The 66,570-nt window shown below is 32.4% G+C and overlaps 5 protein-coding genes across 9 annotated transcripts; 2 read left to right on the forward strand and 3 right to left on the reverse strand.

Annotated features, from left to right (window-relative positions):
* Nucleotides 1-8,643: 8,643 nt before the first annotated feature.
* On the forward strand, nt 8,644-14,745 carry LOC108335693 (squamosa promoter-binding-like protein 14). Of its 3 annotated transcripts, none has more exons than XM_052869022.1 (9): nt 8,644-9,666; nt 10,495-11,318; nt 11,449-11,523; nt 11,620-11,727; nt 11,808-11,925; nt 12,096-12,231; nt 12,318-12,462; nt 12,602-12,858; nt 13,602-13,744. In XM_052869022.1, exons 1-9 carry the CDS (start codon nt 9,069-9,071, stop codon nt 13,609-13,611), a joined length of 2,271 nt encoding a protein of 756 aa, XP_052724982.1. In that variant the 5' UTR covers nt 8,644-9,068; the 3' UTR covers nt 13,612-13,744. The 3 variants fall into 3 exon arrangements, with proteins under 3 accessions (XP_052724982.1, XP_052724983.1, XP_017427288.1); XM_052869023.1 differs by having other exon boundaries at nt 8,645-9,666; nt 12,602-12,816; nt 13,602-14,745; XM_017571799.2 differs by having other exon boundaries at nt 8,656-9,666; nt 12,602-13,204; nt 13,602-14,745.
* Nucleotides 14,746-18,032: 3,287 nt separating this feature from the next.
* LOC108335245 (putative pentatricopeptide repeat-containing protein At5g13230, mitochondrial) lies at nt 18,033-21,399 on the forward strand. The gene is made up of 2 exons (XM_017571221.2): nt 18,033-18,486; nt 19,188-21,399. The coding sequence occupies exons 1-2, from the start codon at nt 18,095-18,097 to the stop codon at nt 21,244-21,246; spliced, it is 2,451 nt and encodes an 816-aa protein (XP_017426710.1). The 5' UTR covers nt 18,033-18,094; the 3' UTR covers nt 21,247-21,399.
* Nucleotides 21,400-22,251: 852 nt separating this feature from the next.
* LOC108335445 (uncharacterized) lies at nt 22,252-26,112 on the reverse strand. Its single transcript, XM_017571465.2, has 3 exons — nt 25,543-26,112; nt 23,268-23,800; nt 22,252-22,616 (listed from the first exon to the last, which is right to left on the reverse strand). The coding sequence occupies exons 1-2, from the start codon at nt 25,940-25,942 to the stop codon at nt 23,292-23,294; spliced, it is 909 nt and encodes a 302-aa protein (XP_017426954.1). The 5' UTR covers nt 25,943-26,112; the 3' UTR covers nt 22,252-22,616; nt 23,268-23,291.
* Nucleotides 26,113-32,585: 6,473 nt separating this feature from the next.
* On the reverse strand, nt 32,586-36,180 carry LOC108335350 (uncharacterized protein At4g15970). Of its 3 annotated transcripts, XR_008245501.1 has the most exons (6): nt 35,699-36,150; nt 34,050-34,415; nt 33,284-33,765; nt 33,023-33,134; nt 32,731-32,780; nt 32,586-32,653 (listed from the first exon to the last, which is right to left on the reverse strand). XR_008245501.1 is itself a non-coding variant. In XM_017571353.2 (4 exons), the coding sequence occupies exons 1-4, from the start codon at nt 35,954-35,956 to the stop codon at nt 33,080-33,082; spliced, it is 1,161 nt and encodes a 386-aa protein (XP_017426842.1). In that variant the 5' UTR covers nt 35,957-36,180; the 3' UTR covers nt 32,848-33,079. The 3 variants fall into 3 exon arrangements, 1 of the variants encoding a protein (XP_017426842.1); XR_008245500.1 differs by having other exon boundaries at nt 32,628-32,780; XM_017571353.2 differs by lacking the exons at nt 32,586-32,653; nt 32,731-32,780 and having other exon boundaries at nt 32,848-33,134; nt 35,699-36,180.
* A 3,856-nt stretch (nt 36,181-40,036) lies between these two features.
* On the reverse strand, nt 40,037-43,868 carry LOC108335596 (uncharacterized). The gene is made up of 4 exons (XM_017571625.2): nt 43,835-43,868; nt 41,435-41,564; nt 40,869-41,073; nt 40,037-40,427 (listed from the first exon to the last, which is right to left on the reverse strand). The coding sequence occupies exons 1-4, from the start codon at nt 43,857-43,859 to the stop codon at nt 40,143-40,145; spliced, it is 645 nt and encodes a 214-aa protein (XP_017427114.2). The 5' UTR covers nt 43,860-43,868; the 3' UTR covers nt 40,037-40,142.
* Nucleotides 43,869-66,570: the final 22,702 nt, after the last annotated feature.

A 66,570-nucleotide genomic window follows, 5' to 3' on the forward strand; every position in this document is an offset into this window, starting at 1 on the left:
TCATTGGCTTTTGATGCAATTCTTGGGTTTATTCTAGGACAACTGCGGCAACGATTTTCGAACTGTTATTGTGCGCGTTTTTCTCCTCATCTCACAGCAGCACCTGTCTACTCCCTCACCTTTACGGCGACCTAAGAATTGACGTATGTTGTTCTTACAACAGACGTCAATTAAGGTCTATTATAAATGCAATATGTAAGACCCTTGTAAACTCAAAATTTTACCAAGTTGTAAAAATTTCAAGTTGTAGTGTAAAATAGAATGTTGTCCAAAATTTGACATGGTTTACTATTTTATGTATAACTTTTTATAAAATTAGTATTTTGGGTTGATTCTTTTTCCATTGCAAAGTAGAATCAAAGCGCTTCGATATGAGTACTAATACGCCTAATTCCGACTTCGGGAAGCGGTTCAACCGAACTGTCAAAGTTGTGACAGATGTGCTGTTTGAGTTTTTCTTTGCTGGAATAATCGATTAACAGCTGTAGTTAATCGATTATTACAGAGAAATTTCGTGTTTTAGCCTCTGGACTCGTGTTAATCGATTAGCACTTGAGTTAATCGATTAGCTACGTCAGTTATGGAAACATAACAGCCTGGAACATGTTTTTTGAGCGTGCAAGGTTGGGGAATCTTCCCACAAACCATTCTTTCCGGATTTTGGGACTGGAAAATGGATTAGGATGGCCAGATGTTGGTCCCTTGGGTCCGAGAGGAGCGTGGGCAGATCTCTTTTGCATTGTTTAAGTGGTTCTTTGTGGATCAAGGGGGGCCATGATGTCTCTTGGGCAGATCTACAAGTGTGGGAAGGGAGGAAATGGGTTCTGCACTTGTGTGAGTGAAGTCCTTGCTGCAGAATCCGTGAGAGAGTTTTCTAGAGGTCTTTGGAGCAAGGTGCTGTCCAGATTCGTAGTGAAGGATTCAAGGTGTTCCAAGGAGGTCTTCAAGAGGTAAGGGGAGCTAACTTTGATTTGGAAAAATGCACATGTGTTGTTTGATGAAAGTTCTGCGAAATGTGATGAGTTTTAATGGATTGAATGATGGGAGTTATGATGAGAATTCATTTTAATGTGTTTGTATATATAGATATGAAGTTTTAGATGAATTGGTTCTTGAAATGGGATGAAGAACATGGTGGTTTTCCCTTAGCTTTTTCCAAATCCGAAAATCATACTTCTTGAACAAATGATTAGTTTGAATGGGATGGATGTGAATGTTTGTTGTGAGATCTTGGATTGGAAATATCCTATTCTTAGATGATGGTTTTTGAGTATGCTTTGATGGTAAAAAGATGAATCAAATGGGTTTTTGCTATAACTTTGATATATGGAATTTGTATGAACTTTATGATGAAAAATTGATGAATATATTGGATTGATGGTGGATTTTCGTTCTAGCATGTTGATATACATGTATATGAAGCTTTTGCTGGATTAGGTTGTGAAATGGGATGAGAAACATGATGGTTTTACCTTCCTTTTGATCAAATACGAAAATTGGGTATTTTGGTTGGTTGATGAATTTTGGATGGATGAATTGATGGTTTGTGTAGAAATCTTTAATAAGATGAAAGTATGGTGAGTTAGGATTTAAGATGTTGATGTTATAAAAGTTTTATGTTGTGGAAAATGATGGAATTTATAAGTATGGTTTGATGAGTAGTATAAGTGATGAGTTTTGGGAAGCTCACTTAAGCATAGTGCAAATTCAAATCTGTTTGTGATGATTGATGAATTGGTGATGTGTGTAAACTGTTTTGGGATGGATTGAACTCAGTTTGGGAGTTGTTTGAGTAATTAAAAGTTGGTAGAAATTATGCAGAAGAATATGAGGCTATGCACTTAAAGAGTTGATTTTACATGAGTAAATGGATGGTTTGATGTTTATGGTGTTTGTGGTTGATTGTGGAGTGGTAATAGACTCCAAATATGTTTGAAAACATGTTAGAAGTGTTGAATATGTACTGGAAATCAAATCTGGAAAATTCTGGGTGAAAAACCTTGCTGTCACGGCGCTCCAGCGCCCATTTATCGCGCTCCAGCGCGCGATGGTCAGGTTGAATCGCGCTCCAGCGCCCTCTGGTCGCGCTCCAGCGCCCTTGAACACAGCAGCATGCTGCAGATTTTGTTTTTGGGAGTTTTGGGGGTTCCGGATGTCCGTTTTGGACGTTCTGTAGTTCGTTTTGGGGGTTTTTGACCCTTCCGGAACTGTTGGTGATAGTTTCAAAGCTGTTTGAGTTACCTAAATATGGGTATTAAAAGGATATAAAGAAAATGTGTTATGTGTACATTGTTTTGAGTTGTTAGATATATCTATTTGATATGGAAATGTTGTGTGATTGGTTTGACATTGCAAATTGATATGAGAATGATGTTTGGATGGTTAAGTACTGTTGAAATCATGGTTGTATATTATTTGATTATGAGTTTCATGTTAAATGAAGAATTGAGGTTATTAATGATATGGTATTGTGATAATCTCACTTATGCATTTGAATGAATATATTGAATATATGCTAAGTTCATGGTTGGCGAATATGTGATGATGATATGATATGGGCGTTATGGTGTGGTTGGATTTGTATTGTAAGGATTATTGTATATGGGTATTTTGGTCAGATGATGTTATTAAACGAGTGGTGGATAGTAAGCGTTGTGCGTGTTGTCCCGGGGAATCTCTTTAGGTGAGTGATGGGGGGTATACTTGCACTTGTCCGGGGAAGCTCTTGTTCAGAGTGATGGAGGGTGACATTGTGTACTTGCCCGGGGAATCTCCCTATAGAGTGATGGGAAGCAGCACTACACATTGGGGTAATGTGTAACCGCCCGGGGAATCTCTTACATTTATGTAAGAGTGATGGGGGTGACGTGGGGTACTAGTCCGGTGAAGCTCGAGATAATTAAATTGGCGTTGTGCTTGCGGGCCCGGGGAATCTCTTTAGGCAAGTGATGAGGGGTATACTTGCACTTGTCCGGGGAAGCTCTTGATTAGAGTGATGGAGGGTGACTTGTGTACTTGCTCGGGGAATCTCCCTATAAAGTGATGGGAAGCAACACTACACATTAGGGTAATGTGTAACGGCCCGGGGAAGCTCTGAAAAGAGTGATGGGAGTGACGCTAGTACATATTGGTGTATGTATTTTGATTGATCTGTAATATTGGTGGATGTAGTCTGATTTATTTTGTAATGCATATTGGTGTATGCATTCTAATTTGATATTTGGATACATATTGGTATATGCATAAGGTTGAAGCATAATTCGTACTTGGGTATATAGTTTGATGTGGTTAAGGTGTGGATGATAGTATGTTATTATGAGTATATTTATGATGTATATGAATTGTATTTTTTGTTAGCTCACCCTTGCTTGTTTGTGCATGTGAATGCGATGATCGTATAATGTGTGATGTTATACGGGAGCAGATGTTATTGCAGATGTGATGGCTGATGTTTCTGAACATGCATAAAGGATGAAAGAGAGATGGGATAGATGACTGAGAATGTATTTGTTTATATTCGATCCTGATTATTTAAACGTTTTATTTTCGGAATAATCGGTTTGTAATAAATATTGTACTATTTTTCCGTTGAGGTTGAATATTAAAATTTGAATTTTTACTTACGTGTTTTACGGAAAAATTAGTCGACGTAACACCAAATTTTGGGGTGTTACACAATAGACGTAAATTGACGTCTCTATTTTTGTGTTAGTGTTACACTTTGAAGCACTAAATTGTTTTCTTTTTTATTATCCTGAGTTTGATTTTCTATATGTTCAAAAGAGTCAGATGCCTTGTATTGATTGACCCTTCTACATAGGCTGTGTTTTTGAATGTTTATAATTTCAATAACAAGTAAATTCATGTCTTAAAAGAGAATTTTATTTTAAAATTAACTTTTTTTAATAGAGACTAATATTTCAAAACTTTATCTAAAACTGATATAATTTTATTACAATATAAATATTTTGGTATAGAGTGTTACATCTTTTATGTATGGAGAAATCGAAGATAATTTAAATACATATTTTTTTATATTTTAATATAATTTTTAAGAACAAGATTATAATAAAAATTTCAAATATTAGCATATATCAACCTGTTTCTTTGTTTTTAATTCAAAGTCTTCTTTCACAACAATTTTCCTAACAAAATATGGGAGTTACATAAAAAAAACAACATTAAACAAATACGCGTATTGAATAGAGAGGAGTAAAATGGATAATATGAAAAAAAAAACATAAAATAACAGTCATAATTTTGAGTTGAAGATTGGATAAAATATATATAATTTGATTCATACATACCTGATTCAATCTAATACTCTCAACAATAATAGCTCCACTTGAAGATCCAATAGAAATGAATTCAAACATGAAATTATGAGCAACCATTGGCTTTCCTTTAACATAATTATTGCTACATATTCTAAATGATTGTATAAGAAAATGAGTTTCCAACAAAAAATCTTTTGAATGGATACATGGTACAATTACAGTACATAATGTTGAAGGTTCCTGTTGATGAAGTGGGTAACCAAGTCCAAGACACCCACCATGACCACAACCCTACCACCACATCACTTTCAAACATCCATGTTTTCAAACACTCTTCCTCATGGAATCTTTCAAAACATCAATGCTCGTTTAATCATGCACCATCGACAAAACAAAGGTAAAATTAAACAACGAATTCCAAGACCCAATACATGTTTCGTTACATGTCTCAAAGAATTTGATTCGTATCAAATCAAAACACCTTCCCTCTGTTTAGCTTCTACTATCACTGGTTGAAAATGTCACTCCCACAGTCACACTGAAAAAATATGACCACACTTTTCGTGGCTCTCATTCAAGTAATAAACTCTCCACTTTCTTTTGTCTCTAAGATGATTTTTTCTTTAAGAGAATTTAGTTCAAATAATCTGTTCTTAGAATATAGATTTCAGAAAATATTAAGTGGACATACTCGTCTAAGCCAATCATCAAACCTGAACACACACATAAGATTCCACACCGGTAAGATATTCTTCGTTTTGGGCCAAGCCCTCCAGATTTGCTTTTAATACCACTCCAAAAGGCCTCTTACCAATGAAGTATCTATGTGTATATAAACCCATGTCTATCTCTTATTTTATCCGATGTGTGACTTTGTTTGTACCCCAACAGTTTGCACCCACTTATATACTATAAATTGATCTTATCTCTAGTCAACATGAGACTTCCGACACATCTCCTCCCACCATCTTGAATGTGAGATCAGACATTAATGGATGGTCTAATAGCAGCCCGATAGCGGGTGGAACAATATGCCCAACAAATTTCACTAAGATTGACTTTAATCAGACTTTGATATCATTAGTGAACTTTAAACCTAACTCAATCCCACAAAACTGGCTTGTAAGGTGATGTTTTCCACCCATTTATATACTATATATTGAGATTATGAGAAAATTGTATTTTGGCATTTTAGATATGTAAATATTTATGTGACAAGAAGTTCTCTTCGATTTTTTCATGAAATTTTCATAGAAGACTTTAGTTGTCGAATGCAGGGATTCAGATAACTAATCTGACAAGCATGTGTCCGTTTCATCAATGGTTGATGTAATTTTGGCACGTTTTGCACAACATTTTTTTAAGTCTTACATTGTAAAACTTATATACTGGAAATTTCTTTTATCAATATATAGATATCTTAAAGGTGAGACTATATATATACATTTTGAACATAAACTTAAGTATTGATGAGTAGTGCTTAAGAATAAATCACATTATAGGTTAAACACACAATAAATATAAAATAAAATAGAATTTTAAACGAATTTCATTACGTACCAAAAAGGTCAACTTTTAAATTTAATTGTAAGATAAAAATTATTTATATATTACAAATTTATCTTACCTTTAAGAATATTCTACCTATCATTTTAATGTATTTTCAACAAAAATTTACAAATAATATTTTTGATAAACTATGTGTGGTTTGGGTTCTTCTAATTTATTTGTGATTATTATAATTACAATGTTATACTTCCTTATTGACCTTACAAAAGTAGCTCAACAAAAGAGACTTTGAATTCATCGATTTTAAAAATAAAATCTTTTACTATCTATATTAATGCAGCGTTAAAATTTCAACTAAACAAGTAAAAAATGTACAAACGCAGAAATGGATGAAAATTACATGCAACAAAAAGAAAAGAGAGATCGCATACAGTGGCCAAATGAGGAGGATGAAGTCTTTTTTTATTATCGTGATTGGACCTATGAATCAAAGTCAAAGATGAAATATGAGACCATTGAAAATGACAGACAAATTTGGAGAATAAATTTCCCAAGTGTGGAATTAAGGTTAAACTACGCTTTGAATAATGTAATGAAGAGATTAATGACACTTAATTCGATATTTTGTAATATCTTATATCAAGGTGATTTTGGTTGGCATTAGGAGAAAAGATAGTAATAATGAAGTTTTTTTCGAATTAATATAAAAAATTAATGTCTATATTTTTTCTTATTAATTACAAGCTTCCTTTTAGTGGTTTGATGAACTATTCAAAATATTTTACTCGTGTTAAGGATTGAAAAGTTCCTAGTGATCCAACATTGAGAAACTCAATTATGTTAAGTTAATTTATAGTTTAAAATATAAAATTTTGATTTTTAATTATTCCAATTGCAAATCACTTTATCTAAAAAAAATATTAACTTTTATAATTGTATTGCATGAACGTTCGGTCATTAATTAATTGAATAGTCAATTCCCTTGTATCTATTGATAGTTTTAAAAAGTTAGATGACTTTTAGGGGAAAGACATTAATGATCCATAAATCAACTAATAAGTAATTAGGAGGACAAATTAAACACATTTATAAGTAAAATATGTTTATCAACTATTAGACTAAAATTACGTTGAACCTTAATTGAAAGTCTATTTCAAAATCTATAAATATAAGTTTAAGATAAAAAGTAATATAATCGTATTTATTGCATTATTGAGAATTGAATAACCACCAAAAGGTCACCTACCGACTTAAGTATCAAATTAACTATTATCATAAGAAATAGTAAAATAGAACGATTTGAAGTTTGTTTGAGTTTGATGTTGAAAAAAATTAACATCGAACTGAACAGTTTAAAATACTTTATATTCTTATAATTAAAAGATTAATTACATTTTGATAATTTAAAAAAAAGAAAGACCAGTTTATTATTTAAACACAGTATATATCCCATTAAGCTACATAGATTATGATAACATATTATTCTCTAGTTTATTATTTTAAAAAATTTGTAATTAGAACTATAATTTATTATATAGCTGCTTAATGAAAATTAATGAGTATTAAGGTAACTCTGACTTTGGCTCCTGAAAGCAATGTGATGAATGTGAAAGGAAATAAAAAAGGTGTTTCCAATAGTATATAGGTGGGGACTGTTTCAAATAGTTGTCACATACTTTTTGTTGCTGTGATGGAAGATAGATCGTGCGGTGCAAGATGAATCATGTGGCCATCCATGCTGTTACATTCAATTCTCTCAACAAATTTCATTTTAACCCATGTCATATTATTTCTTTGCAAGATGACACCATAATAATAATAATAATAATTAGTGTGGTTAAAACTGATGATATGTCTCAGTTTAACTCACCATTGTTAAGTTAATTGAACTCAGCTTTAAAACCGGTCTAACTCACCACGGATTGGAATGATGAATTAAAAGAGTTAACTAATTCACTCATTTAATTATAATTTTATTTTTAATTAAAAAAATTATCATTTTTTAACTCAAAATTAAATAAAAGAAACTCAAATCTAAATAAATGGAAGGTTCTTAAATTATATTTATAATCAATTAAATATAATACAAAAAATATCATAAAATCATCTCAATAAAATTTTGGATGAACTAATAACTCATGGTTTCTGATCCATTTTAACAAAAATAATAATAACGTGTATTTAATTTATATTGTGATTAATATTATTTTTAATAAAAATTTTAACAAGTCTTTTATAAAATATTTAACTTTATCATTTAAATTAGACTTCAATTTTCAATAATTTCCTTTTAAGTTTGAATTTCTTCGTATTAATCACGAGTATGTTTTATTTGTTTTGTACTTATCAATGTAACACGTTTGTTTTAATTTTTTTTATAAAAAAAAGCTTTCAATACAAAAGTCATACATTAATCGAGATAAACAATTAATTTTTAATACTATAAATAATCTTTTGAAAAATAGAATAAGAATAAAATATTAATAAAGTAATTCTAATCCAAAAACTTTGAAATAATGAATAAAAACACTCAACTTTCTTATTTATATATATATATATATACATGTATAAAAGTTAAACTCTTACTATAAATAATAGTAATAAATTGTTATATAATTTTAGTTTCATCTGTAAATTATATGATAAAGTTTGTACCTTATTATATATTAATAATGATTGTGGGAATGGGTGAATATTTAGGTAATAATAGTTGAATATTATTACGTAAGAATAAGAAGGATGATAGATAGGATAGAGATAGGGCAAAGAAAGAGCAGTGGAATTCCGATAATATCCCTACTTCATAAAAGTGGTGGCACTGTTACCTTACAGACCCCTTTACCCAAAAAAAAAAGTATAACCAAACCACTCCCATCGTACGGAACACAAGTGGCCACTGCGAAACGAAACCTCTTGGATTCTTCCATACCTCTTTCAACGCCCAAACCACCCTCCAAATTCATTCTATTTACAATTCCTGCCACTCCCACACCCAACAAACACTTTAACAACCCAACACAACCTTCACACACAACATTACAATGCAATACAACCCTTGCAAGAAAGAAACCTAAAACCAAAAAATTCAATTAAAAAATAATAATAGAGTTTCTTTTTCTTTCTCAGATCTGAGTTTCACGAATTTCACACTTCATCTGCTGATGGATATTTTTGGTTTTTGTTTTCGTTTTCGTTAATTCCTTCCGAGGAAAGAGGCTTTGATTTTGTGGAATTCCAATTTGGAGATCCTTTTCCTATTTTTGGTTCTGATTTTGGTGGAAAATGGAAAAGGTGGCGGCGCCTCCGATTCTGATGCAGCGAAAGCGCGATCTGTCGTACGGCGTCGTTGCGGGGAGTCCGAGCGAGAGCTGGAAGTGGGAGTGGGACAGCGTGCGGTTCGCGGGGAAGCCTCCGAGGGACGACGTCGTGTTCGAGGAGGAGAGCGTTGCGGCGGCGGCTCCTCTGCAGCTGAACCTCGCGGGGAGGGTGAGCGGCGGTGGTAACAAGAGAGTGCGCTCGGGGTCGCCCGGAACGGCGACGTATCCGATGTGTCAGGTGGATAACTGCAGGGAGGATCTGTCGAAGGCGAAGGACTATCACAGGAGGCACAAGGTGTGCGAGGCGCATAGCAAAGCCTCCAAGGCGCTTCTTAGCAACCAAATGCAAAGGTTTTGTCAGCAGTGTAGTAGGTTTCACCCGCTGTCCGAGTTTGATGAGGGGAAACGGAGTTGCCGCCGTAGACTCGCTGGACACAACCGCCGCCGGAGGAAAACGCAGCCGGAGGATGTTTCTTCCGCCACGCAGGCCCCCGCCGCCGCCGTCGCAGCAGCAAATTTGGAAATCTTCAACTTGTTGACTGCAATAGCCGGAGCTTCGCAGGGTGAGAATTGTTTGTTCAATTGAATTTTAGTTTAATTGATTGATTGATTGATTTATACTTTTTTTGTTGTTTTAAATAATTTAATTCTAGCTCAACTCAATTCGAACAATAATAAGTACATGTTAAAGGAGTATTTATTTATTTCATAAGTATTTAGATTTATCTGGAATCTATGAAAAATCATTAATCATTAGGGTGTAATTGCTTCGTATTCGGTCAAAGTTAATCCTACAAAGCATTAAAAACAATGATTTAGGTTTCTTTTTCTGTAATTAGTGGATTTCGATCCTCACCCTAGGATCTAAGTTTCATAAAGAGGGTCTAATTCATTAATTTTTCGGATTACGAAAACTAAATTTATTTGTTTTGGTCTAAGGTCATCAGGCATGTGGACTAAGGTCGATATTGATTGGAAATTGAGGGATCTAACAAAATTTATTTTACCTGAATAAATAACTATATTTTCAAAATAAAAGTTGATAATCTAAAAAGTGATCAATAGTTTCTTTATTTGGGTTTTGAAAAGACAATTACGATTTATTTTTATTTTCTTTTTAAAACGGCACGCACGGCTCTATCAGTTAAGAAAACAACTATTTTCTTTTCACAATAAACTGATGCGAAAATAATCTTAAGATAATAATTTAAATTTTTTGGGAGAAGTTATGCAAAAATAAAAGCAACTAATTATAGAAAATAATGGCTTGTTTATCCTGAAAATAACATAAAACCAGCATACTCTTGTTCATTAGGGCCTTTTCTTTCTAGTGTAAAACAAGCTTGCACTAATTTTGTTTGGGTTGTGATGATTATTATTGTCACGTGTAGGAAAATTTGAAGAAAGATCACAAGTTCCGGATAGAGAGCAGCTTGTGCAGATTCTCAACAGGATACCTTTGCCTGCGGATCTTGCAACCAAGTTGCGGGATGCTGGTAATGTCAACGGGAAAAAGGATCATGTACAATCGGAGACACCATCCTCCTATCACCATCATGACCAACTGAACCACACCCCAGCTGCCCCATTAACTATGGACTTACTTGCTGTTCTTTCCACGAGTCTGTCTGGGTCTGGCCCTGATGCCAATGCGTCCCCCTCTCAAAATCGTAGCTGCAGCAGTGATGGCGGTAGTGTTAAATCTAGGAGTAGTGCTGATCAGACGAGACAACAGCACTTCTTTTCAGTTGGCGGAGAAAGAAGCAGTAGCAGTTCCCAGTCTCCAGTTGAAGATTCAGACTGCCAGGAGGATGTTAGAGTTAATTTACCGCTGCAACTCTTTAGCTCCTCCCCAGAAGAGGACAGCTTGCCTAAACTTGCATCTTCAAGAAAGTATTTCTCGTCTGACAGTAGTAACCCTGCAGAAGAGAGGTCACCATCGTCTTCTCCTCCTTCTCCTCCTGTTGTGGAGATGCAGTTTGATTTGCAGGGTGGTGCTACAGGTCTAAAGCCGGAGAGCATCTCTTCTGGAAGAGGAGTTAATTCAAACAAGGAAGCTAGCCAAAGTCATAGTTGTAATATCTCTCTCGATCTATTTAAAGGGTCAAATAAAAGGATCCAACAACCTAGTTGGCTTCAAAGTGTTCCATTTCAAGCTGGGTATACATCTTCGGGCTCTGATCATTCACCTCCCAGTTTGAATTCAGATGCTCAGGTAGGTAGTTTGGAATTTTACTACCCTGTCTTCTTTTGTTTACGTAAGCTTTGCATTATCTGTACTGTCTTTAAGCTTAATTAGGTGAATAGTATTCTTGAATTGAATCTATTTTGTGGTTTTCCAACAGGATCGCACTGGTAGAATAATGTTTAAACTATTTGACAAGCATCCAAGCCATTTCCCAGAAACATTGCGAGCACAGGTGTTTACACTTTCCTTTGAAATTTGACACGGGGAAGTTATTTTTATTATATCCTGTCAAATGTGCATATATGAATAACTTTTTTTTTCTTTCTAGATTTACAGTTGGCTTTCTAATAGGCCATCCGACATGGAGAGCTACATACGGCCTGGTTGTGTGGTCCTATCACTTTATGCTTCAATGTCTTGTGCTGCCTGGGAGAAAGTTAGTGAACTGCTGTGATGTACATTTGCTGCTTTTATAATTCTATCTTGCTGATTGCTTTCATGTTGTGTTTATTTCAGCTAGAGGAAAACTTCCTCCAACATGTTCATTCTTTAATTCAAAATTCAGATTCTGACTTTTGGAGAAGTGGAAGGTTTCTAGTACATTCTGGCAGTCAATTGGCTTCACACAAAGATGGTGAGCATCATAACTATTTCTAATTTTTGACTGGGTTTAGCTCTTTAACTTTATTTTAGATTGAATATTAATATGACCAGAGCTTTGCTATCGGGACTGTCGTTTTCTACATAGCTGGAATTTTCTTATTAAGTAGTTGAATTAGATCCTTTTTGGTCTTGAAATTCCAGGGAAGGTACGCATATGCAAACCATGGAGAACGTGGAAGTCGCCAGAGTTGATATCTGTTTCCCCTTTGGCAATTGTTAGTGGACAGGAAACCTCTATTTCATTGAAGGGCAGAAACCTGTCAACTCCTGGCACAAAGTCAGTAAAGAATTTCCCCTATTTTTGGTTGTTGTAGTATGCTTCTTTCTGGTCTGTTTGCCTAATATTTGTCCTGAATTTTGCAGGATCCACTGTACGGGTACTGGCTCTTACTCATCAGCGGAAGTCATCAGATCTTCATATCCTGGTGTGGTGTATGATAATATAAAGTTAAGTGGTTTTAAAGTTCAGGATGTTTCACCCGGTGTTGTGGGTCGCCTTTTTATTGAGGTATTTTTCTACATTCTCTAATCTTTGCACTTTATTACCCTAGCAAACTCTGCACTTGACGACACATGCATGTCTATAGCATTTTTTATGTTTGAATGTGGTGTATACTGATAAAAGTGTGACCTATTTTTATGATCAGATTGAAAATGGTTTCAAGGGTAACAGTTTTCCAGTGATAATAGCCAATGAGACCATTTGCGAGGAATTGAGACCACTTGAGTCTGAATTTAACGAGGAGGAAAAAATATGCGATGCCATTTCAGAAGAGCATGAACATCATTTTGGAAGGCCAAGATCAAGGGAGGAGGCTTTGCATTTTTTGAATGAGCTTGGCTGGCTGTTCCAAAGAGAAAGGTTCTCATATATGCATGAGGTTCCCTGTTATTCGCTTGACAGGTTCAAATTTGTACTCACATTTGCTGTGGAAAGAAACTGTTGTATGGTAGTCAAAACCCTTCTCGATGTACTGGTTGATAAACACTTGCAAGGGGAGTCGTTGTCAACAGGGTCAGTGGAAATGTTGAATGCAATCCAACTCTTAAATAGAGCAGTGAAAAGAAAGAACATAGGCATGGTTGATTTGCTCATTCACTATTCTTTACCAAACAAAAATAGTACTTCCAGGAAATATGTATTTCCTCCTAATCTTGAGGGTCCTGCTGGTATTACACCCTTGCACTTGGCAGCATGCACGTCTGGTTCTGAGGGTGTAGTTGACTTTTTAACAAGTGACCCACAGGAGGTAAATGTTTTCTCTGTACTCCGTTGCTATGCCATTGGTTTCACCGAAGGGAAAAAAATTAATTGGGTAACACATACCCAGGTTCCTGCAGTAGTTATTTTGGGTAAATATCATCTGCTCTCTATCTGGACGGCAGGTGGTACTGGGGATTTTCTATTTTGAACCTTGAGTTAATGCAGATCTCTCTGGCTTTGATGCGTCATTTGTTTGTTTTCTTTCTTTTGGGAAAGGGGGTAGGGGGAAATGGCAGATTGAAAATTATAAAAGTAAAATAGTTGAATTACCGTGCTACTTGTACGTTAGCATTCTTTTCACCCTTAAGTCAACTGTCTGATTGTATTTCTTGCGCTCCATTCCTTGTATTTTATTTTTAACTTGTGCTCTTGTGCTGCTACAGATTGGCTTGAAGTGCTGGGAATCCCTTGTGGATGCTAACGGGCAGACTCCACATGCGTATGCTATGATGAGGAATAATAACTCTTATAATGTGCTGGTTGCCCGTAAACTTGCTGATAGACGAAGGGCTGAAATTTCAGTAACAATTGAGAATGAGATAGAGCAAGCTTCTCTGAGGGTAGAGCTTAACCAAAAGCAAAGTAACCTACTCAAACGAGGTCAGAGTTCTTGTGCCAAGTGTGCGACTGCAGAAATTCGCTACCACAGAAGATTTTCAGGTTCACACGGTTTGATTCACCGCCCCTTTATTTATTCAATGCTAGCCGTTGCTGCAGTTTGTGTATGTGTTTGTGTGTTCTTCCGTGGACGCCCTTGCGTAGGCTCAGTTGCTCCCTTCAGTTGGGAAACCCTGGATTTTGGCACTATGTAATGCTATTGGTATTGGAGATTCGGATAGAAAGGAAGTGGAAGGCGTAATAATAAACCAGGTGGGAAACCCAATTGATACCTTTTTCCCCTCGCATGGAAAAACTGCTTCTGTGGGGGAAATGCGGGATTTTGTGACAAGAGCCTAATATAAACATATCGTGTGGTGATGTAGAGTTGTGGAGGTGTTTGGCAGGTCAAAAAACAAATTAGGACTGCCTTGTGTATAGATTCTGACTTGAATGCTGCATCATTGTGCGGAGTTTTAAGGATATGACAAGCTATACCTGAATGTTCCATCTGTTGGTGTTGGAAACTCAGTTAGAAAAGTCTTCAGCTTTTTTGGCCAGATAAAACCTGACACCCCCAATTTAAAGTTGGAATGGAACGGTGAATATAGCCACAAGAAAGCAGTAAGCATTCGGAATAAAGAGAAATTTGGTGAGTAAATGTTGGTTGTTCGTTGTGAGGTCAATACTTAGGGGTTCATTGCCTCCTTCCCAACGGTAAACCACAAAAAGTTCCATGCTTTTATTTTTTTTCTTTCCCTTAATTGTTCTGTTATTTTAAATCAAAATCACTAGTCTAAGTTATTCTGATGCATAAGTTTCGATACTGTAAAGTTTGATTTGAGGGTACTGATCATAGGGCTGACCATACAATATGATTAAAAAGTGTAACATATTTCAAGTTGTATCTAATTTAATTCACGTTTCAGATTCGTTTTCTATTTGCTCCTAGAGTCTAGATTGTTTGGGTTCTTATGCGGATGCATCCTCTTCACCCTGCGTCACTCTTCCAACGCAAGACATTCAAGAAGTGGTATGCTTTACTAGTCAAATAGTGTGTTTTTATGCAGTGTTTCTTTTCTGACTCGTTGCTTCTGGGTGAGATTTAATTAACTGATAACACGAGCTTTAACTAAAGCATTGTATGCATAAGAAAATCTTGAAATTCTACATTAGATTTCAGACACTGTTTGAAGCAGAATTTAGGCCAACTACCCATGAAAATGGGATCGACGTTCTACGTAAAGTGCCTTGGAATGTGAGACGCGTAAAACCGTCATACTATCCATGCAATGGGTTCACAGTACCTTACCTCACCTTTTTGGAGTATCCTTTGACCAGTTTTTTGGACAGTGGCACATGATGTGAGATCAAGGGTCCATTGATTTATTACCAAAATTAATTTAACTTACTGTGAGATGTGATTTATTGTAAAATTTATTACTAAGATTAATTTCAATACATATTATTGTTTTGTAAAATATGAAACGAACAAGTACTTGTTCTTAACTTAGTTCCGACTTCTAAGCGACTATTGGGTATATCATATCAATTGGTCTTTGGAGCTTGAAAATCTGTTTTAGATGTGAAAAAGGGAAAGTTTTCGACTTCATCAATGCGAACTGCCGAAAGTAGATTCGTATGAACATTTGATTTGGTGGTATATATTTTTCAGTCATGGGTGACTTTAGACTTGTTTCAATGTAATTGAATCGATTGTGACTGATCGCAGTAACTTGGACCTATAATTCAAAGTTGTCCAACAATGAGTTTGGACTGATAGTCCGAAACAGAGAATTGCTTGAGTTGCGTTGAGAAAATTGGATGGCAGATATATGCACATCCAAACATGCCATAAGAGGGAACTGATTTCAATTTGGAGACTGGAAGCATGCATGTTTATTGGCGGACAGCTACCATTTTTCCTCAACGTTGCATTGTTTATTTGACCAAACAACTGTGAATAAAATTACTAAAGGCAATTGAAATTGTAACAGAATGTTTTATAAATATAGAGGATGGCTACAAGGAGAAAGGGGAACAGTTTTTTGAGAATACTAAATTCTCATTAACTTGGAAATTGATAGTTTACCTAAATTCTATTTTATTTCTTGACTAGAACGTAAATCATTTCAAAAGACCAACTTGTTTAGGCAAAATAAAAGTATTTAAAAAAGAGGCAAAATAAAATAAATCTATTTAAAATATGTAAAATTATTAATTCCTTTTATTGTTATTCTTAACTTGTCTAGCTATATTAGATTAGGATAATGATACTTTGACAACATTTTTTTGACAACATTTTAATATCATCTACGTGTCATTCTGTGATTGGTCCAAAATTACTCCACAATCAATAATAATAATCATAAACACTAACATGGACCAATCACAGAATGACACGTAGATGATGTTAAAATGTTGTCAAAAAAATGTTGTTAAAGTATCATTATCCATTAGATTATCCAAGTTTTGAAATTAAAAAAAAACATTAAATGAAATATCATTCAAAATGAAATATTGTTTCACATAAACAATATTCAAGAGAGATATACTTTGGAACATCTAGACGAAAACAAAATTAAAATAATGTTTTTTTAGATTATACTAGATTAGGGCAATTTTATAAACAACGAAGCGTTTTTATTAAAGAATCATTTAATAGATAATGTGTTATGTTTTACAAATACATTGAAGCTTAATATATTTTTATAAAGAAAACATGATAAACACTGTAAATCATAAACAATTTTTGCTTATAAGCACTTAATGTTTTGTATCGTCTCATAATTATATGCTTTGTTAAAGGATGTGTTTATTAATGAATTGACAAATGATAAAATGTTTTGAACACGTAATACAATTTAGTGCTTATCAACGTTCAAAATATTTAATATATGTATCATAAAGTACTTCAATGCTTGTATACCTTGTTCTTGATATTTGTGTAGATTATAGAAGTAGAAAGACTTGATCAGAATCACTACACTCAAGATAAAAACGTTGAGAGATATGGAGAATATTTTGGGCATGCTTCCTTTGAAAACTTCTGTTTTAACCTAAAGTACAAGCTATGTTTTGATAAAGGTTATGAAAAATCATTGTAACTTTGTAAAGTAGACTGAATCTGACTCTTATATACTATCAACTTTACATAAAGTCAACCCCTTTTTAACGAAATTTTCTCAAAAAAAGATATAAATAGATGAATTAACTTTACAAGAAGGACAATATAGAGAATTTTTGAATGTTCACACAAGTTTTTTGTTACTCTGTCCATATATCATCTCAAGCTAAATTTTTTAAGAGAAAGAATCTTAGTACTTACAAGTTTGACATCGTTGTTACATTTTGATGTCAGGTTTTGTGAAAATTTGAAAGAGAATGATAAGAGTGTTGATGCAATTTCTAAAATTTTAAAAGAAAAATTAATATCGGACATCCTCACAACAAAGTCAATATGGACAAAATATTTACAAAAATGTTATTGTACATTTTTAACATCGAATTTTACTACTTGTGGGTGAACGATGCTATAAATTCTATGAACGATGCTATAAACTCTTTTTATAGTAATGTTTGACTCTTTCAAATGAATAGTTTAACATGAATAGATATGAGAGTCATGTTCCAGAGGTTTTAAGTAATTATAACATTACTACTTATAATAACATGAAGAAAACATTAATAAAAAAATAAAACTTAATTTCATTTGGAAAGTTTTCAATCAGATATTTCTTTTAAGATATACAAACTTAGTTCTTTTTAGGCTTAACGCCGTTTGTACAGATTTAACGGAAGGAATTTCATTGATATAAATTTTATTAAGTAAGGACGTAATTGACGCACTTTTTAAAGAATTGACTAATTTGACATTTTCGAGCGAACGAGGACAAAATAGGGTATTAAGCCTTCTTTTTATCAAATTTGCAAAACATCCTTAAGTTTCACATGATTTTAAATAACATATAAATAATACACTTATCACATCATTTTCTTAAAGATAATTTTGAAATTTGTTACATTTTAAAAAATCAAGTTATTTTTGTTGAAACAGTGATAATGCGGGTTGAATGGTTCCATTTTGACTTGTTCTACATTTGATCTACATAAAAATATTTTATTTTCAATTTATTATTTTTAATTAATAAGAGTAATGCATTGAAAAAAAAAAGTTTTAACATAACCAATGGAAAGTGTTAAATTAAAAGGTTCTCTTGGCGCGAGAAGTGAAGAAAAAGAAAAAATGGAGGATGAAGAGTGAAGTTACAGAGTTCTCATGATCAGAACAGTGTATGATACAAAGCTATTGAGGCTTGTAGCGCTACATGGCAAGGCCAAGAGTATCACCCACTGCTCCTATTCCACTCATTTCCATCACCAAGATGCGTTCGATTCCTATTCCTACGCCACCATGCTCCAACAAGCTATCCAAAATCGCAACCCCAACTCAGGGAAGAGCTTCCACTGCCACATTCTCAAGCGAGGCGCCCCTTTGGACCTTTTCGCCCAAAACGTTCTTCTCAATACTTACGTCCACTTCCACTCCTTCGATGACGCCACCAAACTGTTCGACGAAATGCCTCTCATTAACACTGCCTCTTTCGTCACCTTGGCTAATGGCTTCTCCAGTTCAGGCCAATTTCATCACGCCCTTCACTTGCTTCTCAGGTACGCGTCTTCACGATTCCAGTTGCTAGTTAGTTAGTTAGGTCGCTAGTAACCAGTTAGGAAGTTTGCTGCTTGCTGGTTGGGTCCTTAGTAAATCAATCCAATAAAAAATAAAGGACCCCATAAACCCCAAAAACCGGAACTTTATTTTTACTGCATTGATTTCGGATGTTTTTATTTTTAATTTTTTTTAATGCATGTTATTTGTGTGAATTATCATTGATTTGTTGATGACTCACAGAGTCACTCCTGAGTTTATATAATTCATGTTTTCATTTTTAAATTTTCGTCGCAATTTATATTTTTTATGAAATTATATTTAATTATAGATAATTTTTGGTAATTGTTTGAGTGTGACTATGAATACATTATCAAACTGGATAAGTTTGTTTCAATAGTATATTTGTAAGGGTTTATACTACTATTTGATATATAATGACTTATAGACGATGAGATGCTTTGAGTGGCATGGTTGGTCTGGTTTGATCTCTGGTATGTGTGTATAGAAAAAACATTTGTTGGGAGAGGTTAACCCCGTAAACGAGTGTTAATATCTCAAGGATTAGTCCTTGGTCCGCACCGAGGGATTCCCTAATTCACCCAAAAAACCCTGATATTTGCAATCCAAGTGGCTTTATGGATTAAATTGAATGTGAAGGTTTTTCTTTTCGAAGATGATTCAATCCAATTGATGAACACAGGTTGTTCAGAGAAGGATACGAGGTGAACCAGTTTGTTTTCACGACACTTCTCAAGTTGCTGGTGAGAATGGAGCTGGCTGATACATCTTGGAGTGTGCATGCATATGTTTATAAGCTTGGTCATCACTCTGATCCTTATGTTGGGACTGCACTACTTAGTGCCTATGCTGTCTGTGGAAATGTTGGTGCTGCACGTGCAGTTTTTGATGGCATTTGTTGTAAGGACATGGTGTCTTGGACTGGAATGGTAGCTTGCTATGCTGAGAATTATTTCCATGAGGATGCATTGCTACTTTTCTGCAAGATGAGGACTATGGGGTACGCACCAAATAATTTTACGATTTCTGCTGCGCTGAAGTCCTGTCTTGGTCTAGAAGCATTTAAGGTTGGGAAAAGTGTTCATGGATGTGCTTTGAAAGCGTGTTATGATAGGGATCTTTATGTTGGTACTGCGTTGCTAGAGCTGTATGCCAAGTCTGGAGAGATTGCTGAGGCACAGCAGCTTTTCGAGGAAATGCCCAAAGATGATCTTATTCCATGGAGTCTCATGATAGCGCGATATGCTCAAAGTGAAAAAAGTAGGGAGGCTTTGGAGTTGTTTTGTCGAATGAGGCAATCATCTGTTGTCCCTAATAATTTTACTTTTGCTAGTGTGCTGCAAGCTTGTACGTCTCTGGTTTCGTTGAATTTGGGAAAACAAATTCATTCTTCTGTACTGAAAGTGGGTCTTGACTCAAATGTGTTTGTGTCAAATGCCCTCATGGATGTTTACGCCAAGTGTGGTGAAATTGAAAACTCTGTCAAATTATTCATTAGGTCGGAAGAGAAAAACGAGGTAACTTGGAATACTATAATTGTTGGTTATGTTCAGTTAGGGGATGGGGAGAAAGCTTTAAATTTATTTTCAAACATGCTTGGATATGATATACAGCCAACAGAAGTGACATACTCAAGTGTTCTGCGTGCCTCTTCCAGTTTAGTTTCATTAGAGCCAGGGCGTCAAATTCATTCCTTAACCATCAAAACCATGTATAACAAGGATAGTGTGGTTGCAAATTCTTTGATAGACATGTATGCTAAATGTGGTAGAATTGATGATGCCAGGCTAACATTTGATAAGATGAATAAACGAAATGAAGTTTCGTGGAATGCTATAATCTGTGGTTATTCTATGCATGGCTTGAGTACGGAGGCTCTAAACTTATTTGATATGATGCAAAAAACCAATTGTAAACCAAATAAACTCACTTTTGTTGGTGTCCTTTCTGCATGTAGCAATGCAGGGTTGTTAGACAAAGGACGAACTCATTTTAGGTCAATGTTACAGGATTATGGCATTGAACCATGCATAGAACATTATACTTGCATGGTTTGGCTTCTTGGAAGATTAGGCCAATTTGATGAAGCAAAGAACCTCATTGGAGAAATTCCATTTCAGCCCAGTGTTATGGTGTGGCGTGCACTGCTTGGTGCTTGTGTTATCCATAAGAATCTTGATCTAGGTAAGGTTTGTGCAAAGCACGTACTTGAGATGGAGCCCCATGATGATGCAACTCATGTACTTCTGTCAAACATGTATGCCACTGAAAGGAGATGGGACAGAGTTGCTTCTGTTAGAAAAAACATGAAAAGGATAAAAGTAAAAAAGGAACCAGGATTAAGCTGGGTTGAGAACCAAGGTGTAGTTCATTATTTCACTGTCGGAGACACCTCTCATCCCGACATTAAACTAATATATGCAATGCTTGAATGGTTAAACAAGAAAAGCAGGGAGGCAGGGTATGTTCCTGATTGTAGTGTTGTTCTGCTTAATGTGGAGGATGATGAAAAGGAACGTCTCTTGTGGGCGCACAGTGAAAGACTGGCACTGGCTTTTGGACTGATACATATTCCACCTGCATCTTCTATTCGTATCATTAAAAATCTTCGGATTTGTGTAGATTGTCACGCTGCTATAAAGTTGATATCAAAAATTGTGAAGCGAGAAATTGTTATCAGAGATATAAACCGGTTCCATCATTTTCAGCATGGCATTTGCTCCTGTGGTGACTACTGGTAGCTGACTTAGTCAAGCAGCGCTTAGATAGTGATTATATATATCTTTAATCTCTTTTAGTAAGATCAATTTTGTCTTTTAAACAAGATTAGTTTATCTCTTAGAATAGTTTTATCTTTTAGATAACATTCTATTTGTGTATATATATATATATATATATATATATATATATATATATATATGGGGGAATTACAGTTCATGTTGTTGTCTTCTGTGCATTATGCAGAATTATTACATTCAAACTAGTGCAAGTTAAAGCAAGCAAATTTTCACATCTATTATAAATAAATTTAAATTATGATATATAAAAGGGGTAAATTTCCCTTATTAAAACGAATTTGATGAGATTAATCTCACTTACTGATGATATTAGGGTCTCTTAATAATACATGATAAAAGACTTAGTTTATTTTCTAAAATTTTCAAAAGGATAGTGTGTAACATCTTAAAATATAATATAAAATTATACCATTTTTAAAATATTATTTTGTGGGGTTTTACATTCAGCATTTAGAAATAGAAATGTTGGTTATATGCAACTGAGTGCAATGAAAGTGACAAGACTTGCATGGAAGGTATTTGAAGAGAGTTCCATGAAAGGTCAATTTGTGTTAAAGGGGAATCCTACCACTGAATGGACCATAGACATTTGGTTCTTTTCAAGAAAGAAAAAGGAGACAAACCGAGCATGTATTCTTCAAATGTATTCATATTGTTCTATTTTCCAAAGAATTTATGCTTGCTTTCGTGTGGAGATAACATTCTATAACATTGCAAAGAAAGTATAATATCTTGGACAGATAATATATGATTTATCATAAGTGCTCATCACTTCTGTTTTCATGTATTCATTAATTAAAGTTTTTTCCTGATAGGATTTAGAAAACCTATTAATTAATTGGGTGAAGCATCATTTGTGTAAAGGCACAACTATCTCTTATAATGATTTTTCCTCCATGAAAAAAAAGTGTTAATAAAGTTATTGAATAAATAAATATATAATAAAAATGACAAATCATGCAATATTTATATATATGAAATCTTACAACTTACATACATATAACAATCACTTGAATTTACTGAAACACTAGCCTACCCACCTTTTAGAACTCCCCTCCACAAACCAACAAAATATACACAGAATCGACACTATTTGCATCAATCAATACTATACAATTATTTTTTTTTCCTATATGAAAAAAATAGCCTACATTGAATGTATCTAGAAAATTAGGAATAGATTATCTTTTTTCCACTTTTGCATTTCAGAGGGAGACACATTCTAGAAAAACAAATATTGTAGCATAAATATTTTCTTGTGTGCTTTTATCTTTTCCCAAACGTGTCAGAGGAAACTTGAAATAGATTCATCCCTGAAACAGTATACAAGAGAAAGGTCAGAACACTAAATTTGACTCACTTTCTCTTATTTACAAACAAAAATTATATTTTGAAACATATAATTTTTTTATATTCATAACTTTTACTTTTTTCTTTTTAAAAAATAATAAAAATTCACTTTTTTAAAACTATTTTATTCTTATTAAATATGTGAAATGAATTTCTATATGTATCGTGCTACTCTGTGGCTCATTTACATAGTGTTAACGAAAATTTCACTGGATATGTCACGCACTTTTTAAAGAGTTAGTGCTATATATTTTTGTTATAAATTGAATAAGAGAAAATTAATTCATTCCTATTTCAAATATTTATATATCATATATTTTACTCAGTTTCAAATGCTTATATCATATATTTCCCTTCTATTCGTCATTCACTACATATCATAATAATAAGAAAATACATAAACAAAAAAAAAAAACTATGAAATTAGTAGAAGAAAAGGTGGTTTAATTATACTTATCTTAAAAAAATCAATTAAATAGAAAAAAAAATTCAGATACAATATTACAAAAGGGTTTTTCTTAAATTAAATTAAATGTTTGTACAGAAAAATAATTAAAAGAGAGAAGAAGAAAATTAAAAAATGAAAAATGTAGTAGAAGGGGAATGATACTAACTTTTTTTGTTGGGGGAGTAATGGATTATCTGTAACGTGGTTTGGGGCTAGCATTAGCGGGGGAAACAGTGTTTCCTTTGGCAATGTTCTGGACAAGCACATCGCCGACGCTTTCTCCGATGCCCTCAACCAGTCCTCCGATGAACTCAATCACCACCTGGGAGGCAACGCGGGCGGCGGCGGCGAGCACGCTGGGCTTCTGCGGCGGCCTGATGCCGTTGGCGAGGAGGCCGTTGATCTTGGTCTTGGCGCAGGCGGCGTGGAGGTGGTAGTCGCAGACGGTGCAGCGGTATACCTTGCCGGACCTTCGCTTCTTGCACTCGGCGCAGACGAAGGAGGAGGGGTCGACGGCGGCGGAGGAGGCGGTGGGGAGGATCTTGAGAGTGTGGGGATGGGAAGGGAAGTCGATCTCGGTGTTGAGCATGGCGCAGCATGGATGCATCTGGAAGGCGCAGGCGGTGCAGAGGAAGGCGAACCCCTTCGTCGGTTTCCCACACACGTCGCACTTCACTTTCCCTCCCATTCCACTTTTTCCTGTAACACGTTCACCATGCAATACTAATTTAATACAAAAATTTTAAAGTTTTAAATACTTAATTATATAAAAGAATTTAATGAATTAAAATTAAAATATCAAAATTCATTAATATTTAAAATTTAATTAATCTAAACTTAAAGTTGATTTCATGATATGATTGAGATCTATTAAGTTTATCATCTTCATTTATCTACTCAAACATTAATTGTGTTGATTTTGAAAAACTGAATTAAGGTGAACCTACACTTCTAATAAATATTTCACTTTTTAAACTTTCTCTTATTATTTTTCTATCGAGATATAATATATAACAATTGATTTCACTCCAAATGGTATTTTTAACCATCAATTTGTGACCTTTTTGTTTTATATATCATCAATTTGTGAAGTTTGTCTAGAAAAAAAATGTTAATAAATATTTGTAATAAAAAGTATTTTTCTCCACAATCTATAAATCAGTGTTTATAATTTATTTTTGTTATTTTCTACAAAGAAATCTTATTTCTAATTCATGTATTAACTAAATGGTCATGGAAAAGCATTTTGTAGTTTTTAAATATATGTAATTGCATTTGGCACGCATCTTTGGGATGTCTTTATTACCTGCTAGTGTCATATATGTCAATTTTTATGACAAGAAATTATCCAAATTATCATATTCATTGAATAAATGATTCCAAGATTTTAAGATTGTCATATATATATATATATATATATATATATATATATAGTTGACTAAATTTTAGTTCATTATGCGTATAAGTTTCAAAAGAAATATAAAAGGAAAAAAAGAAGAAGAAAAGAAAGAGGATGTGATAAATATAAACAATGATGTGATAGAAAATGAAAGTAAAGATAAAAATAAAAGGAAGAAAAAAATAAATTAATGGAGTGTATAATAATAAGAGTTCATTAATTAAGTAACAAAAGTTGGAATGTTGATTAGGAATAATTTCTTTAAAGAAAAGTAATGAACGTAGTGAAGCTTTTGAATTTATTGGTCGATTAGTATATCTCATTATTCATAAATAAGATATAAAATTAAAATATGCTTTTAGTGTAACCGAATCTTTATAAATATCCATATATTTTACTTTTGATGTTAAAATACAAAAAATATCAAATAAATATTTAATATAAAACGAAACACTGAGAAAAGAGCCAGTTTTTCAACCAACTAAATGAATTGTAAGAAACAAATATTATTTAGAGATTAAAATCAAATAATATTAACCACAGTTGTTTCTATATTATTATCTTTGTGAAACACGATCGTGCAGATAAAGTTCACTTTAAAAAAAAATCAATATTTATTACTTTCTTTAACAATAACCATATGGTAGTATATGTATCTGTGTTACAAATTACTGGAAATCCAAATGAATTTATAATTTAAATATTTATTTTGGTCTGACCTCAAAGGATACTTCAATATGAATATTTATAATTTTTCTTTTTTAGAAAAACTATAAAATTTATTTTTCTAACCATTTTATCTAGTAAGATGTGTCAAATGAATATGAATACAATCATATAATTATCGAATTAACAAAATATTCTTTAAATATGAAATTTTTTACATCAATTATAGATAATAATCAGTTATATGATATATATAAAATTAAAAATTAATTTTACAAAAACTATTTTATCAAATAAGGTTTATATTTGTTTATATACTATAAATTGATCTTATTTTTAGTCGATGTCTAATTTTTAATCGAAAAAAATAGATTACCTGGTTTGGAGTGGAACAAGAGAGAATGTTGAGAGTGAAAGGGGTGTGCCTTGAGAGTGGGAGGAGCCAAGGCACAGAAATCATGCATCTGAAACTCACATTGTTGGCAAACAAACCTCTTTCCGGAGCCATATTCTTTGCAGCCTACACAGTTGAAGAGGTCAGGGAGATCCACCATTGAAAGAGGGTGCTGAGGATGGCTGAAGTGAACAATTTCCTCTCCAAATATCAGCTGTGGAGAGGTTGGAAACTCCACAGCCGGAGGAGGTGAATTTTTTGTCACAAACCCTGTCGAATATTGCTCACTGGGTGCTGTGAATTGGTGCTTTTCCATTTCTGATGAACACTTTTCAAGCCTATAGCTTTTGCTTTTCTTCACTTGCCTCAGACTCTTCATCATCACAAATTGCTGCTGATGATTATAACCCTCTTTCTCTTCGATTTGGTGAGTGGTGCATAGCAAATGGCCACTCCTATATGTATAAATTTGGCTACGAAAAGGTTGTTGCACTGTTCATGTCTTTGGAAAATTAAAGACCTAATTGTTGAAATTAAGAAGATGCGATGCATCAAAGCATCTTGCATGTGTGTGAGACATGAATTTATTGTGTATGGAAAAGTACTATATATTAACCTTTTTGTTTGTGCACGATGCTTGGTTCTTTTGCCACCTTGTGCTACCCTGTAACTTGTACTCTTTTTCTTCTCTCTATGGACCTCGCCAATTAATGCTTATCTGTTCAAATATTATGTCTGCTCGTTTAAGGGTTGTTTTTCCTTTTGGAAAAAAATATATAAAAAAAACATTGTCGTATGATAGACTGAATTCAAGTCTTAATTAAGAAAAAATAGTTATATAATTTTCGCGACTGATAAACTATTTTATTTTATATTCTATTTTGTTTCAATATGGATCCAATGAATAATATCAATTCTCGGATAACTTGTTTCATGTTGTTTCTATCTCTTGTTTATTTGCTCTTTCAGGTGTTTTGTATGTTCAAAATCACTCTAATGATATCTACTGAAGGTACTTCGATGCTAAAAGTGACTGACAGAAAAAGTATTAAATGCGATATTACATGTCTATGAACAACCATACCTTATATAATAGTTGTTATGGACTTTTATCTTTTTCTTTGCCTAATTATGATTCAATCATGCCTTAATAAATATTAGTAGGTTGATTTGTAGTTATCAAATGTTAATCTGACATTCATTCTATAATCAATCGATCTTATCGTTTGGTCATCAGCCAAAAAATAATCGACTAAATAGATCGGCCAAAAAATAATCAGCCAAAGATGATCGATCCAAAAAAGATTAACCAAAGGTGATTGATCAAATGGTGATAGGCCCAAAAATAATCAGTCAAAATGATCGAAAAGAGTATGTATCATATACATTTAAATTCATATGAAAGAAAGTTATCTATTTTTTTATATTAATTGACAATGTTTGTTAACATATTGTAATTCGTTAAAGTTTTTTTTTTAAATTAAAACTTGGTATTAAAAATAAGAACTCAATATTTTGAGATATAATATTATATTAAAAATTGTTAAATTTTATCTCAAATAGTTTTATTCAAAAGGGTCATATTAACTATTTAAGATTTTGAATTGATTAAGACATATCATCTTCCTACTTATTTATCAAAATTTAAACTTAGAATTATAATAACAATATGAATTACTTAATGGGAGAAAACAAACTAAGAAAATTTGTCGTTAAAAGTAAAAGATTATAGTTATGCATAAGAATAAATTACTCTCATACTTAAATTAATATGTGTGGATAACACGTAAGAATTTTATTTAATAAACACTAGGTTTCATCCAAAACGCATATTTTTCCTATGTTATAGTACTTTTTCGACATTGGATGTGCCAATCATTTTCAATCACCCTCAACATCCATTCAAAAAATAAAATAAAAGAAATTATACATCTTTCCCATTTAAAACCATTTTTTTAAAAGAAATAATAATATTTTGAGAACCACATCTATCTCTAATATTATTTGTGAATTATCATTAACAATAACACCAAGTATCTTTAAAACATGATAAACACCTTTTCAATTTTGTAGATGTACCATACGTTATAAAATAATAATTGTTTGAGGAAGTTCAGTTTGAGTATATCTATATAAGTATAGCTCTAATTAATTTTAAACTAATATTTTTTAACAAATAAAATGTCATACCCTGATAGTGTAAATTTAGTCACAAACCATCACATAATGTAAATTTTTTAGTTTTAACTGGTTATAAACCATATCGATAATGATTTTTGATTAATTGCTTTTGTAAATTATTTTAGGCGAATAAACCCCTTTTTTAATATTATATATATATATATATATATATATATATATATATATATATATATATATATATATATATATATATTTATTGTGTGTGTTTCTTGGAAAGCCAGCATTAGAACATATGGCTTTGGTTCGAAGTGGGGGCCAATAAATTGAGATTTCTACGAAGTTGTTGAAATGAGAAGAAAACAATTTGATACCATGCCACCAAAGTCAAGATTTTCTTTCAAGCAATTGAATTTGTCGTTTGATTTCAAGATAAATTAGGTATTTTGGTAAACTGAATTTTCTTTTTATGATATTTGAAGATTCCAACTTAATTAGATAAAAGAACAAAATATAAATGTAGATGAATATAAATCTTATCTTATAAATTTGTTGTATAAGATTGAATTATATGTAAATTTTATATAAATATTAGAATTATATAAAACCTATTGTAATATAATTAGTTTGAATCTATCGTGTTACTTATCGAACCTCTTTTATTTTACGTTTGATATTCTTAACGTAAACGTTCTAATCTTCACATAAAAAAGTTTATTTTATAGATTCTATGTATATCCAAATTACAGTATATAAAAATAAATATAAACTTTGTTTCAGTACTTTTATGAAATTATTTAAAATTTAAAGTATATTTCTGAAAAATCTAATTAAGCACTTGATTGATTTGCATTCATTATACGGTTCAATATAGATGATTTTGTGAGTTGTATTCCACACACAAAATTTTAAATATATATATATTTGAAGAATTATTAGATGCCAATTTCAATCACTTGACTAAGTGTCATTGAAAGTGATTCCCAATTATTGTTTGTTTGAGTGTTGCAAGTGATTCTCATTTATATTATTCGTACAATTAGTTTGCTTTATCCATCTTGGCTTCGAGAAATCCACAAGCCAAATAGAAAAAAAGTGCAAAAAAATTGAGATACGTATTCGGTATTCCTATCTTTAATCTTTTAGACTTTTAGCACCACAAATTCCACCATTTTTATGCGGTGAAAATTCCACCATATTTTTCTATGTTGTCACTTTTTGTTGTGTATACTTAATAACACTTAACCCTAAGAATAAAAAGCTTATTGGCGAACGAAAATTCGTTACCTAACTCAGCCATATTTATGTTTCTTCCATATAAATCTTTAAGGTAGAATATTTTAAACGTCTGAATTGTGGAAACAAAATGCTTACTACTATTATTGCTGATTAACAAAATTCAAAGTTGAAACAATAGATTAATTGTATGATAAAAGCAAGAAGATGCCGCTTGAAAGAGCAATAGCAATCTAGATACCTAATTTATCTAGTTCAACCTAGATTCCGCTTTCTTTATCTCACCATTTGAAAACATGTCAATTATTGTAGATTGAATTGATTTATTAAATTAATTTTACAACATTTCTTTTATATTATTCATACATACCATTTATGTTAAATTCAATTCATCACATCATTGTTATACATGTTAAGTTATTTTATTGGATGTGTTCTTACTAAATCGATAATATACTCTATAAAAACTTCATGAATGTCTCTAACCTTCAATCTTCAAAGTACTTATCTTTCTTCTTATAGTACTTATTTTTGTAAGATAGATGATGATTGTACCTGCAGAAAATACTCCGACAGTCAAGTCAATATCTCAAGCAATAATAAATGTGTAATTAATGAGAATAAAAATATAATACCACAATGATTGCGCTATTTATAATATTATTTGCAAGGTTTGTGGGTCCTTACCTAGATAGGCTTGGGCTTGGACCCAATGACTCATTTATCTTAGTAGACTAAGAATGTTTGATCATATCCTAATAACAAGTACAAAGTAGCCGGTGTGCCATAGATATTAGTTATCATAGGCCGACAAGTATAACTACTCCTAGTATGCACTAGTCTATCTGACTAGATCGTTTAACTCCACTGAGTTACACTAATTAACACGTGTTTTACTTCACTTCTAAAAACAAACACAAAGTGTTTTGAAAGATTACAAGAACAAAATGTTTAACTCTCTCTGAGAGGATTTCAAATCAATACAAGATATTCTAAAAACTTGTAAAAAAACTTTTCAAAGACAAATCTTTAAAAGAAAGAGCATATAGAGAAGCAACATGAGTGTATATCAATAATCTTGGTAACAAAGTTGTTTTCTTCTCTTCATGCAATCCTTTTGAAAAAGATTCGTTACTCAAAGCTTTTGACTTTTTTCTACAGGTGTAGTCTTTAAGGTAAAGTTAAAAGTCATGTTGCATCTTGATAACAACTCTGTTGTGTATACATAAAGAGCATACAGAAAGCATGTATGAAACATTCATTGAATATCCACTAGTGCAGCGAGGGGCTTTTACCGCGGTTATTTTTCACTATACGTCGCGGTTTACGAACCGCGGCATATTCAGCCGCGATAGTAAGTCAGAGACTTTATGCCGCGGTTCTGACCGCGGTATATAAGTTGCAGAATATGCCGCGGTTGTCCAAAGAACCGCTGCCTAAATCCTTTTTAAAAAAAAAATAAATTTGTCCACTATATGCCGCGGTTGGGGTTACAACCGCGGCATATTCCCCTGCAGTTTTTTAAAATTGCAGGTCTGTTTTTGTGATATCCACTACCACAAAAACAGACCTGCATATAGTAATGTCTTGAATCTCTGCAAAAGACAATTCATATTAATTAGTGTATATGAATTCAACATTTGGGAAAAAAATCAAAATTTGTTAAAGTTATCAAAATTTGTTAAAGTTACCACTAATGAAGAAATCATGTTAAGAATGTAAAAGGGCATAAATACCTGGAACAGGGGCGGCGAAAAAGCTTGGTGCAACAAAGAGGAATGGCAGCGGAGAGGAATGACAGGCGTTTCAAACGATTTTGATCGGCTAAAACTATTTTTTATCGTCAAAAATGGGAAATGACCGAACAATTTTGAGTTTAAACGGTGAAGAAACAAGGAACTGAGATGGGTGGTCGACGGGAGAAGAAAACTCGAAGTCCAGAGTGTCTGCGCGAACAAGACGATATTGTTCCAAAGTTTTATTTTTTAACTCTGACTGGGAATCTACCGCGGTTCACTACTTAACCGCGGTAGAAGATGACATTTTTAAAATTATTTTTAAACTATATGCCGCGGTTCGCCGGCAACCGCGGTAGAAGATGGCATTTTTAAAATTATTTTTAAACTATATGTCGCGGTTCGGAGGCAACCGCGGTAGAAGATGACATTTTTGAAATTATTTTTAAACTATATGCCGCGGTTCGGCGGCAACCGCGGTAGAAGATTGCATTTTTAAAATTATTTTTAAACTATATGCCGCGGTTCGGCGGCAACCGCGGTAGAAGATGGCATTTTTAAAATTATTTTTAAACTATATACCGCGGTTCGGAGGGAAACCGCGGTATATTCCTCTAAATATTTCAAATTCATTTTAAATTTATTTCATGTAGGAGAATAGGTTGCGGTTACTCTGAGAACCGCGGCATATAGGCTGTTATTTAATTTTTTTTTTCAGACGTGGCGTCAAAGGGGATGGTTGAGTGGCGTATATGCCGCGGTTCCCCTCTGAACCGCGGTATATTCCTTCGATTTATTTACAAAACTGCCACCGCGCACCATTATGCTGCGGTTTCTAGTGAACCGTGGCATAATGTGCGCTGTAAAAACCCAAATTTTTACTAGTGATCTTCCTATTTCTTAACATTGTTCTAATTATGAGCAAATTTTTTTATAAAGGTGAAAATTTGCATAGAAAAAGAAAGCACAACACAATAAACAAAGAAGAACTAGAAAGTACATGTTTTAAAGTGTTAGACGATCTTAAATGTTTCATACATGATTATAGTATTATCAGCATTTAATAAACAAAGGCATGATTAGAGTACTATCATTTACGCAGTTTTTTGAGTAACATATAGTCGTTTAGGACATTTCAAATTATAGCATTTAACTTTGTCTAGTCTTTCGTTAGACTTTATTCATACTATACGCTCTGTTATAAATCCTTATAGTGTTTAGCGCTTATGTTAGACTGTCAAACATTCCTTAGCCTCTATTGTAGTTAAACACTCTTATTTCGTTTAGATGTACAATTAAACTTCAAAATAAAGTTATTGAAATTCCAACCACATAATTTGTTGACTTTTACAATAACATAAATAATGTTTAGTCATTAAACGCTTAAAATTAACTCTAAGTATGACCTCTGTATAACACAAAAGTCAATAATACTATCATATAAGAAATATATAATTTATTTTATTATGTTTAATTTTTCTTTTAATTAATTTTTCATGTGAGGAAAAATAATAAATGTATTTTGAGATGTCAACTTATATCAATCTAGCATGAACTTATTCTGAAATATATTATTTTATTCAAACATAAATAAAAAAAAACTTTTAATATGTGAATTATTTTCTAGGAGTAAATTTTCAAAGAGTGTTTAAAACGTAGTTCAAAATTAAATTTTCAAATGGTCGTTAACTTTTTTTGTCCAGAATTAAATTCTATATTTATAGAAAAAACGTTTTGAATATGTTCTAGAAAATGTGTTAAGAAATTTAATTTCAAAATGTTTTTGTAAATCACATTGTGAATTGAAATCTTGGAAGATATTGAAAATGCGTTTTGAAGATTCAAACATTATGTTATTCACCGGGTAGTTTTGAAATAAAATTAATAAAATATTTAAATTGTGGTGGAAAAGATAATTTCCTTTAATCAGTTTGGTTAGATTAGTTGAACTCGTAAAACTGTGGTCCGTTCGTGCGTTCAACCTAATGCATAAAATACTGCATTACAATCCTAATTAAGTAAAACAACAAAATAGAGAAACTTGGATTTCGAAATTTACTGTGTTCTGTGTTGCTTGAAGTGAGGAAAAACAGGATATAGAATTGAGCACTGCAAAAAGAAACCAAGAATAAACACAACACAATGTTGCACAAAATTGAGTAAAGCACAAACAAAATTCGATTAATAGAACAGAATGATATATCTTTCGGATTGCTCGTTTGATTGAGTGTTAAGATAATTCTTCAGTACTTGGTCAGGAAAAATTAATTTCTCTCCAAATTTGTATATGTAGGCCAGAGCACCATTCTGGTTGATTACAGTAGCAGACCTAACAAAAAAGAAAACAAAACCTTTTGTCCAGCAGCATTTTAGCTGAACTTCCATGTCAATGTCTAAGATTAAGAATTTCAATTCTCCTGAACGCTCTTTTCTGGTGCACCGGGATGCTTCAGAGAATCAAGGCTGAAAAGAAAGAAGCCATTAATGAAAGGAAAAGGAAAAAAAGCAGAAGAAAATAATGGTAACTAAAATGGATAAAAAGAAAAAAAAAGTACGATTAACAGAGAAGAAAATCAAAATATTGAATGGGAAAGCTTGAGTGTGTGGTCAACCTGCATTTCTGAGGTACCCTCCAGGAAATAATTGACAACCTCTTCAAACTTGGAGCTAAGGTCAAATAATATTTCCAATCTTGAAGCATGACTCTAAGATCATGAAGTTTACTATCCATACCATAGCAACAATTTGCATGCATCGTGCAAACCTTATTTAAATCTTTACTTGGCTCACAAAGCCCACCGAAATTAGCTGTATCCAAGAATTTCATCTTCAGTCCTAAATCAGTAATGAAAGGGTCAACCTTGATAAAATTGAGAACATCCTGATCATGGTAACCGGGGTAGGTTTCTTGTGAAGAATGCCAGAACTTGTAAAACTCAATTGACCTATTATTGGACTGTACAAAGTTGAACCCTCCATTGGGTCTGTTCTCTACATCATCAAATCTGCCTGTGAAATGATCACAGGCTATCTGGAAATCTGCATCCGTATGAAACCGAGGAAACGGATCTCTAAACCACATGATGTCAGCATCCTGGTAGAAGACATAAGTATCAAAGTTAGATATCTTATATTTACATCTCTCTCCAAAAAAAAGTCTCCTCTGAAAGGAAATCAGTAAAAGCAAAATAAAGAAAAAAAATACACAGCTGGAATGATACAGTTTGCTGCTACAGATTATCCTAACCAGCGGGATATAAAATAAGGCAAATTTAAATGATTTGCAAACTTCAGAACTCGTGAAAGTATTTCCATGATCTCAAGGATTAATCAAGTCAGTCCAAGTAAACATGAGAAAGTTAGTGATTAAATACTAACCGTGAACACAAAATTGTACCCCAACTCTAGAACGGATCGCAGGAAATCAATCCGTCTCCACATCATCTTCAAGTAACGAGGAGTCATGAAAAATGCCTCTTCATGAAAATCAACGGCTTCACTAGCAAGCAAATAGCAATAGGAGTGTATTGCCTGACAACGCATAAAAGCTTTCGGGTCTAATGCAACAATTACTAAATGATTCAAAAGCCGGCGAGTACGATCTCCAATTCTAAAGCTCTCAAGGAATAGATCAATGATTGAATCTGGTGCTGCCCAGGCTTCATTTAATGTGGTCAAGATAACAGTTTTGTCTTTCATAGCAGCCTCATTCAGAATATTTTCAAGTGAATACTCATTGCTTATCTGCAAAAGAATTATTTCAGAAAAAAAATGCAACTTCCATTAATAAATTACACAAACAAAAACCACAATAATATTAAAATCTTCCAATTTAGGCTATGCCTATCGTAGTTTTAAAGTTCCAGGCAAAGTAGAAATTTTCAGTCATAATTTAAGAAATGAAAAGGCATCAATTGGATCGTGATTGACAGATCTAGTAGAGTGGTGGAGATGCAACTCGGATGTAAAAGTGTTATGGATAATAGCTAAACAAACAATGAATGATTCTTCTAGAACCATTATTCGAAATTCACCATTTGAGATTAATGTATCTAAAAGTAGTTAAAAATATGCGGTCTTCCTTAATTCCAATGAAAATATTAATATTTTTCTAAGCAGCACTCTGTCTTTAAATTTGTTGCCAAATTAGTCCCCCAGATTTAACCAGTTACCAAATCCTTCTACATAATCTGGCAACAAAATCTTCAAAGTGGTAAGAAAATCTTGGATGAACTAAAGACAACAAATCTTCGAATTTAATTAATTTGACGACCAAAATTTGTAGGGGGAAAATGTGGTTACACATTTAGCTTTGGCAGGACAAAATTAGGATTTCCTGTGGTAAAAAAATAAGACGATAACAAATTCTAACAAAACCAGGTATATCCGTTCACCTAACTATTCACATTTGATAGCGTTCCGAATTTTGCTTCCATCCTACACCTTCAACTACTCCAAGAAAAAATAACAATAATAATGAAATTCAACAAGTTTCAACCTCTTCCATTACTCTTCCGTCATCACTACAATCTTTCTCAAGTGAATAACCAAACACATCCAAGATCGACATGGCATTTTTCAAGAGCTGAATTTCATTCACCATATATACAAAGTATTGTTCCAATTAACAGAGCCTTTAATCCAATTCAACAACATAATTTTCAGTTCAGAACCAAGGTATAAGCTGTGATCTCACAGATTCGTCGAGATTATTAACATAGCAGGAAATTACGGACAAATGCAATTAAGAAATCACGGTAACCGTTTACGTTCCTTAAAATCTTGTTCAGAACTATAATAATCGGTATACATTCCGTCGTTAGGAAAATCATATCGAAAATTAAAAAAACGATTTCCGTCACAAATACAATTTTTTTTGTCCGCATAAAAACGCGAGGAAACTGCCACGGCAGTTTAAAACCGTGATCAAAGTTAACACACAAACACTTTCCAAATCACGATAAATTAGGAATACTTAACGCCAGCAAAAATTACGGAGAGAGTGAGAGAGGCGGAATGGTACTCACCGCGACGGAATCGTTGGACGGAAAAACAGCAGATACGCGACCGAAGTGATTGGAAGAGGTGAAGCGAGAGTAATCGGCGTTTCTGAAGAGGAGTAGACACGAGAAAGAGACGAGGAGGAAGAAGAGTGCGGCACCGATGCTCCGCCGGAAAACGAGGGCGGATTCCGGCAACATGATGGTGGTGAAGTTACCGGTTGCGTGGTGGTAAGACGTGGCCGGAAATCGTCGGCGGTTGGAAGGGAGCGTGGCGCGGGGCATTCGGTGGCGGTAGAGAGGTCATTTCCGACGTCGTCTGAATAAAACGATTTTGCTTCAAATATTAAGAGCTGTGTGAGCAGTGAAGTTTAGTGTGGTAATGGCAACGTGTAGAGAGAAAGATTGACTGAAATGAAAATGCATCGCAATGTAACTGTAGACATAAAATAAGATAATGGGTGTTATGGAATTTGACTCAGTTTGTGATTTTCGTACGTACCTATTGCAACTGTTCTTCACGTCCGCTTTTTATTATTTTATTTTCTAGTTAGATGGTTACCAAAATATATTTTTTTTGGTATTCTTATAGTTAGGAAAATTAAATCTTCATAATAACTATTTATTTTTACTATATTTGTTATTTTTTATTTTCAATTTTAATTGAAATGATTTTTAACTTTTTTTCTAAATTTTGTTCAATGCAAAAACTAAACATGTTTATGAATTTTTTTTCCCAAGTATAATACTCCAGAAAATATAATCACTAGGAATACAAAATTATATGTGGACAAAAAACTCGTTAAATTATAAATACAATAAGTAATAATTATAATTAAAAATAAAATTATTTGATTGATAAATTATTATCATATTTAAATGAATTTATTTGACAAAATCTTTATTCGACAAAGAAATCCAAACCAATTTTTTTAATCGATCTAAATTAAAGGATATAATAAAACCAGGATAAATAGCCACTATAAATATGTTCCTGCTTAAGTTTCTAAAATTATAAAAACGTAAGAAAACATCATTAATAATATATTTTAGGTTTAGTAATTTAGTTATTATATTTAAATGGTTGATTTATTTTGATCTTTATATTTATTTTTTATTTAACTAAATTCAAATTTTTGTTAAATAAAGTCATTATAGCTTTTATATTGAATTGGAGTTAATGCTATTTAGAAAATTACCACTTATCAATTTAATAAAAGATTTGATTATTAATTTAGTTTTTATATTTTCTTATGGATTCAATTGAGTTTCTATTTTTTTTTAATGGTTGCTTGCATCTTAAATTATAATATTCTTATTTTATCTTTCATCAAAATTATATTAAAATATTAAATTTTTTTATTTTTTTTAATGTCACAACTTGCACTTTCTTTCTATGATTTGAGTTCTATCTGTCGTATTAACATAACGCGAGAAAGGAACAAAAAAGAAGTAAGGATAACTCCTCCGTTTTGGCCATTGTATCTTTTATCATCTTTCCTACAAACCACTCGTTATATTTCTCATCCCTTAATTAACCACCTAGCCATATTAAGAGAAGATGCATGAAAAAGAAGATGGATGGTGATCGTGTGATGGGTGGTGAATGATTGAAGGATAAGGAAAATTTAAAGAAGAATCATAGTAAAAGTGTTAGTAGTTAAGTTATTTAAAATTTTGTTTTGCATTTAAATTGATTTAGTTTTATGATTCCAAAAATGCAGGTCATATTGATCGTTTTTGTAGGGATAAAGGATGCTAAAGTTTAACTCTTGATTTTTAGGTAACCACCTAAGTTTCACGCATGGTGCGGGCAAAATTTGTTGCTTCTGCATATTTATTTAAATTGTTGTAGTTCATTTTTACAATTTGTGAATAAGAAAGAAACATCACTTCAATTTTAAGAAAATCTTATTTACTTGCTTGAGTTAACAATTTAGTATTAGAGCTCCGTAACAGGACCTGAACCAGAAAATTCTGAGTGAATTGAGTGATACACTAGGGTTCTTAAATCAAACATTGGATAAAGAGTGAGTGAAACAACAATCATGTGTTTTTCTTCTTGAAATATCATTCAGAAGAATGTCTGATTGAACAAAGTATGCATAGCCTACAATTCCTAAATTTGATGGACACTACAATCACTCAGCAAAGCTTATGAAGAATTTCCTCTGGTCAAAGGAATATTGGCATTTGGTGGAACATGGAGTGAACCTCGTCCTAGATAAAGCTATTGCATTAGAGACATAAATCAAAGTAATGAAGGAATATAAACTTAAGGATTTAAAGATAAAAAACTATCTCTATCAAGCAATAGATAGAGAAATTCTAGACACCATTCTCAATGATGAAATGTCCAAAATATGTGGGATTCCATGAAACAAAAGTTCCAAGTTCAACACGAATCAAACATGCTCAATTACAAGCCCTACACAAGGAGTTCAAAATGCAACAGATGAAGGAGGGAGAATCTGTGAATTCTTATTTTGTTAAAACATTGAAGATTGCCAAAAGTATGGAAGTTTTTAGAGAAAGTATGTAAGACAGTGCCATAACTGTAAAAATCTTGCAATCTATGACAATCAAATTCAATTATCTAATGTGCTCCATTAAAGATCAAATAACTTAGATACTATGACAATAGACGAACTACAAACATGAACAAAGAATGATACTTAGAGAAAGTATGTAAGACAGTGCCATAACTGTAAAAATCTTGCAATCTATGACAATCAAATTCAATTATCTAATGTGCTCCATTAAAGATCAAATAACTTAGATACTATGACAATAGACGAACTACAAACATGAACAAAGAATGATACTTCCAACAACTGAAAAACAAGTTATGCAAACATTGGTAAATGAGAAAGGTGAAAGAGGAAGAAGTAAAGGAAGATTTCAAGGTAAAGAAAGAGTAAGACAAACATTCGACAAGGTCAAAGTTGAATGCTTCAAGTGCCACAAGTTTGGACATTTTCAATATGAATGTTCCTTGTGAGAAAAGAAGGCACACTACACTGAAACAGAGGATAAAGAGAAATAAGAAGAGATCTTATTGATGACCTCAATAGAATGTAAAGAAGGAAAAAAAAATGAATGATTTTTAGACTTAAGATGAAATAACCATATGAGAATAACAAGATGATGGTCAATAGAATTATGGGTTAAATATATTTTTGGTCCCTTAATTTTCAGTAAAAATTGGAATTAGTCCCTCATCAAAACTTTAGACTAATTTAGTCCCTAAACTTTAGAAATGTGTGAATTTAGTCCTTTTAACCAAATTTTGTTAACTTTATTTGATGTTTCAAACACATTTCTCAGTTAACATTGAAGCAAAAATGTGTGAAAAGATGTAAACAACTCAGATGCTATCATGAAACGCACTTGAAACATCAAATAAATCTAACAAAATTTAATTAAAAGGACTAAAGTCACACATTTCTAAAATTTGGGAACTAAATTATACCAAAGTTTTAAAGAGAGACTAATTCCAATTTTCACTAAAAATTAAAAGAGCAAAAACATATTTAACCCTAGAATTAAACATTTTATTACACATGTATATACTATGTTCTAGAATTCAAAAATAATCTATTGAGTATGATGTGTGGCTGCTAACAAAAGGATTTAAGCATCACAATTCAAAACAATAAATACAATATTGTTCACTAAAAAAAGCTAATTATAAAGGTACGTATGATTGCATACAGATGTTTATCCCCACAACAATAATAAAAATTAAATTAAATAAAAATAAGATACGATTTAAACTTTTTTTTTCAACCTCGTCTAAGAAGAACGATGGTGTAGGGAGGATGACGTAACCATGATAATGACAACATGAATAATATCAATGGTGACATGATACAGAGAAGGAGAGTATTTTTGTCTTTTATGTTAATATAAGGATGCCATGTGGGTTTCGGTAGAAGCATAAAAATAATATATATATATATATATATATATATATATATATATATATATAAAATGTAGGTCAGTTTTGAAACCAGTTTAACTCTAAAACAGAGTAAAAGAAAAGTTCACATTGGTGCTAAATAGTAAAAAATGGGAGGTAAAAAGAAAACATATGAGATCCACTTTTAATACCTTTATTATTATTTTCAATAAAAGTTAATAGGCAAGTTTCTCTAAAACGCATCCAACAAATCCCAGAAGGTTTTCTCTCTTCATTATGTCAAGATGCAATTCAAAGAAGGGATACCTTCATTTTAAATAAAACTAATTTTAATTTATTATAAAAACCAAAACGTGAAATCTCGATTATAATTTTACATCAAAGTATGTGTCACAACAATGAAATTAAACTCTAGCATTTTACCAAACATTCACATTCACACATTCATGAACACACCCTTGTAAACAGATAATAGCAATTTTCTTGGTATGCCAACTCTTGTAGAATAGCTAAAAGCAAGGTAATTATGCTTTTAAATGAAGGTGAGATTCAAATGGCCAAAGATAGGTCGACATTAACTTTGTTTGAAACATTAGAAGAAGTAGAACATCCCATGTAGTTGTTGTTGTTGTTGTTAAACTTAGGGCACAATGAAAAGGCCTCACTGATATCGCTGACTGAAGAAGCATTACTTCTCTGAGAAGAAGGATGTGGTCTTGGCAATGAGATGGACAGTGACAACTCACAACCTCCCATGTCGTCTTCATCCTCTGCTTCTACCCTACAACTCTTCTCAACTTCATTCAAACCCTGTTCATCATTTAAGTAGGCAACCTGTTCAACATAGTGAAAAAGGAACACATCAGAAAGTGACAAGGCCATTGCAGAAAGTTATTCACGTGGACTTTCTCACAAAAAGGGTCTATGATTTTTTTCTTATATGCACAAAGGGGGCAATATTAAGGGAACAAAGCTAATAGATTTTGCTAAGGCCACTGACAAGGTTGGATATATCATAGCATTAACAGTTGAACATGATTATCTGTAGAAAATAAAAGAGTTAACTTTGATTATTTGAATTGATGTTTTTGTCAAGGAGGCTGTCATTTTCGTGTTTTGTTCGTAAAGGGGGGTCCTATTGCTGAGAAATTTTCACATGACAGTGAAATAAAGACATAACCAATGAGACACTCCACTTGAAGCTCAATAATTTATGTTGAAGGAGGAGAAATGAAGTACAAAAACATAGATAGATTGTCTCTATAAGAAGAGTACCTGGAGAAAATCTGATGCTTGGCTTGGTAGCATGGGAAGAAAAGTTGTGGAAAGGGGTTTAGTCTGCAATATTGAACCAGCACAAATCTTCTTTATTCCCTTCTGCTCAGCCATGCTCTGCAGGTAATCATAAAAAGTAGTGTATGGATTTCTTTGGCTGCATTGTGGGAATCCTGAGAGAAAACTTGTCTTCTCGATTCTAGCTCTGTGGAGAATCCAAACGTTAATTAATTCAGATTTTTTCTTTCTTTTCTTGCTTAAAAGTAAAAGTTGCCTCAGAAAAGTCAGAGATCAAGCAAAGACCAATCACTTTTGTTTTCTTACTTTACATATGTTGTACCACTTTTTAGTCCTTTGAAAAGTTTCAAATTATTTCAACAAGCAAAGAAGCCAGAGTTTTTTTATATGTAGGGTAAAAAAAGTTACATATTCTTGACTGATCGTGCTTCTTTTCTTAGTGTACTTTCTAAATAATAAGTATAAAATAATGAGATTTGTTGTATACACGTTGATTTGTGATTGAAAACTTGTTGTATTGTTTATTTGAAACATGAAGTTAAGCTGACCTTTTAAGGGAGAAATTACTGCAGCTGGGTTGGGAATCAGATTCTTTTCCAATGGATTTGAAACAAGAGTAGAAACCAACATCACCCACTTCATCATCGTGTTGTTTTCTATGTTGGGTGGAAGTCTTGTCTGTCACAGATAACCATCAGACAAGGAATTCAAAGTAGAACAACATTTAGCGAAAACATTCAACACTTTTAAACAAATTAACGTTTAGTTATAGTGAAACTGCATGTAGCCTTTTTCTTCTTTTAAGATTTTTCTGGGATTTAAATTCTGTGCATGAAAAGCAAAAACAAACATGTTTGTAAAAGATGTACCGCTACACTTTGATTGGTGTAGAGGATTGAAATATATTGGTAAAAAAATTTAAAAAAGTAAATTTTTTGTAAAATATTTTAAAAATTTTGTAGAATTATGAGTTTTTGTTCGTATAAAATATTATAATATCTTTTTACCACATGACATGAACTGACAAACATAGAAAAGATATAACATTATTTTCAACACAAAAGTTTAAGATAAACTCGAGAGATTTATCACTAAGATAACATATAAATTATTCATATAAAAGATATAACATTATTTTCAACACAAGTTTAAGATTTAATGTTTGTGATACTTTATTTCTATTCAATACAATTTTTTTAACTTATATATTTGAATACTTAATATAATAAAGATAAAAGAAATAAAGAGTATTATATTATTAAAAATTAAAAAAAATACTTTTATTATGTTTATATTCCAGTAAATAACTAATGTTCAGTTTTTTTATCTGTTTTTCTTTAATTTTTTTTTTCCATTAAAGATTTTCAGAGAAATAGATTTCTTTATACAAAAATAGTGATCGAGAAAGTTGATGAATAGTTACAGTATGATAATAGGATTGGAGGAAGAATGAAAACTTACAGATGGGTGAAATTAAAGGAGCAATGGAATTTATATATTAAATGTTGAAAGCAGAAAAGTTGTGGGTTTCATAAAAATACCATTATAAGATGGTAAAAGCAGAATGGTTTATGATTCTCCTTTGTCTATTCTGGCATCAACTATAGACACGAAAGGGACTACTTAATGAGCAACATTGCTGTTGAGAATTTGCTAAACTCATGCATGGAGGATAGCTTTTTCCTCTGCTTTTCAACCACAAACTATTAACCAATAAGAGAAACAACCATCGATAGAATGACTCTATATCTATCTGCATGCTTTCAATGCAGAAAGCATCATCTACATTATTCAATGTACGACATGCAGATCATCGATATTAATCTGTTGACCAATCAATGCTTCAACCAAGCTATTTATTTCACTTTAACTAAAATCTTCTCGAAAAATGTTTTTTTAACAACTAGAAAAAAAAATTAACACGTAATAATTTTATATCACGTCTGTCTGACCCAGTTTTCCTTTTCTCTTTCTTTTGTACAGTTAACCATAAAAGGGAAACGTAAGGGGCACAGTGTAAAATTGTAAGATGTCAAAAACCATTTTTAAATAATGAATCACTTTATAAACCAGGAGATGAAGAACTCATCCTAGCTACTTTATAAATAAATAAGAACACTTAACTTAAAAAGTTGAAAAATATTCTTTGAAACTCCTCATTTCTTTTACTCTTATTTTACAACCCCTTTTGAAAAAACATACTATACTTAACTAATAAATATAAAACAATAATTTCTACGAGTGTCAAAAGCAAGTATAAAAAGAAATAGGGTGTCTACCATACTATGACCCTAAAAAATTTCCACACTTTATATTTATATATATACCATGTTTCTCCACTATTTTATAGTAAAAAAGTATTTTTATTTCTTACCAAAAGCGGGTAACTTCTCTATTTTCCATTGATTTGGTGAGTCCATTTTTTTTATGTAAACCATAAAAAGGAATGCTGTGGAGACACTTTCTATCATCATCAAAATGTCTTCTCTGTTTGAGAATGCAAAATTTTATGTTAGTTTAGTTAAATATGCAGGTGTTATTTTTCAATTGGCAAGTCCTATTTTCAAGCTGGTATGACCTCATAAATTTGGATCACCAAAACAAGTGTGTATATATATATATATATATATATATATATATATATATATATATATATATATATATATATATATATATATATATATATGTGTTGATAACACATAAAATATGCAACATAAAAGGTAATATTTTAGAGTAATGAAAGAATGATTGATGCTCATATTAACATAATTACCATATATAAAACCTTAACTTTTCTTAATGCACACATTTTCATTATTATGTATCCAAATCTGTAGATAAATAACCTACTTTATGAACACAAAGCATAGGCAGATGAGGGTAGGAAAAAGTATTGAAGAGACATAGTGTTTTGCAGTAAAGAAGGTCAAATGAACAACGTTTGGTACCTTGTCTGCAGGAATCACCTTTCATGCTTCTGTACATCTGGTTATTTTTGAAAAAGAGGAAGAAAAGCTTAATCAGGAACACCAAATTAATGTATGAAATTGCCAATTTTATACTAATTAAGCAGATTAAAATGAACCTGCAGATGGCTCTTGACATGTGAAATTGTCAGCCCTTTAACATCCATCAACTGAAGAACAAGCTTAGGAGTAGCCTCTGCACAATATATGAATAAAAAAAGAGGTAGAAACGTATTAGAAATTCATCATAGTATATAGTAATGAAAAACAGACAAAGAATAATGAAGAAAATAGCCAACATACATTTACTTTTTTCTCACATTTCATTTATTTTTCTACCTCATTTTCTCATGTCATCTACAACATTTATTATTTTTGTCTGTCTTTCAATTCCCTCAGCTCCATACACCCCCATTTCCTTCTACATAAAGTGAAGCTTCAATTCTGATGAAAAGTTAACATTAACAATAATGCATCTAATAAGCTTTGTCCTTGTGTTTATGGGATCTAAGAAAAGAAACAAAAAGAAGAAGAAAGAAACATGAAGAAAAGCATAGAAAATTTTTAGTTGGGTGAAAACAATGTACTCACTGTGATGACCTCCAAGAGTTTCAATGGCATAAACAAAGCAACGATGCAGTTCAGGGGTCCATCTTAAACGAGGGACTTTTGATCTTATGTACTGTCTCACTACACCTTCCCTTCCACAACTACCCATTTTTCCTTCTCTTCAAAGACCTTCACTTTCCACTTCTGAAACCAAAAGGGTGTTCGGAAAAACCCCTATAATTACCATTCGTGCTCCAAAACTTGGACCTCCTTATATAACAAGAACAACACAGGACTAAGAAAAAAGCATGGCATGCATGCAGCTTTTCTCTTTAGGAAAACAGAAAAAAAAAATGAGGAAGAGAACACAGAATCATCATAGTGAAAGGGGAAAATATCGAGAGAAAAGGACATGACAGGGGAAGAAGTCCTGCAAATTCCCGAACATGTCACTGATAATACCTTATGGTAGGTGCTGTTGCTGCTTCCAGCGTGTACGCAGCTAGCCAAATGACAAAAAGGAAAAACGAAAGAGTAAAAAAATGAAAGAAACGAAACCAAAAAATAATCACGAGGAGGCTTCTGAACTCTGATATATGTTGTTTTGCTTGCTCATACGAAATGATTATGCCTAGTTATGCCAATATATATATAGTGTCTCGTGTGTTGCCAATCTTTGACCTTTGTCTCTCTTTCTAGTTTCCTTTTTACGCACACTCTCTCTCTAGATAGACCAGTAATAGTAATATATGCGACAACATCGTCATAATCACTTGGGGGGAATACATGGATGCCATGAAATTACTTTTCAGGTTTTTGTTTTGTTCTCTTCTCATGAGAACTGTTTCATTGACGCGTAAACACGATAATGTTCTTGTATATTATTTTTATTTTTATATAGAGTTATCAGATATAAGACTAATATTACTATAAACAATTTTCTTCATTGTTTAGTTACAAATTATCGTACTAACAAGTGAAACTAAAACTAGATTTGGTACCTTTAAGAAAAATTTCGATTTTGAAAGTCATGACTGAAAATATAATTGAAAAAAGAGACTCTATCAGAAAAATGGTTAATCATATTCTTCAATTACGAATTATTATCAATATTAATGTCTTCATTATTACTCTTATTATTATTATTATTATTATTACTATTACTATTATTATTATTATCAACCTATCAAAATATTATTTTACTGATTAACATCGCAAATATTTACATTATGACGATGCATGCAAATTAAAATATGTATAACACATTTTTTTCTCTTAAATTTAAGTTTAGAAGGAGTCTAATTTATTTATCTTTTGTCTTCTATCTTCTTTAAAAAATAGAATGACTTGCCGTATGTCTCATGTTAGTGAGAAATAATTATGAATAGATATAATATTTTTTGGACAAATATTAGTTATTAGTATTTTATTGGTGACAGAGTTGAATTCATAATCAGAATTTTTTTCAAACAAACAAATCAACCTTATAAGTAGATATAAGATTTACAGATTTTTATAATAATTATTTCAAAAATTATGTTTAAATTGTTTTGGTACTGATTCAAAATACAACTCTTTTTTACTAATATTTATTAAATAAGGGAAGAAAATAGCAAGATAAGATGAATTTATAATATTCTTTCACAAATTAAAAATAAATATTTCACTAATATAAAATGTATAATTTAATTTTTGTTTAACTTGTTTATCTATCAACTTTCTTCTCTCTTTTTTCTAGTTCATTATCTTCTTTATTTATGAGTTTTGAGTATTCTCTTTTTCTAAGTTCCATATATTCATCTATAAATTAATATTTGTTTATAGAAATAAATATATTTTTAATTTTTAAGATGTAAAATTGAAATTTGGTTTTGTTTTAAATTTTGATATAATTTGTTTAAACTTTATAAATGAATAAATATAATTATTTTAATCTAAATGAATTAAATTTTATAAATATGTCAAACCGGGTTTCAAGTTGATGTTTGAAATATTTATATTGTTTGACACGTTTTAACTCATGGAACCGAATTCTGCTTTTACATTCAAATTTAGAAAATACAAATATATTTAACTCATATATATATATATATATATATATATATATATATATATATATATATATATATATATATATAATTTGTGAATGACTAGACAAATTTTTATGGTTATCACGAAATTCCTTTCTGGTAAAGAATATACCAGTTTCATTACTGTCTTTTTCTCATGGTAGATTATAGGCACAAATAATGTGATGCATATATATAATTGAAATTTTCAAGGTATTTGATGAATATGAGTACTGTTATTGAAGGAGCCAGATTCAAAAAAATGATGATAAAGGTATCAAAGTAGATATTTTAAAAAACAATATAATATATATAATCATGATGTTTGAACCCTAAAATGGCTAAAAACTAAATTTCACATGCATATTCTGGCTACACAGTTACAAGACCTACGTAGAATACCTATCTTGTCACCAAAGAAAAGGAAATAAGGTGACACTTTTAGATGCATAACAATGGTTGGAACATGGAAAAGAATTGCATGCCAAAACCAGAGGATAATTCACTTTATTATCCTTCTTCTCTCAATCTTATAGAAAAATAATATGAATTCATTATCTTCTCTTGTTAGGAAATAAGCCTCTGAAAGATATGTATATATAAATTGAGCATACGAATGTTTTTTCTTTTGAAAGTTCTGAGAATCTTGGATGGCTGTCTCCATAACCCCATTCAAGACAATATTTTTTGTTTTTCTTTATGCTAATAAGTAATATAATATTGTCAAATAATATATATATATATATATATATATATATATATATATATATATATATATATATAATATTTGTAGATATAAAGTGTTTTTTCTTGTATGTTAATATATGTGACACTCTAAGAGGGCAATGGACCAGGTGCAATAATATTCTAATATAAAGAAAACAAATACATATAATAAAAAAAACAAATACATACAATAAAAAAAAACAAAGTCTTGTATGAATATGATTTTTTAGAATTTAGAAATTTGAATTAACCAAACATATGTACAACACAATTTATACATATTTTTTATTATCTAAATCTAGAGTTTTATAGGTTTTGATTAGGGATAGTAAAAAAGTCGAGCATGACAGACCAGTCCGTTAATTCGGCCAAAAAACGGTAGGATACGACAACATTTTTAATTCGTCAATCTATCCTGTCTAATCGGCCAACCTAGCAGACTAGTATTACTATCCAACATGATTAGAAAAACTAAATGGAAGGAACAAACTTGTCGTGACACTTCACTTCCCGCCTCTAAATTGGAATTATAATTCTCCTCTCATCTCCATGTCCACCATTATTTTCCCTCATCTCCAAAGAAAACACGACAACTCGCGTAAACCATCACGACAAACAGGTTTGTGCCACCAATCCTTTAATTTTCCTCTATTATCCACGTCTGCCTGTCCTTTCTTCTCTTCTAGACCAGATGCGAGGCTGACATGCACAACCACAATGAACAGGTCGGTGCCAATCCTCTCCTTGCACAGCCCAACATCACTAACAAAATTGGAACGCGCTAAAGACACAACACTTCACTTTGTTTAAAGTGAGTATTCTTTACCTTCCTTGGCTGCAGCTATGTTATTATTAATCATTAAATTGAATGAATTTGTGTTATTGTGTTACTGTATTAGGATTTAGTAACTTATATTGATGAATGAGATAATTACAAAAGCTACACCGAATGTTGATGTCAATGACAAAGAAGGTGATGTAACTCATAATGGGATTAAAGATGATAAGGAGAGTGTTCAACTCAATAACAAAAAGTATAAGTCAACAACTTCTGATTATTGGAAATATTTTACTAAGATTGGGGTTGGTGATGATGGAAAGGAGATGGCAAGTTGTAATGGCTGCAACAAAAAATACATAATTGGTAGTAAAAAAATATGACACTTCCCATTTGAAATGTCACCTTAAAAAATTTAATAAAACTAAATATGAAGATGTTAGACAATTGATAGTTGGTGTGCAAGGAAAGTTGAAATCCAAAATAATAGCTCAATGATTTCACGTGAGATGTGTGTCAATTTGATTATTTAGCATGGTTTACCATTCAACTTTGTTGAGTATGAAGCGCTTAGAACTTAAATAACTTATCTGAATCATGATGCAATATTAGTTTCTAGAAATACAATAAAGAGTGATATTTTAAGAATATTTATTAAAGAAAAAATCATGCTAAAGGAAGAGTTCAGGAAAATTTCAAATATGATTTGTTTGACATCTAATTTGTAAACGCCATTAACTATTGAGGGTTATATTACTTTGACAACATATTATGTGAACTCAAATTGGAAGTTGTGTAACAAAATTCTCAACTTTTTGTCACTTCCCTCCATCTCACATTAGATTTGAGTTGTCAAAAAAGATAAGTGGATTTTTGCATGATTGGGGAATTGAGAAAATAATATTTTCTTTGACTTTGGATAATGCTTATAGTAATGATGTTTTGATAAAAACTTTAAAAAATAAGTTTGTTTTGTAGAAAACTTTGGTTTTGTAGAAAACTTTAAAAAATATATGCATTGTGCACATATTTTAAATTTGATTTTATAAGAAGGATTGAAAGCTCTTGGTGATGCTTTATATCATATTAGGGAGATCATCAAGTATGTTAAGGGATCTAAAAGTAGAATGATGAAATTTAAACAATCTCTTAAAAAATAGGGGACATTGATGCCAAAACTGCTTTGTGTATAATGTTTCTACAAGGTGGAACTAAACTATTTTGAAGGTTGAAAGTGCCCTTGAATAACATCTAGTTGAAGAGAATTATAATTATTGTCTGTTTGAGGAGAAATGGAAAATAGTACAAAAAGTTGGTATTCTCTTGTCACAATTTTATGAAATTACAAATATGTTTTCTACCTCAAGTTATCCTACATAAAACTTATACTATTTACAAGTTTGGAACATTCAAACCCTTTTAATGGAGAGTTTAAAAGATGAAAATGAAGTTATCAAAGATGTGATTGAAAGGATGACGGTGAAGTTTGATAAATGTTGGGATGAATATGGCAATATCCTTGCATTTGGGGCAAATTTTAGATCCAAAGATAAAGTTGAAAACATTGGGATATTTTTATAAGATAGACCCTTTAACACGGGAAATAAAGTTAGAGAAGATGAAGAAAAAATTGCACAACCTTTTCTCTGAATATTGTTCATGTTGGAACAATTTTCCAAGAACTTAGGGAAACAAGATGAACAAAAATGTAGACTTGATATAATCTTCTAGGCATGAATACACACTTTCCTAAAAGCAATATTTCGTCCCTTATAAGAGTGAAAGGGATCACGAAATTCGCTTTTGAGATACAAAGAAGAAATACAACGATAATACTCACTCTTAGTATTAACGTCAAACAAGAATAAAATTCTCACGAATTAATTTGTGTGTTAAGTGAACGAGAGAATGTAGAGAAAAAGTCTCACTTGTTTCTCTATCAATAGAGCAAAAGATCCCTTTATATAAATGTTGATCAGACATCTTTCAAATCCAAGAGATACCAGATTCTGATTAGTTACATTTCTTCATAAATGATCGTAACTTTTCATGAATGATTGTAACACTTCATGAATAATTGTAACTCTTCATTGGTTATAACTCCTCATGAATAAATGTAACTCTTCATGAATATGAAAACGGTCTCTAATACTCTTAAATTCCAATAATCCTTCACCATTTGAGAGTATTTTATAATTACTTAACACAAACATCAATTTAATAATTGCAATCTTACACATAAATGAAAGTGTACATAGACTTGAACTTTCACTTAGTAGAATACACATTTCAGGAATTCGTATTTTATTGGTGTCGAAATGATTGAACCAACATAATACATAATGAAGTCTTGAAGATACTCTACTTGTAAGATAAATTACATATTCTTGTTATACTTGACACGATAGGGCCATGCATCCATATCTATTCATAAGTGCAACAAAGTCATGCCCCCTTGACTTCTTGAAGCGGCCAAACTTCGCACTTACATAGGTTGATTTCTTAGGTAAACATGTTTCTGTGACAAAACATAAATTCAAGAAATCAATTAAGAATTACTCAACCTCCTAAGCATCACAGATCTAAAGCACTCTTTAAATAATTATTTGTGCTTTCAATCATCAAATAAGAGATTTAATCTTATTGAACTTAAGACTCAATGTCATATTAAGCGTTAAGTTAAGATTCCCTTACTTGCGATTAATCGTGGGCTCCATTCCTATTCCAATTGTCATTCTGGAAATGGAATCTTTAGCCAATGCCTTCGTAAATCCATTAGCCAAATTAAACTTTTTTCGTACGAAATCTACTGTAATAATTCCATCTTTGATGAGTCCTTGGACATAACTATGTCTCACAACAATATGTCTTGATTTGTCATTGTATATTTGACTATAAGCCTTTGCCAATGTTGCAACATTGTCACAATGTATTGCTATTGGTGATATTGGTTTTGGTAACAATGATATCTCGAACATGAGATTCCTTAACCATTCGGCTTCCTTTCTTGTCAAGGTTAGAGCTATAAACTCTGAAGTCATAGTGGAATCTGTAATGCAAGTTTGTTTCTTGGACGACCAAGAAATTGCACCTCCCCAATGAGGAAAATCCAACCACTAGTTGAAGAGTGATCTTCTCATTTATAATCCAACTTGCATCAAAATATCCTTCCAAAACTGAAGGATAACCACTATATGTTAATCCATAATTAATAGTTTTATTTGAATACTTAAGTACTCGATGCCAATGTGATAGACTAGGGTTACTATAGTATATCTACTCAATTTGCTCACCGCAAAAGCAATATATAGCCTTGTACTTGTCATTGTATACATTAAACATCCTATTACCCTTGCATATTCCAGTTGTGAAACTGTTTTACCACCATTAGGTAATATCTTTAAACTAGGGTCCATAGGGGTTGAAACAAGAGAGCATTCATAATTATTGAATTTCTAAAATTATTAGTCTAGCATCAATCATTTTATAATTATATTAAAATTACTAACCAGGAATTTCTTGCTTAATGCATCTTCAGAAATGTATTTTCTTTCAAGTTGATCCCAAAGTTCTTTTACAGAATCCACATATTGATACATGTCAAATAAAGGATCAGACATACCGTTCAGAATGTGACCACGACAAACATAATCATCATTCTCCCATTTGTTCATTTTCCGTTGTTCTTCCGATGTTTCGGTTTCGCTTGGGTTGGGGAGAACTTAGAACATATGCCACGTTTAGAGCCAAGAGAAGGAAATGCATCTTCTTTTGCCATCACCAAAAACCAACGCCTTCAAACTTGTCTAATTTGTGAAAGTTTGCAGACATCTCATGAATTGTTGTCATCTTCGAGAATATATTGCTTTTAGACTGTTGGAACAATTTTCCAAGAACTTAGGAAAACAAGATGAACAACAATGTAGACTTGATATAATCTTCTAGGCGTGAATACACATTTTTCTAAAAACAATATTTCGTCCCTTATAAGAGTGAAGGGGATCACGAAATCCGCTTTCGAGATACAAAGAAGAAATACAATGATAATACTCACTCTTAGTATTAACGTCAAATATGAATAAAATTCTCACGAATTGATTTGTGTGTTAAGTGAATGAGAGAATATAGAGAAAAAGTCTCACTTGTTTCTCTATCCATAGAGCACAATATCCATTTATATAGATGTTGATCAGGCATCTTTCAAATCCAAGAGATACCGGATTCTGATTAGTTATATTTCTTCATAAATGATCGTAACTTTTCATGAATGGTTGTAACACTTCATGAATAATTGTAACTCTTCATTGGTTATAACTCTTCATGAATCTCAAAACGGTCTCTAATACTCTTAAATTCCAACAATTCAAAGATTGAGACTTTCTCTATTCTAAAGCGTAAGCATAGTGATTTGTCAACGACATCCTCAATTGCTTCAATCAAGTTAACCACTTTTGATGAAAATCATATTACTTTCTTTTGATTTAATTAATATTATTATACATATAAATTAAACTTTGATTTCACTTTTTATGTTAGAAAATAAAAAAAACACAAGTTTTAGGCTACTGCTAAAATGGGAAGGACCCAACTTGATATATACTTGGATGACCAACATTAGATGTTGCTATTACTGAATATATGAATGTTCTTGAATGGTGGGAAAGTAATAGGCAACATTTTTCAAATTTGTTTGTCATGGCTAGAGACTTGCTAAGTATCCCAATTACTACAATTGTATTTGAATATGCTTTAACATTGATTCAAGGATTTTGAATAAATATAACATTCGTATGTTGTCAAAAGATGGTGAAGTAATAATTTCCACTTAAAAGCATGAGTTTTGTGATTTAGATTGATGATGTTGATAAAGATGGAAGAGTCGAGAAGAAAAGTTCTTCTAATGTTACATCTAATAACCTAGAAAATGTAAATGATGACCATTAAACGAAGAAATGATGATAGAGTTTATTGTTAATTTTTTAGTATTATAATGATCAAATGATTGTGTGAAAAAAAATTATTTAATGTGTAAAATTAATCTTATCACTTTACTTGATGTTCTCTTCTGAAAAATTCAAATGTGTGAAATGCAAGAATGTTTGTGTGAACATAAATACAACTCAATATGAACTTGTTTTTAACATGTATTCATGTAAAAAGTAAAAAAAAAAAGAAAAAGTCAATTTTTATGTGAAATTACATTTTCAATCACAGAAAGAAAACAAAAATTGGTAGGTTAGTCTGCAAGCTCGATAAACGGAGTTATAAATATTAATCTATTTTTTAGTAATGGACTAATTCAACTCAATTTGTTTTTGGTAAATTAAAATCAAACCGAGTTTAAACAAGTCGAATTGATACGTTTTACCACACCTGATTTTGATAGGCTACAAGTGGTTAAATAAATTTTTTTAAAGATTTATTAAAATCATAGAACATGAAAGAAGTACAATATTCTCTGTACTATCTATCTTTTAACCTACCTCTCAATCTTCTTATGCTTTAAACCATACTTCCGATAAATTTTTTAGAAAAACTTAAAATACTCCCATTGTTTCTCATTATATATATTTTTTATTGACAACAAAACAGATTAAAATAGCATGTTAACTTAGATAAAAAAAATACCCTTCGATAGTTTATATAAACACGACATAAAATTAATTAATTTTAAAAAATTGTTTCTATTTTCTTTTAAATCAGGCATTCAACTTTTTTATTTATATATCTTTTCTTCTTAGCTCAGCAACTTCTGATATTCATATATATTTATTCCTTTCTCTTGAACACAATTTTTTTCTTTCAATTAAAATTTAGAGAACATTACAAAATTTTGTAGGCATGCATTATTTTACTGATGAAACTAGAATTTTGTATCTCAGAAGAAATTTTGAATCAACAATAATAATACTTATAAAATGTGTTATCATCTCTAACCCCTGTCAGAGACTGGTGCTTTGGATAAAACTTTTTAGGGTTGAATTTAGCATAAGCAAAAAAGTATTATAGATATAAATATTGGGTATTACCAATGGACAATGAGAAGTAGCATGTGTTGCAGAGCAAAAACATTAATTACAAAAGCACAAGTATCATTTATTCATATGATAGCTGTGAGGCAGTTGACCATTGGATTGAGAAGAAAGAAGAAAGATGATGAGAATGAATTGTTGTTAGGGTAGCAGAGAGCAGAGGTGTGGGGCTAGAAGGCAAAAGGAATGGAGAGAAGGCACAGCTTCTCAAGATTTTCTGATAATGTCAGTCTTAAAGAGAGGGAATGATGGAAATTCCTGTGCACATGGCATGATGGTGTGTGAAACAGTCCAAAGCTACATTAAATTTAATACCATCATTACCACTGTTCTCCTATGTGTCTGCATTAATTTAATAGCCTTCTACTTTCTAAACTTAACGTTTTCTCTTTGATTATTACACGAGGTAAATAATAGCCGTATGAACACTGAAAAGTGTGATCAAGATGATGATGGGACCAGTTCCAGCTGGACCCTCTCTTCTGCTTCTTCTGCATGCACAACCCAATTTGCAATCTGCACTGTGTCTCGGCAACTGTGTTTCACCTTTCTTTCTCCCATTTTCTTCACCCTAACTTACTATGCACATCGTTCCAGGAGTTTAAATCTTATACAAACTCATTTTCCATTTCATTAATTCTCAAATTAATCAACCATAACTAAACAATGCTTTTGGAAGATAGAAAAGTGTATGGAATACATCTTGTGAGACGTCAGACTTTACACCTATTATAATAACATCCAAAATAATAGTAATTTTCCCTTGAAAGTACTGCATGGACCCAAACCTTACAATATCAATCAAAACAAAATTAAAAAAATTGTATATTTACAATCTTTAATCATTATGAGAAGACACAACACCAATGATATATGAGTCCAATCATATAATGGATTGACTTCTTCCTTATATGGTATTTCACTTTCTCATTTTTACCCAATATGAGACTTTTAGTCACACTTTTGGATTACCAACACCCAATAGTTATCACATATATTTCTTTTAATTCTTCTCAGTTCAGATTCAAACAAGCATATCAATCATATTCAAATAAGCACACTAAAATTCTACATTCTAATATCATATATATAATCATACACAAGTTGTTACATCAAAACACATTAATTGAGTTCACCAAATCGAGCATATACCACATAGACCTTCACTTGCATCTGATGTACCAATCTCTCAAACTTTATAGATACAACAATCAACCCATAACTCAATCCTTTTCGTACCATTTTTGTCACACTTTAACACACTGATAAATGAAAATAAAAACAAATTTTCTCCTTTCCTTAGTTTAAACATTCTAATTGTAGTTTTTCTTTAACTAATCAATCTCAAATCAGTTCAGATATTACGTAACAATTCAAATACATTAAACTAAAAACCCAATCTTTATGGAAAAATAGATTCAACCATATCCCAACCCTCTCAATACCATTTCAATTTCTACAATATATTCAATTCAGATATCACATAGCAATTTATATACATCCACAACTCAAAACACAATCAAGTTTCCCTTTTTCATCCAACAATTTCATCAATGACAAAAATAATTCAATCTCATCTCAAGATTCAAATAACATTCATCATCATTTCAATTCATGCAATTATAATTAAATAATATTAGAAATAATTTATTAGAGTAATTGATTAACTTTCCTTACCTAAAATTATCCCATACTTAAAAGTATTGATCCCTTGAAGTCCAACTCTTGTTGGCATACTCCCTATGGTCGATCATTGTTTAGAATTTCTCTCATGATCACCCTAACCTTTAGTAAATTATTTCTAATATTATTAAGAGTTTGGACAAATCTCTATCTCTTCCTCCGAGCTGAACTAGAGTCCTATTTTTTTTTATTAAGAGTTTAAAGTGACTTAGAAGTTTCTCATTGAATAAAAATAAAAAGGATAACTAACATATAAATAAATAAAATAACTCAAACTCCTTGCTTTAAGATTTTGAGTTCGAGAATGATATTCTAATATCTTATACAAACTTATTCACAACTCATTCATGATATCAAATCTCCAAATATTTCCTCATAAAACCCTCACACCTTCCTATTTTCATGCAACTCCAACACTAACCACAGCTCCAACTACCTCACTCAATTTTCTCATCGTGCCATTGAAATTCGAAATCCCTAAACCCTATTCCGCTTTCGATCCGGATTGCATGCACAGGTGGTGGGTTTGGAGCGGACGAAGAAAATAATATAAAAGATGGAGGATTGGTTCAAATATGCAGGTTTCCCCTCCATGATACGAGCTTCACATTTGTTTTTCTTATTATCCCTAACCAAAAATATTATAGAGAAGAACTTAAAATATATTTAAGCTAATTACTGTATATTAGTTTTATATTTCGTAAAGATAAGAAAAAAGAGAGCAGTGATTGTAAATTTTAATTCTTACCATTCTTTTAATATTTAAATATATGAAATAACTGTTCCGTTTATTGTCCCAAAGTAAAAAATTTTATCAAATAGGAAATATTGTGGGTTATAATTTTTTTATTTTTATTTTTAGAGATAAAAGATGTGTTTATGATATATTAACAAATATTTTTATAATAATTCAATATTATAATATTAGAAAATATAAGATATAAATTAAAATTTATAAATAAAATATAATTATTTTTAATTAAAATATAATATTACAAGTAAATTAGTGAATAAATATAATAAATAAAAATGTATTACTAAATCAAATCACTTGTCTAAAAAATATAGTTATCTTCATTTGAAATATTATTTATCCTCTTAGTTAGAGTAACTAGTATTTTCTATTTTTAAATTTAAATTAGTTTTAGTTAGTAATAAGAACTGTAATGTAAAATCAGTTCCTAGCGAAGATAATGGTATGCTACAATTGTCAATATAAAGTTATATATAAACACGCTATATAAGAATCTTTAAAAAGAAGTAAATATTGAGAAATAAATAAGTGAAATAAGAGTAAAGGTACCAATTTGATGTTTTAAACAACATATTGTTACTATTAAGTATGTATATGATAAAAAAAATTCGTATTTAATACATATAACAGAAATTTTACTAAAAGTTACATTGTTAAGTACTTTTTTTCATCGAAAAATGCCTTTTTTCTCTAAATTTATAATTAAATTTGAAAATCCTTTTTCGGGCCATTATAAATTCATTTGAATTTATTTGATATCTGGTTTATATAAATTAAAATGGATATATATTATATACCTTTTAATTTTAATAAAATTTGACAACGATACCTATAGAGATGTAGTTTTTGAGTGGTCCGGTTCTTCATTGCCTTGAAGATGGGCTCATGATGGTCTTTTAATACAGGCTCATCATGCTTTCTGCACCACTGCAAATCTTTTCTTCTTACACCGCTTTCAAAATTTTCAATAAAACTATAACTAAAGAAAAACAAAAATAATTTATGGATGATTGAAATAAAGATTTTAAATTAGAAAAAATTCAAAAATTGGTTTATATACAAACTAATTTTTATTTTTTTACTTTTTAAAGTATTATAAAGAAGTATATCCAAACATAATCTCCTTGATGCACACTGTCTCGAATATTCTTTCCATTGGTGAAAAAACTGGATATATAAACTCAACCCTTCAATTAAGTTCTATATAAAATACATTAATATATATATATATATATATATATATATATATATATATATATATATATATATATATTGAAAAAAATTAGATTTTTTAATGTAATTTATACTACTAAATCTTACCATATATATGGTATATGGTAGAATTATACTAATGCATTTATGCTTTTATTGTTCCATTAAACTCTCCATAACAAAAATTCTTATCAACTTTTGGTTTTTTAATTCTACTATCGATTTAGATATTAATATTTAAAATATTTTTTAATAAGTTGGAACCATAAAAGTTAATGTAAAGATAGTAATTTTAATCTAATATATATATATATATATATATATATATATATATATATGCATTAAAATAGTTTAATTTGATTTTCAAAATAGTACAATCTTAAAGTAGTGCTAATTTGGTATAATTTTATTGTGAAGAAATCATGTTAAATTGACACAACTTTAATTAAAATTTTAAAAAAATTATAATCATTGAAATTATATCAAACTAGCACAATTTTAGTTTATATCATAATACACTAAAATCGTACTAAGGCAACACGACTTTAATTAACGTTAAAATAAATTACAATGTATTGAAGTCCTACTAAGCTGATACGACTTCAGTTTTTAACACAATACACCAAAATCGTATTAAGCTAGCATGACTTCAATTAAAAATTTTAAAAATCATACCAAGTTTACATGACTTATTCCTTTATTTTTTATAATTTTTTTGAAATTTGCACTATTTTAATAAATTTGAAAAAAAATGCACCACTTTGGTGCTATTGCCTTAAGTAGCCAGCTTTTTATTAAATGAAATAAAAGATAATGAAATGTAGTATATGAAATATTTTGTTAATGTGTTAATATTGAATTGAGTTTAAAATCAAGCATGTGACAAAACATTCCCATTAATTAAAACTGATATATTAATACACGAGTTATACACGAATTGTTCCCTGAAATATAGGTTAGAAAAATATAGATATTCAAATTTAATATATAATTATGCCGATTTAAATTATTTTTAAGTTAATTATAGTATATTTATTTTAAATCTAAATTTACAACTTCTGATTTTAAAGGTAATACAATTGTTTGGATGAAAATAGAATACTTTCTTGGATTAAAAAAATGATAATTTCATTTTAATTAGAATAATTGCATGATTTTCAAATTTTTGGGTTAATTTGGTGTGATGCAAGAGATACAAAATATTTTTTTTTATAATAGATAAAAATATATTAATCTGTTCAGTTATAAATGTTTCACTCTCATACATTTAAAAGAGAAAATCAATCATTTAATCAGGATTTAAAAGTTTAATTATTAATTCATTATTTACTATATGGTACTTTAAAATTAATAGACAAAAATGGGCTCTTAAAATGGTCAGTTGAGCCTCTTTTGAACCTTGGCCTATAAAAAATGAGAGTATATATGTAATATCTATGATTGTAACTATTAAAAATAATTATCAATTCTATAATAACAGCATTGTAGAGTAAATAAGTATTAAGTCAACGAATAACTCACTTAAAACAATTTCTTATGATATCTGCATAAAGTCTTAAACGAAATAATAGTAGAAAAAGTTTTTTTTAAAGACAGTAGTAAATTATGTAGAATGAATGAAAATATGATGAATATGGGATGATTTCGAACTCTCTCCTAATAGGATTCTGTATAGATTTTAATACAATTATTACTTAATAAATTCTGATTTTTTTTTCAAATTAACAAAAGTAGTTTATCAATGTGTATTTTTCAAATTAACCAAAGTTTATCAATTAATATGTTCAAGTTTCTTACTTTTAATCTTCTTCATTATAAACAAGATTTTTTTAAGACTTATGTTATGACAATCATCTAAGCTTACAATATGAGTTCATGGCTAGGATTAATTTTAGTTTATTTGTCTCTAGATATATAAATAATGTAAAATTGTATAGGTTTTCTTGCACATTTTTTTAATTTTTAATTTTTAGATTTTATATTTGTAGACCAAGTTGTAGGCCGAACTTTCTTAGTTTTAGTTGGACTTTAAGACCAACCTACAAGCTCTCCTAATGGTCGACTTGCCGAACTTATTTGAAGGTGAGTTGTTGAGCTCCTCTAAAAGTTGGGTTGTCGAGCTCAATTAAAGGTTGGATCGTTGAGCTCCCTCTTAAAGGTCGGGCTATCAAGCTCCTTCTAAAGGCCAGACTACCATACTCTCAAGCTCATTCGCAAGGTCGGTCTGCCAAGCTGTGCACCAGAGGCCGACCTTTCTTCTAGAACCTGTCATGTTTTGCATATTTTGCAAATGAGTTAAAGTAGCATTAATGTCAGTGCCAGTTGCTAGCTAATCCACAAATCTAAGAGTGAAAATAGGGCATATGGAGTTTTTTCGTTAATGTAAAATGGGATCTCTTTACCTATAAATATAGAGATCCCCATTACTATATAGGAACTCTTGAACCTTAGTGAATTCCTATTGAGATTACTCCATATTTTTCCTACTTTGAGAGTCACGGGTTAGAGCTTGGCCTTAGGACTTGGCCTTAACTCACATGGGTTAGGATAAAAAAGTCCACAAAATTAAAAATATCTTTTATTAAAAAAGCCCATAGAGCCAAATATCCATAAAATTTCATGGATTAGAGTTAGTCCACATACCTTCTTTTAACATGTTGACTATTTTATTCCTAATAATATTCGAAAGTTTTATGATTAAGTTAACATATTGGTCTAACTGATGTTGTAACTTAATCATATCCACTATTCATGTGTTCCTAAATCCAATTATCCAATTATATTAACATCTAGTTTATTTTTTAATTTATAAAATTGTGTGTATTTTTATCCAGTTTTGATATAAAATGTTTTGTTATATCAATAGTGTTTTATAAAAATAATAACTTATTTGATATTTTTTATGATAATTCTTTTGTGAAAAATCCATTTCTTTTCAAACGGAAACACATTTATTATATTTTAGATGTAAAAACTAAAAATAAGTTTAAAGCTTATTTATATATAATATTTTTTAAATAGTATATTAAAATAAATTTATAAAAGCTTATTTATATATAATCTTTTTTTCTTTCAAAATTACCTTATTTTTAAGTTTAAATAAACTTAATATATATTATATTTTCAACTTTTCAAAATAATGAAATTATGTATCTAAACTATGATTACAACTAAAAGATTATTTTGAATAGCTTTTTATAAAATTAATATTTATATTTTTATATTTAAAGAAAAATAGAATATTATAGTAAAATATCATAAGAAACTTAGAAACTACTAAACAAAGATTGCAAAACAAATGAAAAGAATAATTAAAAATGCATTACAAATGAACTAATTTAATTTTGGGGTGCCAACCCTACCCTAACCCTGCCCTAACCCACTTTGTGTGGGGTTTTAGGAGTTGAGGCTTTTAAAAAGCTCCCTATTAATGGACCAGAAAAATAAGGATTGGTTTTAGAGGGGTCAAGATCAACCCATGGGCTAGGGGCTCAGATGACAGTTATACTTGTAGGATTAGAAGTTGTCCAAATTTGCTTTATTTATAAGTGATGGAGATTTTAGATAATTCATCTTTTCACGTTTCATAAAAAATCCTTCTATCCTAAACTGTATAAGCACATATTAAAATGTCTAAAGAGTATTTATGGAATTATCAAACTTTAACAAAATATGCTCATTGATGAAATTCAAGTTTTCTAGTGACTTAAAATCTCTATCTAAACTAAAAAGTCTAATACCACTCATAACAAGTTAACTTTTAGTACATTTTCATACTCAAAGCTTATTTTACCATATTGGAAGAAACCCTAGTCAAAACAACATTTTAAGGAATGTATGCGCATGTGTGTGCATGTGTGAGTTTGTTTGTATGTGTGAGGGAGTATGTGGGTGGGTAAGTGTGTGTGTAAGTATGTGTGTGCGTGTGTGTATGGGTGTGTGTCTTTGTGTGGGTGTGTGTGTGTGTGTACGTGAGGGTGTGTGTCTGAACGTGTGTGTGTGTGTCCAGGTGTGTGGGTGTGTGTCTGTGTGTTTATGTTGGTGTGTGTGTGTGTGCGCGTGTGTGTGTGTGAGTGTATGTGTGTGTCTGTGTGTGAGTCTGTGTGTGTGTGTGTGTGTGTGTGTGTGTGTTTTGTGTTTGTGCGTGCGTGTGTGTATGCGTGTGTGTGTGTGTGTGTGTTTGTTTGTGTGTATGTTTGTGTGCAAGTGTGTGTGTGTGTGTCTGCGTGTTTGCGTGTGTGTGTGTGTGTTTATAGGTGTGTGTGTGTGTGTGTAGGTGGGTGTACATGAGTGTGGGCGTGTGGGCGTGTATATTTTTGTGTGTGTGTGTGACTCTGTGTGTGTGTGCGTGTCTATTTCTGTGATTGTTTGTTTGTGCATGTGTGTGTGTTTATGTGTGAGTGTGTATTTGTGTGTGTGCCTTTGTTTGTGTGTGTGTGTATCTATATGTGTGTGAACGTGTATGTGTTTGTGTGTATATGTGGGTATGTGCATACCTGCCTGCGTGTGTGTATGTGTGTAAGTGGGTGCCTGTGGGTGGGTGTATGTGTGTGTGTGTGTGGGTGTGGGTGTAGGTTGTGTCGGTGTGTGGGTGTGGGTGCGTGTGTGTAGGTAGGTGTGTGTGATTATGGGATTGTGGTTTTGCATATGTGTATGTATGAATGTGTGTGTGTAAGTGTGTGTGTGAATGTGTGTATGTGTGTGCGGGTGGGTGTGTGGGCGTGGGTGTGTGTCTTTGTTAGGGTATAAGTGTAGGTGTGTGTGTGTGTGCGCGTGTGTATGTGTATGTTTGTGTGTTCGTGTGCAAGTGCGTATGTGTGTGTTTGTGTGTGTGTGTGCGTGTTGGTATGTGTGTGTGTGCACGTTTGTGCGTGTGTGTTGGTGTGGTTGTGTGTTTGTGTATGTGTGTGAATGTGTGTGTCTATGTGCTTGCATGCGTGTGTGGGTGAGTGTGTATGTGTATTTGGATCTTTGTGTACGTGTGTGTGTGTGTGTTTGTGAGTGTGCGTGTATATTTGATTGTGTGTATGTGGGTGTGTGCGTGCGTGTGTTCTTCTGTGCGTGTGTGTGTTTATTTATGTGTGTTTGGATGGATGTCTATGGGTGTGTTTGTGGGTGGATATGCGTGTGTGTGCGTATGGGTGTGTGTGAATGTATGCCTATGTATGTATGTGTTTATGGGTGTGTGCGTGCGTGTGTGTATGTGTGCTTGTAAGCGTGTGTGCGTGTGTGCATGTATGTGTGTGTGTATGTGGTTCTATGTGTATGTGTGCGTGTATGTGGGTGTGCACGAGTATGGGTGTGTGGGTATGTGGATGTGTGTGTGTGTGAAAGCGTGTGGGTGTGTGCGTTTGTGTGTGTCTGTATGTGCGTGTGTGTGTATGTTTGTGTTAATTTGTGTGCGTGTATGTGTGTGGGTGTGTATTCGTGTGCGTGTTCTGTGTGTGGATGCGTGGGTGTGTGTTCGTGTCTGTGCGTGTGTCTATGTGTGTGTGTATGATTGTGGGGATGTGTTCGTATGTGTGCGTGTGTGCTTGTGTGTGTGTGTGTTTGTGCACGTGTTTGTGCTTGTAAGAGTTTGTGGTTGTGTGTTTATGTGTGTGTGCATGTGTGTGTTTGTGCGTGTTTGCATGTGTGTCTGTTTGTGTGTGTGTGTGCGTGTTTGTGTTTATCTGTGTGTGTGGTTGGGTGTGTCGGTGTGTGTGCATGTGTGTCTGTGGGTGTGTGTGTGGTTGGGTGTGTGCGTATGTGTGTGTGCGTGTATGTGCGCCTGTGTATGTATGTGTTTGTGGGTGTGTGGGTGTGTGCGTGTATGCTTATGTGTGTGTATGTGTGGGTGTGTGTTTTTGTTTGTGTGTGCGTGTATGCCTTTGCGTGTGTGTGTATGATTGTGTGTGCCTCTATGTGTGTGCGTGTATACGTGTGTGTATGTGTTTCTGTCTGTGTGTATTTAGGTGGGTGTGTGTGATTGTGCGTGTGTATATATGTGTCTAAGAATGTGTGTGTGTGTGTGTGCGTGTATGTGTGTGTGTGTTTGTGATTGTGTGCATGTGTATTTGTGTGTTGGTGTATTTGTGTGCATGTGTTCGTTTGTGCGTGTGTGTGTGTATGTTCATGTGTGTTTGTGTGTGTGTGCATGTCTTTGTGTGTGTGTATGCGCGTGTGTGTTTTAGTCTCTGTGTGTGTGTGTGTGCGTGTGATTGTGTGGGTGTGTCAATGTGTGAGAGTGTGTGTGCTTATGTGCGTGTGACGGTGTGTGTGTGCGCACGTGTGTTTGTGTGAATGTGTGCGTATGTGTGTTTATGTGTTTGTGTATGTGTGAGTGTTGCGTGTGCGTGTGCGCTTGGGTGAGTTTGTGTGTAGGGGTGGGGAGTATGGATGGGTGTCTTTGAGTGGGTGTATGTGTGTGTTTGTGTATGTCAGTGCGTGTGCGCGTGTGTGTGTTGGTGTGTTTGTTTGCGTGTCTGTGTATTTGTGTGTGCGTTCATGCTTATGTGTGTGCGTCTGTGTGTCTGTGTGCGTATATGTGTGTGTGTGGGTGCTTTTGTGTGTGTGTGCGTATGTGGGTGTATGTCTATGTGTGCATGTGTATGTGTGTTTTTGTGTGTCGGTGTGTGTGAATGTGTGTGTGTCTCGGTGTGTGTGTGTGTGTGTGTGTGTGTACCTGTGTGTGTTTATATGTGCATGTGGGTATATTTTAGTGGGTGTATGTGTGCGCGTTTGTGGGTGTTTGGGTGGGTGTCTGTATGTAGGGGTGTGTGTACGTGTGCGTGTGTGTATATATGTGTGTGTGCGTGTATATGTATTTTTTCTGTGTATGGGTGCGTGCGTGCGTGTGTTCTTGTGGTGGTTTGTGCTTGTGTTTGTGTGTGTGTGTGTGTGTATGGAGGGGTGGGTGAATGCGTGTGTGCGATTGTGCGTATGAGTGTGTGTGTGGTTGGGTGTGTGGGTATGTGTGCGTGCATGTGTGTGTGTATGTGTGTGTGCGTGTATGTGTGCTTGTGTATGTATGTGTTTGTGGGTGTGTGGGTGTGTGGGTGTGTGGGTGTGTGTGTGTGTGTATGCTTATGTGTGTGTATGTGTGGGTGTGTGTTTTCGTTTGTCTATGCGTGTATGCATTTGCGTGTGTGTGTATGTCTGTTTGTGCCTCTATGTGTGTGCGTGTATGCATGTGTGTATGTGTTTCTGTCTATGTGTGTACTTAGTGGGTATGTGTGATTGTGGGTGTGTATGTGTTTGTCTAAGAATGTGTGTGTGTGTGTGTTTGTAAGTGTGTGTGTGTATGTGTGTATATTTGTGTGTTGGTGTATTGTTGTGCGTGTGTTTGTTTGCATGTGTGTGTGTGTTTGTGTGTGTGTGTGCATATCTTTGTGTGTGTTTTAGTCTCTGTGTGTGTATGCGTGTGATAGTGTGTATGTGTGTGTGCTTGTGTCCGTGCATATGTGTGGGTGTGTGCGTGCGCGTTTGTTTGTGTGAGTGTATGTGTGATTGTGTGTTTGTGTATGTGTGAGTGTGCGTGTGCGCTTGGGTGAGTTTGTGTGTGTGTGGGGGGGGGGGGGGGGGGGGGGGGGGAGTATGGGTGGGTGTCTTTAAGTGGGTGTGTGTGTGTGTGTACGTGTATGTGTGTATGTATGTGTGTGTGGGTATATTTGGGTGGGTGTGTTTGTGCGCGTGTGTAGGTGTTTGGGTGGGTTTCTGTATGTAGGGGTGTGTGTGTGCGTATATGTGTGTATGTGTTTTTTCTATGTGTAGATGTGTGCTTGTGGTGGTTTGTGCTTGTGTTTGTGTGTGTGTGTGTGTATGGAGGGATGGGTGAATGCGTGTGTGCGAGTGTGCGTGTGAGTGTGTGTGTGTGTGTTTGTGTTTGTATATGTGTGATTGTCTGTGTGTGTGTGTTGTTGTGTGTGTGTGCTTGTGTGCATGTGTGTATGTATGTGTGTGTTTGTGTGTATGTGTGTGTGTGTTTGTTTGTTTGTGTGTATAGGTGTGTGGTTGTGCTTGTGTACATGCGTGTATATTTTTTTATATGTACGTGTATATGTGTTTGTGTGTGCGGGTTGTCTATGTAAGTGTGTATCGGTGTCTGTAGGTGTGTGTGAATGTGTGTCGGTGAACGGGTGTGTGTCTCTTTTTGGGTGTGTGTGTGTGTGTTTGTGTGTGTGTTGGTGTGTATGTGTTTCTGTGTGTGCGTGTAATCGAGTTTATGTGAGTGTGGGTGTGGATGTGCGCGTGTGTGAGTGTGTGTGTGTATGTGTGTGTGTGTGTGTGCTTATATGTGTGTGAGTGTACCTATGTGTGTGTATGTTTGTGTTCTTGTGTACGTGTGTGTGTGTGTGTGTTTGTATGTGTTTGTGTTTGTGTGTGGGTGCGTGTATCTGTGTGTGTACATGTATATGTGTATGTGTATGTGCGTGCTTGTATTTGTTTTTTTATGTATGTGTGTGTGTGTGCGAGTGTGTGTGTGTGTCTATGTTTGGGCGTGTGTGGAGGGGGGAGGGTGTGTGGGTGCATGTGCGTGTGTGAGGATGTGTATTTGTGTGTAGGTGGGTGTGTGTGAGTACATGGGTGTGTTTTTGTATATGTGTGAGTGCGTGTGTGAGTGTGTGTGTGTGCGCGCGCGTGCGTGGGTATGTATGTGTTTATGTGTGTGTGTCTGTGTGTTTGTGTGTGTGTGTAGGTAGGTGTGTGAGTATGGGTGTGTGTTTTTGTATATGTTTGTGTATGTTTTTTGTATATGTGTGTGTGTCTACGTGTGAGTGTCTATGTGGGTGTATGTGTGTGTGTGTCTGTGGGTGTGGGTGTGTGTTTGTGTGTGTGTGTGTTTGATTGTGTATGTGTGTGTGTGCGTATGTATGTATGTGTTTGTGTGTGTAGGAGCGTGTGTGAATGTATGTGTATGTGTGTGTGCGTTTGTG

The sequence above is a fragment of the Vigna angularis genome, chromosome 10, assembly GCF_016808095.1.
Source record: "Vigna angularis cultivar LongXiaoDou No.4 chromosome 10, ASM1680809v1, whole genome shotgun sequence".
NCBI lineage: Eukaryota > Viridiplantae > Streptophyta > Magnoliopsida > Fabales > Fabaceae > Vigna > Vigna angularis.

Coding starts and splice junctions, on each gene's coding strand:
- LOC108335693 (XM_017571799.2), top strand. CDS start 9,069: ATGGAAAAGGTGGCGGCGCCTCCGATTCTGATGCAGCGAAAGCGCGAT. Junction 9,667..10,494: donor AATAGCCGGAGCTTCGCAGG/GTGAGAATTGTT, acceptor TGTCACGTGTAG/GAAAATTTGAAGAAAGATCA. Junction 11,524..11,619: donor CAGAAACATTGCGAGCACAG/GTGTTTACACTT, acceptor TTTTCTTTCTAG/ATTTACAGTTGGCTTTCTAA.
- LOC108335245 (XM_017571221.2), top strand. CDS start 18,095: ATGATCAGAACAGTGTATGATACAAAGCTATTGAGGCTTGTAGCGCTA. Junction 18,487..19,187: donor GCCCTTCACTTGCTTCTCAG/GTACGCGTCTTC, acceptor TGATGAACACAG/GTTGTTCAGAGAAGGATACG.
- LOC108335445 (XM_017571465.2), bottom strand. CDS start 25,942: ATGATGAAGAGTCTGAGGCAAGTGAAGAAAAGCAAAAGCTATAGGCTT. Junction 23,801..25,542: donor CTTGTTCCACTCCAAACCAG/GTAATCTATTTT, acceptor AACGTGTTACAG/GAAAAAGTGGAATGGGAGGG.
- LOC108335350 (XM_017571353.2), bottom strand. CDS start 35,956: ATGCCCCGCGCCACGCTCCCTTCCAACCGCCGACGATTTCCGGCCACG. Junction 34,416..35,698: donor CGTCCAACGATTCCGTCGCG/GTGAGTACCATT, acceptor ATTCTTTTGCAG/ATAAGCAATGAGTATTCACT. Junction 33,135..33,283: donor AGGGTACCTCAGAAATGCAG/GTTGACCACACA, acceptor CTTTCTTTTCAG/CCTTGATTCTCTGAAGCATC.
- LOC108335596 (XM_017571625.2), bottom strand. CDS start 43,859: ATGAAAGGTGATTCCTGCAGACAAG. Junction 41,074..41,434: donor AGTAATTTCTCCCTTAAAAG/GTCAGCTTAACT, acceptor GATTCTCCACAG/AGCTAGAATCGAGAAGACAA. Junction 40,428..40,868: donor AAGCATCAGATTTTCTCCAG/GTACTCTTCTTA, acceptor TATGTTGAACAG/GTTGCCTACTTAAATGATGA.